Consider the following 71123-nt stretch of genomic DNA (forward strand, 5'->3'; position numbering starts at 1 on the left):
GTGGATTTCAAACCATGTCCTGAGGACAATACAATAAAAGCTTGTTAAGGCAGGTGAACTCTGAAATTTGTTATAAGATAATGTGATTAATAATTTTGGTACAGCATACATCTTTGGAACTTTACATGAAAAGGTGAAAAGTTACATAAAAAAAGGTGCAAACAAGTAGGCTTTTTATTGAAGAATTGACATACTATATTATGTCTCTTCTGCAATAAAGAATTCTTACCTGCCTGTTTACAATCTTCTTGAAAATGTATCTTAGGTATCTAAGTGTTCTATTAAAGGGAAACTGTAGGTCAAAAAAACAAGCTGTGAGATACATACTATTTCTTTTGGCAAGGTCCCTCAACCCCCCCCCCCCCCCCCCCCAACCAATTGCTTTCAGTGTCCTGTGCATTGGGTTGGCAAGGAAACATGTGGAAGTTGCCTCACTTGTGGAACGTGAGTATACTTCCAATTTAAATTGTTTTAAATTTTAAAAATGATATAATTTATATAACAACATCTCTGCCAACATTTCTCAGAGAATATTCACTCGACTTGACACTTCTTTCATTGATACATATGATAGTAGATTACAAAAGGCTGTGAACTAAGAAACATCTTGAGTCATAGCGATAGCCATTTAAATAGTATATAAAAGGAATGCACCACAATGCTGATTTATCTGTAGCTGAAAAAGCTAGAAATAACTGAGCTGGAGACAACTGGGAAGTGAAGATAAAATCTTTGGTGGGAAGAATATTTATAATCACATTTACAGAATATAGGTATCATTGTATTAACATAACTGTTGCTTTAATTCACACATTTCCATTCCTTGTGCTAAGACATACAGTATATCCTACACAAACTTTGGGCATCACTCCCAATTACATTTCCCTCAAACCCCCCCCAACCAATTGCCTTCAGTGTCGTGTGCAGTGGGGTTTGGAGTTCAGAGTTCTGGGTGTAGTAGGGAGGGGAAGTGTTGAGTGTAACGCAGTCCATGATAAGGTGTGCTGAGTGTAATAGGCTTGTGTCACTTTTGGCAAGTGTTGAGCAGTTTTCTCTAAGCATTTAAAGCAGCCTTCAGCTCCTTTTGGAAATGTGCAGAGATGTGCAAGGTGCTGAGGGAGGGGGGAATGCTGAGTGTAATGCAGTCCATGATAAGGGGTGCTGAGTGTAATGCAGTCCATGATAAGGGGTGCTGAGTGTATTTTGCCTGTTTCACGTGGGCTTTGGTTTCTATAAGAGCAGTGTGAACAGCAAGCAGGGCTGGTGCATGGATGTTTGTATACACACCCAAAAGTGCATTTTTGTGACCCCCCCCTCTCCCCACTGTCCTCCTGCCACCCCTCCACAATGCAAGTCCCCCACCCCCACTGCCTATAGTTAAGCTGGGAGCTCCTTCACATTGTGCCCGTATTTGTGATGGGGTGCAGCATGAAAGACGTCTCTTCAATTCCCCCCAGGACAAATCCACCCCCCCAATTTCCCTCTCAGAAAAATCCTCTCTCAATTTCTTCTACCCAAATCTCCCTTCCCAGTACAAACAACCCCTCCCCCCAACCCAATTCCATTTCCATTTTAATACAAATTCATACATTATTATTATTATTATACAGTATTTATAAAGCACCAATAGTTTGCTCAGCGCTGTACATTACAAGGGGGGACAGAACATGTGACAGAACAATAACAATACAATGCAAAACATGAGGGGATCGAGGGCCCTGCTCTTTCGAGCTTACAATCTAGGAGGGAGGGGATGGTGGCACAGGAGGAGAAAGCTGTGGGGGATGGAGTGGTAGGAAGAGTGGAGGAGGTCGGCAAGTTAGCAGGGGGTGGGGTAGGCTTCCCTGAAGAGGTGGGTTTTCAGGGTGCGCCTAAAGGAGAGGAGAGTAGGTGATAATCTGATGGGTTGGGGCAGGGAGTTCCAGAGGATGGGTGACACCCTGGAGAAGTCCTGGAGGCGGGCATGGGAGGAGGAGACCAGGGAACTAGAGAGAAGGAGGTCTTGTGAGGAGCGGAGTGTGCGTGCTGGGTGGCACTTGGATATTAGGTCGGTGATGTAGTTCGGGGCAGTATGTTGGACGGCTTTGTACGTCAGTGTTAGGATTTTGAATTTGATCCGTTGCACAATCGGAAGCCAGTGGAGGGATTGGCAGAGGGGGGTGGCTTAAACACAGTGGTTGGAAAGGTGAATAAGTCTGGCAGCCGTATTCAGGATCGACTGAAGTGGGGATAGCCAGCAGTGAGGCAGGCCAGTAAGGAGGGAGTTGCAGTAATCGAGTCGTGATATGATGAGGGAGTGGATGAGCTGTTTAGTGGTTTCTGGGGTTAGGAACGTACGTATTTTGGCGATGTTGCGGAGGTGGAGTTTGCATGAGTTTGTTAAAGATTGGACTTGGGGCTGGAAGGATAGGTTGGAGTCCAGAATGACACCAAGTACTCTGGCCTGCGGGGCGGGTTTGATGGTGGCGTTGTTGGACATGATGGAGAAGTCAATGGGGGGTGGTGTCCGGGCTGGGGGGAAGACAAGAAACTCGGTCTTGGAGAGGTTCAGTTTAAGGAAGTAGAGAGACATCCAGTCTGATATGTCGCTCAGTAGGTGTGTGATTCGGGCAGAGACTGAGGTGGTAAGGTGGGGGGTTGAGAGATAGATTTGTGTGTCGTCGGCATATAGGTGGTAGTTGAAGCCGTGAGACTGTATGAGTTGGCCAAGGGAGGAGGTGTAGATGGAGAAGAGAAGAGGCCTGAGGACGGAGCCTTGAGGGACCCCAACAGAGAGGGGGAGTGAGGGGGAGGTGGTAGCATTATAGGTAACGCTGAAAGTGCGTTGTGACAGGTAGGATGAGAGCCAGGAGAGAACAGAATCTCTGAGGCCAAGGAAGTGTAGTTTTTTGAGGAGGAGGGGGTGGCCAACTGTCTTGGTTTTGGTGGAACTTTCCTGTGATACAAATGAAATCCTGCGCATCTGCTCTAAGGACCTGATCACACCAGAATGTCATGAGGAAAACCAGCATTCTGTGTGTGTTTCCCACACCGCATTCAAAATGTACTGCAGTTGAGATCTGCAGTGGGTGTCAACTTAACGACTCCCCAAACGCAGGTCACAAATGCATTCTGCTTGCCTGCACCAGATCGTATGATCAGAACTACCATGTGATCTGGTTGCTGAGCATTTTGTAGTGCATTTTGTAGAGGATACTGTATGTGATAGGCGATGCTTTGAGGGGGGGTGAGGAAGTATGCTAGAAGGGGGCTTGCATTTAAAATCCACTCCCCCAGTACAAGTCCTCTACCCTCTCAAAGTGCCCCCAGCACATACAGTATCCTTTACTCCACCCCGTCCAAATCGCTCAGATCAGTGTGAAACATGCAGGATGATGTCCATCCTCCCTCCCCCCGTCTGTGTAGAGATCAGAAAGATCAGAGCCAAGGAGGGGGTTCAGTCCACTATGCATTGTGTGCAGTCAATGTGCTAGTGTTAGGCAGCAGGAGGTGGGGGGAGAGGGAGAGATGCGGCTGCCATACAGAGCAATTGCAGCATGTGGGACCCGAAACACCCTACACAAGCTGCAAGGCAGGTGTCACTGGTGCCCACAAAAGCTCTCCTTGTTGGGCAACTCACTAGAGCCAAGTTTTGGGACTTGTCAGACACTGGGCTCTGCTCCAAGGGTCACATACTGGGGTCAGCTCCTGGGGATTTGGATTTTACTGCCTCCCCTGACATCCTTAGAAGGCTGCCTATTGATTGCCCTGTCTAGACTTGTTATATCAGGAGATGCTTGCATTGATCTATGATCTATGGCTAAGTCAAACACAAAGGGGGATAGCAGGCAGCCCTGCCAGGTGACTCATAGGAAATGCATAATAGGAAAGGATGGTGATTTGAAGCCCATGTATTTCATGTAAGCCATCAGTGTGTCATATAGGCTATGTATCCACTAGAGAAACTTTGCGCCAAAGCCCAATTTTTCTAGTACAGAAAAGGCCAGATTTTCTTACAGATAAAGAGAGAAGCATAAGAGGTGTTCCCTGACATTTTGGTGGCCTCAACTAGGAGAGTAAGTTTTTGAATGTTGTCACTGGCTTGTCTCACAGGCATTAGGCCAACTTGACCATGAAGGATAAGTCCTCCAATACCTCATTTAAGTCTAGTGACCAAGAGCTTAATGTCTACATTCAAAAGAAATATAGGCTGGAAGTTAGACCAGTGCATGTCAACGCTATTGGGATTAGGGATCATAGAAATATATGCCTAAAGGGATTCTGCCAGCAACAGTTTTTTTCTTTTGGGACACGGTATTACATGATAAATAAAAGCTGATCATTGGAGGCACCCCTGTCAGTGGTAAATGGTTTGTTTCAACACCCTAAACTGATACATTTGCAGAAGAGTTGTTCTATTGAAAGGTGAAAATAAGGTAAAGAAAGCCTGAAAAAGAAAACTAGTGCATCAATCACGTCTAAGCTTTGATAAACTGCAATATAATAAATGTTTTGGGTTTAATACCACATTAACTCCTAAGGGAAAGGAAGCACTGTATGACCTCCTATAACTTAAGGGGTTCAACCACTGAGGTTAAACACATCTATTATCACAAGGGTGAACAGACTGATGGTACTAAGAGTGTGGCAAAATATGGGCAAAGTGCATGAAGAGATAACTGCAGTGGTTTTGTACTTTTGCACGTCCAATTTGTTAACACATTTATCTTTTGATTAATGGACGATTTGTATATACGTACATGTATTTGGGTCCAATTGATTATCACGTGTATATCTATTGTTTTTCACTTATGATATGTTTTATAGTATATTTATGAGTATATTGTATTAGAGCATAGTTTATAGTTTATAGCTCTGCACTTAGTATTTATCATTTTATATTTTATGCACACTTGAATCACAAGATAAGTTCTGGCTTGCTATTTAGTTAGTAGGAAGTATTGACTATGTAATTATTTAATTTATCTGTCTCATACCTCTTAGGAGTTTGCCAGAGTCCTACATACCATACCCAAAAGATGGTGAGTAGTGCCACTTATTTCTTGCTTACCTCCAACCTAAGCTCTAAATTATAAGTCCTCAAAAAAATAAATCTTTGCTGCCCTGGTCCTCACACTGCTTCCCCTAACCAAGTGACTTCTGGAGGACTCTGGCCAGACTATTTAAATACAGCCCTCTACCCAGGATGCAGCACATTGGCAGGGGCAGGGCTGGCACTTCCTTGCTGTCCATAAAACACCTCACTCACAAATCTGGGCATTTCTAGCAGCTACCTAGTCACCTAAATTGCCTACTCTTCACTACAGGATTCAAAAATTTAACTTTGGTAACATCGAGTTGTCAAATTGGGGAACTACACAGGGCAACTCCATGCCCCTACCCTAGACTAATAGTTTTAGCAGTGCGGCTAGGACAGAGAATAGGTGCAGGAATTCACTCCCACCCCTTAACACCCCTCGCCCCACAGGGAGTGTAGCAATGTGGGACATTGTGCTCACCATACAAGTGGGAGGGTCCTAAAGAGGCATTGTTAAATAAAACCATAATACCTTTATAATACACAGGGTGGCAGGGTTCCAGAGTGTGTAATCCACAAAATGTAAGGGTCCAGGAGTGAACAACACAATGTTGAATGGTTCAGGAGTGTGAAACACAGAGTGAAAGGGTTCAGGATTGCACTGCAGACATGGAACATGGTTCAGGAGTACATTATGCGCAGGGTTCAGTAGTGCATTATGCACAGGGTTCAGGAGTGCATTATGCGCAGGGTTCAGGAGTCCATTACACACAGGGTGCAGGGTTCAGGATTGGACTACACACCAGTGCAAGGTTCGTGAGTGTGTTACACATAGGGTACAGGTTTGTGCAACACACTGGGTTAAGGATTGTGCTACACACAGGGTTCAAGAGTGAGTTACGCACAGGGTGCAGGGTACAGGAGTGCATTATGCACAGAGTGCACGGTTCAGGATTGTGGTATGCACAGAGCTCAGTGTTCAGGATTGCACTATGGACAGTTCAGAGTTCAAGACTGTGCCACATACAAAGTTCAAGATTGAGCTATTCTCAGAGTTCAGGATTGCACTATACACAAAGCTCAGGACTGTGCTAAGTGCAGAGCTTGGGGTACAGGACTGAGCTATGCACAGAGTTCAGAATTCATGATTATGCTATGCACAGAGTTTAGAGCTCAGATCTACACTATGCACAAAGCTCAGAGTTCAGGATTGCGCTACACACAGATTTCAGGAATGCACTGTACACAGAGTACAGAGTTCAGGAGTGGGCTATACACGGAGCTCAGTACAGAGCTGCAAACACAGAACTCAGAGTTCAGGATGGTTTTATACACCGAGCTCAAGGTTCAGGGTGGTCTAATATACAGAGCTTAGGTTTCAGGATGGTGCTATGTACAGAGCCTGGGGGTACAGTTCCTTCTCAGCTGTAACCTGAGCATATGGTTCTGCCCCTTCCTCACCAGGCAAAAGATGGGGATCACGGAGACAGCACCCCCTCCTGCCCATTAACACACCATGCTGGCCAGCTGCCCCTCCCTTGTCCTGGCTGAGTTTGGGGGCAAGGAGAGTTCTGTGAAAATTTCCAATAGAGATGCGCTGTCACTTGCAAACACAGAAATTGAGCTTCTGTGTTTAGTTAAAAGTGACAGTAGTTAGCGGTGAGCAAGGGGCCAACATAGGTGGTGGTGGAACGTAGTTTAGCCTCATTCCAGCTGAAAAAAGGCATGAGTGTCACCATAATTGGTGTATACCTTTTATGTGGATAGGTGGGTGTGGCAAATGTAATATAATACATACAATAAAAAAATATACACTAAAAATAAATAAACCCCCCAAAATAGTGGCCCATTATTATTTTTTTTGTTAAAGAGAAGCCTTGCAGCAAAAAAAAGGACAGTAGCTAAAAGTGACCTCTAACCTCAAATCAGTGTTGTTAGTGAGTGTAAAAGAGCAACTAGATAAGAATATTCTCTATGGCATCTACTGTATATTATTATTATTATTATACAGGATTTATATATCGCCAACAGTTTGCTCAGCACTTTACAATATAACGGGAGACAATACAGCAACAATACAGTTCAATACAAGAGGGATAGGAGGGCTCTACTCCTTGGAAATTACAATCTAGGAGGGAGGGGCTAGTGGTTCAAAAGGTAGTAACTGTGGGGGATGGACTGGTTGGAAGAGTAGAAGATTCCAGTATTAGCTGAGGGCAGGATAGGCTTCCCTGAAGAGATAGGTTTTCAGAGATTGCCTAAAAGTGAGCAGAGTAGGAGATAGTTTGATAAATTGGGGTAGAGAGTTCCAGAGGATGTAGGAGGCTCTGGAGAGGTCCTGGAGACGAGCATGGGAGGTGGAGACAAGGGGGCTAGAGAGTAGGAGGTCTTGTGAGGAGCAGAGAGTTTTGTTTGGGTGATATTAAGAGACAAGATCGGTGATATAATTTAGGGCGGAGTTATAAATGGCTTTATACGTTATTGTCAGTGTTTTGAATTTTATCCGTTGGGCAACGGGAAGCCAGTGGAGGGATTGGGAGAGAGGGGTGGCAGATACAGAACAGTTAGTAAGGTGGATGAGTCTGGCAGCACCATTCATGATAGACTGAAGAGGGGATAGCCTGCGATGAGGTAGGCCAATGAGGAGGGAGTTACAATAGTCAAGGCGAGATATAACAAGGGAATGAATAAGTTGCTTAGTGGTTTCCGAGGTTAGGAACGGGCGTATCTTGGAGATGTTGCGGATTTGAAGTCTACAAGATTTGGATAGTGATTGGATTTGGGGGTGAAAGGACAGATGGGAGTCTAGGATTACACCTAGTACCCTGGCATGAGGGGAGGGACTGATGATTGTGTTATTGATCTTGATGGAGAAGTCAGGGGAGGGGACACGGGATAGAGGGAATACTAAGAGCTCAGTTTTGGAAAGATTGAGTTTGAGGAAGTGGATTGACATCCATGCCGATATGTCACTTAGTAGGTTAGTGATGCGAGAGGAGACTGAAGGGGTGAGGTGAAGGGTAGAAAGATAGATTTGTGTGTGATCAGCATAGAGATGGCACTTAAAGCCATGGGAGTTTATCAAGTGACCAAGGGAGGAGGTGTAGATGGAGAAGAGAAGGGGTCCAAGGACAGAACCTTGAGGGACCCCTACAGAAAGAGGGAGCAAAGAGGAGGAGGCAGCGTTATAGGTAATGCTGAAGGAGCGCTGTGATAGGTAGGCGGAGAACCAGGAGAAAGCAGAGTCTCTGAGGCCAAGAGAGTGGAGTTTTTTGAGGAGGAGGGGATGGTCAACCGTATCAAAAGCCACAGGAGGTCAAGTAGTAAGAGTACAGAGTAGTTGCCATTGGTTTTAACAGTTAGTAGATCATTAGTGAGTTTTAGTAGGGCAGTTTCAGTGGAGTGTAGTGAGCGAAAGCCAGACTGTAAAGGGTCAAGAAGGTTGTTGTTGGTGAGGTGGGAGCTCAGGCAATTGTAGACTAAGCTGTATATTGCAATAGATTAAGATGTGTAGCTCAGCTCACCACTCCAGACAGGAGACTTGATGTTCTAAAGGCTTTTTAGCGATGCGGGTGGAAACTGAAGGGGTGAGGTGAGGGGAAGACAGATAGATTTGCATGTCATCAGCATAGAGATTGTAGTTGAAGCCATGGGAGTTTATCAAGTGACCAAGGGAGGAGGTGTAGATGGAGAAGAGAAGGGGTCCAAGGACAGAACCTTGAGGGACCCCTACAGAAAGAGGGAGCAAAGAGGAGGAGGCAGCGTTATAGGTAATGCTGAAGGAGCGCTGTGATAGGTAGGCGGAGAACCAGGAGAAAGCAGAGTCTCTGAGGCCAAGAGAGTGGAGTTTTTTGAGGAGGAGGGGATGGTCAACCGTATCAAAAGCCACAGGAGGTCAAGTAGTAAGAGTACAGAGTAGTTGCCATTGGTTTTAACAGTTAGTAGATCATTAGTGAGTTTTAGTAGGGCAGTTTCAGTGGAGTGTAGTGAGCGAAAGCCAGACTGTAAAGGGTCAAGAAGGTTGTTGTTGGTGAGGTGGGAGCTCAGGCAATTGTAGACTAAGCTGTATATTGCAATAGATTAAGATGTGTAGCTCAGCTCACCACTCCAGACAGGAGACTTGATGTTCTAAAGGCTTTTTGGTCATCAGGTTCTAGACGTCAGGTTCCAGATCCTCATGAAGGGATACAGTCTCTCAGCTCAATCCTGAAGGTACAGCGGCTCTCTCCCTCAAGCTTAGTCTCTAAGTGCAGCTCTGGACAACTCACGTTCAGGTTCGTACTCTCTTCCTGGTAGAGGTGAGCTGGCACCAAAACAGGTCCTCTTAGCCACAGGCTTATCTGCCGTGAGGCAAACAAGGTGTTTGCCTTGGGCAACATTTTACAGGGGAGTGGTGCTGCCCCCAGGCAGGAGGGACACTGTTGGTGTGTGTGGCAGGGCCACCATCGGGGGGGGAGAACAGCTGTGCCAACACACAAGTAGGGGCCAGGGGTCTGGCAGCAGAAGAGGGTGGAGTGGTGGGCAGATCCCAGGTGTGCTCAGGGAGGGCCGAGGCCTGCTGTCAGCTGTGTGGGGTGAGTGAGGCCAGGAGGTTCCAGTGGAGGGCCTATGAAAAAAAAAGCCCCCCTGCTCTTTGTTGCAGCTGCCGCCAGAGATCTTGGTGGATATGGGACACAGGCTCAGTTACTTCTCCTGGCTCCATCTGGAGGAGCCTCTGCTGGACAGGTAAGAGATTGGAGGACTATTGGTTCCCCACTACTATTATGCTGCCCCCCCCATCACGCTGCCCCCCATCATGCTGCCCCTCTCCTGTCACGCTGCCCTCTCATCATGCTGTCCCCCTCCTATCTTGTTCTGAAGGAGTGGATCTTAAACAGGATAGGGTAGGACAAATTTAGATGGGGACACGCCCGATTTTAGCCTTGCCTAGGGCAGAACAAAACCAAAATACACCACTGCTCTTAGCTCCTCTCTTGATGGCTCTGTTCTCAGCAGGCTAAGAACAGAAACCCAGACTGTAGATCAGCACTCTTCTCTCTCCTGGCCTGACTATCTCACTTTCCTCAGATTTGCCTAGAAAAACGGTGAAGTTCCCCTCCAATAATAGCAGCAGTTTGTGGGAACTAAAGTCCAGTAGTCATTAGTATCCTTTAACAGGGATGGTGCAGCACCCCTTTAAGAACTACAACTACCATCATTCATAGCTTCTGCCCTGTAAGGTTTCTTGGATGTTGCTTTTGGCTCTCATTTTCTCACCTTGTGATTGAATCCAACCTACCTACCAGATGGGAGAGGAAGAGAAGCAGAGAGCATACAGGGATTACACAGATCCACTTCTGTCAGCTGCTTTTAGAGAAGATGGCTGTAGTCACATACGATAGCACTTTTTCCATGACATGTAGTGTCATTGGGGGAAGAGGAGAAACAGAGAGGCACATATTGCACACCCAGTGGGGAGGAGAACACATCCCATCCTACCACGCAAAACATGCACCCTAACATGCAACATGCAGCTGCTAGCTCTACACATCATGCCAAGTTTGGTAGTTTACCCAGCGGGAAGGGGGTGGTGGAGGGTGGGAACCTCACAGCAGGGATGCAGCTGGTTACACAGCAAAGCGGTTAAATGAGTAAACAGCTGGCAGAGTTAAAGTAAGTTTCCTAACCCTGACTCTAATCTCTCTCAATGCTGTTGTTAGCGTTCCCATTTTTCCTACAGCAGCTTCCACTATACAGACATTATGGCTGTTCTGTGCCCCTCTTGTTTAGGCAGGGGGCTGGTTTTCCAAGCTGCATGCCTTGTTCTTCCTCCCACTATAATTCTACAATCCTCTAGAAAAGGGGTCTCCAAACTTTCTAAACAAAGGGCCAGTTTATTGTTCTTTAGACTTTTAGAGGGGCTGGACTGTGGTCACTGGGAGTAGAAAAGGTTCCATCTTTGGTAGCAGTGAGAGGAATTATGCCACATCGTTGGTATGATTGGGAGGAATTGTGCCCCTTCATTGGTGTCATTTGGAGAAATTGTGCCCCTTCATTAGTGTCATTTGGAGAAATTGTGCCCCATCATTGGTGTCATTTGGAGAAATTGTGCCCCTTCATTGGTGTCATTTGGAGAAATTGTGCCCCATCATTGGTGTCATTTGGAGAAATTGTGCCCCTTCATTGGTGTCATTTGGAGAAATTGTGCCCCATCATTGGTGTCATTGGGAGGGATTTTGCCCCTTCTTTGCTTTCAGTGAGGGGAATTATTCCCCATTGCTGGTATCAGTGGATGAAATAGCACCCCAAGTGCCAAGTAAAAGCAAGCAAAGGACCGCAGTTTGGAGACCACTGCTCTAGAAGACAGGGAGAAGTAACAGAGCAGCAGCCTGTGACACACTAAGCAGCCCTAAATAATAAATCTCTGCTCCTCTGATTACAGTAGAGCCAACTAAATGTACCTAGTAGTCTACTGCATTTATAACACAGTTTTTTTTTATTGTTTTAATGTTTTGATTATGATTTCAAAGAGGCACAAAGAAAATAACCACCTAAGGGATTGCAGTTGTTGCTTTGTAAGTGAGAGTTGAATTATACAGCCAGATAATCAAATGTTTCCTTGGCTCCCAATCATATGATTATCAATCTAACACTGTGTAACACACTGCACTGTTACTGTTTACAGGATGTTGATTGTCCACAAGATGACGGTGTTCCGCAGTTTAGCTCTTACAGACTTACAGCAAGGTATTATTGAACTTGTATGCTGAAGGCAGGACTGCTATGCACGGACAGGCTGAAAGCAGACTACATTTTCCAGAAAAGCTGTCAAAAGGGTGGGAGTCTATATAACCAAAAGCCCAGGAATTTCCGAGAGGGAGGAGAGACTGTGTGAGAATAAGGATGTGTTCTGGATGCTGGTGCAGGACTCAGAATTTCCAGAATGGATTGGGTTACATTGGAGAGCGGGAAGGAAGGACTACAGATCACTGGTGTTGCTGACAAGAAGGAGAGCTGACCCTGTAGGCAGAGAGATCGTGGAATTGTGCCTGGTATCGTTCCATTCCCAGAGGAACCAAGAGGACCAGGGGGCCCCCCAAACAAGAGACCTTTCTTCATGCTACTAAAGATACAGACTTGGTGAGAGGATTCCACAACCAAAATTGCCTTTAATTACCAGATAACTTGCTGTTTTTCACAGTTTTTTAGTGCAGCACTTTGAATCATAATCTACAAAGTGAATACAAACTACCAGGAGCGGACTGACAACTCATGGGGCCCCCGGGCAATAGGGGATCATGGGGCCCCTGTGTCCTTGCCCAAACTCAAAAAAGCCTATGAAAAAGGTACCAGGGGCATCTTATGGGGCCCCCTACTGACCCCGGGCCCTCGGGCAGTGCCCGAGTTTCCAAATGGTCAGTCCACCCCTGCAAACTACTGGTTTAATGCCTCCTGTAGCACCTGTGCTTTTGTGAACAGTGAAACTGTTACTGTAATACCACATCTCCACTATTATAGCTATAAGGAACTTGCTTCATCAAGCCGATTCTCTACCTATTGGAATAAAAATTCTACTGGAGGCTGCTCACTCCCCTTTCTCATCTATACTGACCTTTGCCTTCACCTACTTCCACAAAGGGACCCATTCAAGTTCCACTACCATCAGTCAGGGTAATTTTCCTACTACTGTGCTTTCTCTTCTTTAAGAAATCCTGCTCTCAAATAAGAAGGATCTCAACCTGTATGTGCACTAACTAGGGCCCCGACAAGTGCACAGAAGAGTTGTTCTTCTTATATTCTGGAGTGTTAATAAAGGGGACATTATTATATGCATACACATCTTCAGAGTTAAACCCTGTTCTCAGTCATTGAGAAACCAACCGTGAGTTCGCCAAAATTCTTGATAGCCTATTTCAGCTCATTTTTGGGAAGATATCTCGGTGTGGGGATTGTTGTTCTAACTCTGGTCCTGCAGCACATTTTTGTCTTGTTTTAAAGCAATACCATGTTTGATCATTTCCCTGAGCCTTGCAGAGTGTCTGACTGTTATACACACTCACTGTTATCTCTTTTGTGCTTGTACTATTTCTTTTACTTGATCTCAATACAGCTAAAATATTGGTTCACGTTAAACTGTTTGATTACTTTGTGTTTCAGGGCCAAGGGATTCTCCTGGTCAAGGTTTTACGGTAGTGTCAGCAGGGGCCGTGCTTCCAAATCAGGCTCAGGGCAGACAGGGAACCCAAAAAATATTCAGCAGCTGTTATTGGGGTAGCACTACAACTGGATTCTTTAACATCGAGGATGAAGTGGTTCCCTGTTGAGGAACCTGTCATCAGATTCAGAGATGTGAAAATGAGAAGATTGTCACTGTGTATACGTTGCCATAATAGCTAAATAAGATCTACACTCTAGCATCTGGGAAATCATAGAAACATATTCTGATAAATGGCTACTGCCGGGAGCATGGGGCACATACACAGGGCATCATATGTACACAAGGGGTGGGCTGATTTATGTGTCCAGGAAGAGAAAATCCAGACACTTTCCATTTGTTTTACACAGTGGTGAAGAGATGAAATAACGTAATCCACATGTGGTGGGAAGGAAACATTGACAAGATGCCAATTTGCAGGAGACTTTATTTTCCATTGTTTGTATGATTCTACATATAACTTCCTAACCATAGCAGTTCCACTTTAATTTGCAATGCCCTACAGGCAAAATTTAAAAGTTTAAAAACAGATAAAAATTAACTTGCAAAGTCCAATGTACTCAAATCGAAGTTTTGGCATTAGGTTTGATATCTAGTGGGAGGAACTAAAAAGAAGTGCTAATAAACCACATACAAAAATAGCTGGCTGAACATTTATTTGCCTAGGAGAAGATAGTAATACTACAATGAGTACTACAGGAAAGGAAAGGGTTTTCAGGCTCAATGCATAAGAACCATAAAGTAGAATTCCGGGATATATCTAACTAATATTAAAGCTGCTCCCTCCCCCATCCTAACAACTATACTAACTAACCTGCAAAAGAAAGATCTGTACCTACTTTCAGGCTACTCCAGTTCAGTCATGTAATTTCCTTTGTGTCAGCCAGCGCCAGCTTACAACACAGTGTCAAAATCTTGACTAGTGCACCCGAGATAGGTTCATCCAGACCCCACTACACCACCATTACCCTTCCATACCAATCCCCTTTACTTACTATACTTACAGAAAACACAACACCAATTTTGGAGTAAAATGGCCAGCACGGCCTTTTATTAACCAATCAAGTTTAAACACATCAACCATTCCTTATAACAGAAAACATAAAGAGTTGTCGTTGGTCTTTGAAGGCACCCCCAAAACGATCAAAACGATCCGAAATGCACCTGCGGACAACCATATTCCACTAGGCCTCCAGCCGCAACCAACCAGCTCGGAGACAACCATACTGTCCGCAGTGCAGCACCACCACCTTCCAGTTAAACCTCGGTTAACTGGGAATGTTCCCGGGCACACCATACCAACGATGGGTCCCACACCATTTTGTACCTCCAAGATAAGAAACACCTCCAAAGACCAACCACCGCCCAGGAACTAAAATCACCCCCCCCCCCCCAGGAGGAACACAACATTCACCAAACAGGGCGGGTGGGAGGGAAGCTCTCTTTCCCACGTCCAGCTCCCAACTGACGCCCCTCCCCAGAACACCCCACCCTAAAGTGCAGGAGACCCCACCTACACTCTCCTCTACCAACCAGATCCCCCAGCTATCCTTTACCAACCCTAATACTAACATTAACCCTTACACATCTTCCTTCCCACTCTGGGCCTAGTCATGCCTGCCCTGCGCTAATTCTTTTCTTCTTTTTTCGCTGCGGGCATTTCTTGACTAGTGCACCCGAGATAGGTTCATCCAGACCCCACTACACCACCATTACCCTTCCATACCAATCCCCTTTACTTACTATACTTACAGAAAACACAACACCAATTTTGGAGTAAAATGGCCAGCACGGCCTTTTATTAACCAATCAAGTTTAAACACATCAACCATTCCTTATAACAGAAAACATAAAGAGTTGTCGTTGGTCTTTGAAGGCACCCCCAAAATGATCCGAAATGCACCTGCGGACAACCATATTCCACTAGGCCTCCAGCCGCAACCAACCAGCTCGGAGACAACCATACTGTCCGCAGTGCAGCACCACCACCTTCCAGTTAAACCTCGGTTAACTGGGAATGTTCCCGGGCACACCATACCAACGATGGGTCCCACACCATTTTGTACCTCCAAGATAAGAACCGCCTCCAAAGACCAACCACCGCCACAGCACGCTGGGTGAGCCCTTACCCATGCGTGCCACACCACAACAAACCCCTCCGAACTCCATCCCTTAGACCCAGAGACCATAAATCCGCTCCAACCGCATTCAGATGTACCCCAGCACTCCAAAGATACCTCCAAGTATCCACCTCCAGCTCCAGATGCCGGACCACCAGCCCCCCATTACGGACAAAGAAGCGCCCCACCTCCTTGTCGACCTTCAGATCGATGCCACCCGCAGGAAGCACCAGGACATCCAGTGGGCCATTCCGTCGAGTCAAACGCTGCCCCTCCTGCAGCACACGACCCCACAACATACCCGGCACACCCATCCAGCTGACAGAAGCTTCCTGCCTAGCCAACCCCAGCTGCCTACCAGTAGGCCTAACATCAGCCCACCGGGCCCCCCAAGAACACACAGGAGTGACCCAGGATCCACACCAGGCCACACCACTCCCTCTGAAAGAAAAGGACAAGCAATACCCCCAGGACAATACATCACCCAGACAGGACAGGCACTCCCCCCAGGCCATGACACAGAACACGAGACCCCACTAGACCCCCAACAGATGCGGACGAACGCACAGTCGAAATCTCCGTGAATCCCACCTACCAATACGTGCGACCCATATCCAACAAAACCCCACCCGGCAGCTTCCGTAGCAGCCCCCATCCAAAGCGAATGCGAAGCACACAAGGACGCATCCAACCAGCCGCCGTGAAACACCGTCAGAAAACTGACACAAAGTGAAAGTGACTTAAGAGGACCCCTCAGCGTGCTGGAAAAAAGGACCCTTGCCCCACCGGACGATGGGATAGAAAATCTGGCACCGCACCCACCGGGCACACAGAAGATGCTGGAAGAGCAAAGAACTGCACCCCATGCACCACGCCCCAACTGGTCCGTCCTAGACCGATGGACGAGCACCTCCACCCCAGTAAACCCAGCACACGACCACATCCCCCAATAACCCCCCAATAACTGATGTAGACGGACTACCGAACTCACCAAAACGCAATGCCCCAAAAAGGCCACCGCAAAGGCCGTACCAAAACAAACACCTCGAAGCCCGAAAGACACACAGACCGCAGGCGCACAAACCAAGACCCTAACAACTCAACGGACACCGGATGCCGTGAATCCCTTCAGCGATGAGCCCTACGGGAACCCCGAAGGGCCTGTCGAACCCAAAAAGGCTTTCGTGAAAACCCCGACACCCCAGCAACTTAAGAAGAAGGCCAAACCAGCCAACCGGCAATCAAACACAGCAGCCGACACCCCCCGCTCTAATTTCTGTGCCAAAATTACAACACAGCGAACCCACCTCAGGCCCCCACGGATCAATATTGACCCGCTGCAGCAGGTCCACCACTCCCGCCAGTTAAAATGCACCTGCGGACAACCATATGCCACTAGGCCTCCAGATGCAACCAACCAGCTCGGAGACAACCATACCATCCGCAGTGCAGCACCACCACCTGCCAGTTAAACCTTGGTTAACTGGAATGTACCCGGGCACACCATACCAACGATGGGTCCCACACCATTTAAGTCGAGTATGCAGACCATGTCGCCTCACTCCCCGACTACCGGATCCAGCCTGCAACGACCCCAAGGCAAAATCCTACAGCCAGTCGGGACAAGGAACCCCGCGGTGCTCCTCCCCCAGCACCAACCCTCGGAATGTGTCCCACTGAAAATGAGCCAAAGCGACAGCCAGAGTTTGCTCAATCCCAGGGAGATGCACAGCATGAAGAAAAATGGTCAGCTGCAGGCAACGCAACACGAAATGGCGAAGCAGGCCAACCACCGGCCGTGAAGAAGCTGAGACCCGATTGATGACCCGAACCACCCCCAAAATGTTACACCGAAAATGAACCCTCACTTCCGAAAAAATGCTCCCCCCACACGGCAACCACCAGCACCACCGGAAAAAATACCAACAGCACCAAGATACGAAGAACAAACCCCCCGCCTCCCACCAGGAAGCAGGCCATGGAACCGCGCTCCACCGACTTCAGCAAAAGGCCCCATATCCCACGGAAGCCGCCGCATCCGGGAACAAATCCAGGTCAAAATAGCTCCCAGGGCCCGACAGCCACAGAGCTCGCCTGTTGAAGGAATCCAAAAAGAGGAGCCAAATCTGCAATCGGCGGCAGAACACCCAACCCATCGGCAGTATATGGTAAGCGAAGGTAAGCTTTGCCCAACAACGACTGCCAGGCCCGCAGCTGAAACTTACACTTGCCCAGTACCCCACGAATCTCAACTGTGAAGGCCAACAGCTTGTCCTCAGGCAGCCGGCACTCCACAGCTCCGGAATCCAAACCATGCCCAGGAAAGTAATCACCGCAGCCGGGCCCTCCGTCTTGTCCAACGCCAGCGGAATAACGAAACGTTGTGCAATGTGTTGCAAAGTGGCCAACAAAAAACTGCACATACCCCGGAAGCTGGCGGACCCACACAAAGAAAATCATCTAAATAACGGATGACCGCAGGCACCCTGGAGACATCCCGCACCACCCACTCCATGCAGGAACTGAACTTCTCGAACAAAGCGTAGGATATAAAACACCCCATGAGAAGGCACTTCACAACATAAAACGAGCCCTCCCAACGACAACCCAAAAACACGAAGACTGGCCGGATGTACCCACAACAGCCGAAGCGCTGACTCAATATTCCATAACGCCAGGAGCGCACCGCGCCCATACCGAAGAACCCAGAAAACTGCCGCATCGAACGACGTATAATACACCGCACCTGACTCTGTATCGATGGCGTCGGTCACCGACCCCACTGTCAGGAAGGACAGGTGAGGAATTAAGCGAAACGCATGAGGCTCCTTTTTGGGCACAACCCCCCAAGGGAGAAAAAGGAAACGGGCCGCCCACGCGGTCTAACCCCACTTCCTCACGCAACTTATTTGAAACCACCGCTGCATACTGCAAGGCCGACCGTGAGTTCCGCGCTAAGGGAGGAATCAAAGTCAAAGTGCACGGGATGCGGAAACCCTCCGAACAAAACTGGAACCACCAGCAGAACCCCTACGCTTTGAGGCTGATTGTCCCGGGGAGAACGAACCACCGGCCCACCCCGAAAACAGACCAGAGGGCCTCGCCGGAGTCATGAGCTGTATCTAAAGGCCACGGACCGTATTGTCCCAGCGCAATGACGGGTAAACCGCCCTACGCTGCCGAAACTGTTCATCGCACCGTAGCCCAGCGATCCCCCCTGAAACCCAGAAGCCATGCTAATAGCGTCAAGGGAACAGAAAAGCGCCGAGCAATGCTCAGGGGCCGTTTCCCTAATGACACTGGCCACAATCGCGAAAGCCAGCAACCAATTAGCAAAAGCACGCGGGATAAACGAAAAAAAGAACGCTGCTTCTCCGCGTCCTCCCGCCTGCCCTCGTCAACCCTCGACCCATCGACAGGCAGCCGCTCCAAGAGCAAGAGCGTGAAGATCCCGACATACACACCTCACCCAATCTACTCCCGAACATCCGAATGTCAATGCACACCAACGGGCCCTCGAACCACAGGCACACTGCGAAACCGCCCTGGCACCCCCCGCACCCTCACCCAAAACCGTGGATGGGGCCGTCTAGCCCAGAGCACCGGACCCCGCCGTAACCACCCCTGACCCTAACCCAGGGAAGAAAACACCAGGCCCCCTGTGCGTCCCCATTATCCTGCCCTAGGCCCCCGCAAACATCCCCGCCTGCAGGCGGGAATCACACAGAAGCAGGCCCAGCGCCCCCACTACCGCCCAGCGCAAAGCGCCGCAACAAGTCCCCAGCCGGACTGCAAAACGCAGACCCCCGCACCAATACCCAACGAGATGACGCCGCCCCCCGACACCGTAGAAGCCCGCCCCCAACAGTTCCCGGAGAGCAGCTGAAAAGAAGAGAGCAGACCCCAAAAAAAAATGGTAACTCACCAGGCTGCCCAGGAGACGTCCCAACAGCCGCGCGTCCAAAATCCAGCGGTGCCGAGCGGCCAGCTGTTGCCCCCGGATCGGGTTCCGACAGCTCGCCCTCCGATCGGTCCTCCTCCTCTCGATGACTGGATGGCCTCCCAGTCCCAGGAGCCACGGGTCCCGCAGGTCTGTGCCGCTCCTGCCGCCCAGCACCAGCCACGCTCCCTGACGACCCTGGGCACTTGCCAGCCCTCCGCCTAGCGCTGCACCTGTGGAAAATTTTTTTTTTTTTTTTAAGGAGCCGCTGCTCCATGCTGACAGGGGGCCCGCCGGCCGCAGCACCAGACAGCCCGGCAGCTGCAGCAGGACATCTCCCCCCGCCTGGCATCCTCCCTGACAGGTGCCTTGTCAGCGGAGGAGCCGCTGTCATCCCGTCCTCACAGCCGTGCGGGCGGGGGGCGGGGCTTTGTCCACGAGTGACCCCGCCCCCCCGAACTCCACCGAAGCCTAGGATTCCTCCCCGGCCTCCCCGGGAGCAGAGGCAGGAGAGCGCCCTGCCAGCGGGGGCTGGAGGGTCCCGAGTGGGGCTCCCATCATGGAGCCGAGCCCTGGGCTAGTGGAGAGACCGGGGGAAAGCTCTCCGGAGGCGCAGACCTCCCCTCCCGTCCGACTACCTCCGAGGAGCCCGGGTCCTGCAGAAAAACAGAGACCCGGCTCCGCAGCCAGGCCCTCCCCTTGGAGGCCGCAGACTCACCCAGCCCTGCCCAACCGTCCTTCTACTTCCCGGCCACCCCACAGGCAGACGCAGGAGAGCGCCCTGCCAGCGGGGCCGGAGGGTCCCGAGTGGGGCTCCCGTTCTGGTCCTGAGCTCTCTGTGGGGCGGGCAAAAGTGCTCCGGAGGCCTAAGCACATGGGCGCTCCTGCCCCCCTGCCACTGGTGACAAGCCCGGGCCCCGCAGTGAGGCAGAGACCCGGCTCCGCAGCCAGTACAGCCCCTGCAAGCCGCAGCCGGGCCAATTGTCCCTCCCTGGCAGCGGCCACTGTACCTAAACCTCAGGGAAGGACACCCTGGTGGAGGGCGAGAGGGAAGCTCTCTTTCCCACGTCCAGCTCCCAACTGACGCCCCTCCCCAGAACACCCCACCCTAAAGTGCAGGAGACCCCACCTACACTCTCCTCTACCAACCAGATCCCCCAGCTATCCTTTACCAACCCTAATACTAACATTAACCCTTACACATCTTCCTTCCCACTCTGGGCCTGGTCATGCCTGCCCTGCGCTAATTCTTTTCTTCTTTTTTCGCTGCGGGCATTTCTTTACTTCTTGTTAAAGATGATTGAGTGTTTATTGGGTTATTGAGTTACTTGAGTTATTTTAAAGTATACAGTAAGTGAACTCAATACTTTCTTTTAAGTCTTGGAGAAGTAAGGAACTGAAAAATCCCCTCAGAGTTTTTTTTTCTTGGTACTGTATTCAGTTGAGTAGGTTTTCGTGTATTTCTTGTCCTGAAGATACAACAAAATGTCTGGGAGGAAAATCTTAGATAGCGAATACAATTTTGGATTTCCCATCACTTTTGACCTTGGAGATAATGGACACTAGGACAGACAGGCTGAATCTTCCAGTAGGAACATAGCAATTAACACCTGACAGGGGTTTTAACACTTTCCTACTCTATTCAAAACTAAAAAAATAGGTTTACATTACAAAAAGTAATGACTTTTAAATGCTAAACTATTCATATATTATTTCTATTGTAGATTAGCAAGCAGAAGGCTGTATCTTTATCTAAATAATGAGACTATAGTGGTACTGACTATAGTCATCATGACAATGCTTTTCCTTTAAATTGTTTGCTACAAAGCACCCTCTGATGGCAATTAGAGATGAGCGAATTATTCAAAAATTCGATTCGGCTGATTCGCCGAATTCGTGGAATAAATTTGATTCGAGGCGAATATATTCGCTGCGAATTTAACTTATAAAAAGGGTGTTTCTAGGCTTCAGAGAGCCTTTATATTAGTGCAGAACACTGTACCTTTAATTTAAATGCCCTTGGAGTCTGCTGGGGAAGAGAACTAATACTGTCAGTCAGTATGACATGCAGATGAGTGCCGTCGATCTTAGAATCACCGCACACTTCACTCATTTGGGCAGCCACGGGGCCAAAACCAGAGTGTGGAGCCACAGTGTGGCGGTGGAGGCAGCAGCAATGGGAGGCCATACAGCACCCTATGACAAAATGGAACCCACCAGCAGTGTGAGGAGACCTGAAAGTGGCACATGGCAGAGTGTGGCGATGGAGACAGCAGCAATGGGAGGCCGTACAGGGACCCATGACACACTCTGGACCTGGCAGCAGCATGAGGAGGCAGTACAGGGGCCCATGACAGATTACGGGCCTGGCAGCAGCAGTGGGCGGGCGGTGGATGCAGCAGTATTCGGAAGCCAAACACAGGCCTCGGTTAAAAAGCGGAAGCCGTCAGCAGCGTGAGCAGACGACAGAGACACATGGCGCAGGGTGGCGGTGGAGGCAGCAGCAATGGAAGGCCATACAGCACCCTATCACAAAATGGAACCCACCAACAGTGTAAGGAGACCTGAAAGTGGCACATGGCGCAGGGTGGCGGTGTAGGCAGCATTATTCTGAAGCCATACACAGGCCTAGGTTAAAAAGCGGAAGCCGTCAGCAGCGTGAGCAGACGACAGAGACACATGGCGCAGGGTGGCGGTGGATGCAGCAGTATTCGGAAGCCAAACACAGGCCTCGGTTAAAAAGCGGAAGCCGTCAGCAGCGTGAGCAGATGACAGAGGCACATGGCGCAGGGTGGCGGTGGAGGCAGCAGCAATGGAAGGCCATACAGCACCCTATCACAAAATGGAACCCACCAACAGTGTAAGGAGACCTGAAAGTGGCACATGGCGCAGGGTGGCGGTGGAGGCAGCAGTATTCGGAAGACATACACAGGACTAGTTTAAAAAGCGGAAGCCGTCAGCAGCGTGAGCAGACGACAGAGGCACATAGCGCAGGGTGGCGGTGGAGGCAGCAGTATTCAGAAGCCATACACAGGCCTAGGTTAAAAAGCGGAAGCCGTCAGCAGCGTGAGCAGACGACAGAGACACATGGCGCAGGTTGGCGGTGGATGCAGCAGTATTCGGAAGCCAAACACAGGCCTCGGTTAAAAAGCGGAAGCCGTCAGCAGCGTGAGCAGACGACAGAGGCACATGCCGCAGGGTGGCGGTGGAGGCAGCAGCAATGGAAGGCCATACAGCACCCTATCACAAAATGGAACCCACCAACAGTGTAAGGAGACCTGAAAGTGGCACATGGCGCAGGGTGGCGGTGTAGGCAGCATTATTCTGAAGCCATACACAGGCCTAGGTTAAAAAGCGGAAGCCGTCAGCAGCGTGAGCAGACGACAGAGACACATGGCGCAGGGTGGCGGTGGATGCAGCAGTATTCGGAAGCCAAACACAGGCCTTGGTTAAAAAGCGGAAGCCGTCAGCAGCGTGAGCAGACGACAGAGGCACATGGCGCAGGGTGGCGGTGGAGGCAGCAGCAATGGAAGGCCATACAGCACCCTATCACAAAATGGAACCCACCAACAGTGTAAGGAGACCTGAAAGTGGCACATGGCGCAGGGTGGCGGTGGAGGCAGCAGTATTCAGAAGCCATACACAGGCCTAGGTTAAAAAGCGGAAGCCGTCAGCAGCGTGAGCAGACGACAGAGACACATGGCGCAGGGTGGCGGTGGATGCAGCAGTATTCGGAAGCCAAACACAGGCCTCGGTTAAAAAGCGGAAGCCGTCAGCAGCGTGAGCAGACGACAGAGGCACATGCCGCAGGGTGGCGGTGGAGGCAGCAGCAATGGAAGGCCATACAGCACCCTATCACAAAATGGAACCCACCAACAGTGTAAGGAGACCTGAAAGTGGCACATGGCGCAGGGTGGCGGTGTAGGCAGCATTATTCTGAAGCCATACACAGGCCTAGGTTAAAAAGCGGAAGCCGTCAGCAGCGTGAGCAGACGACAGAGACACATGGCGCAGGGTGGCGGTGGATGCAGCAGTATTCGGAAGCCAAACACAGGCCTCGGTTAAAAAGCGGAAGCCGTCAGCAGCGTGAGCAGACGACAGAGGCACATGGCGCAGGGTGGCGGTGGAGGCAGCAGCAATGGAAGGCCATACAGCACCCTATCACAAAATGGAACCCACCAACAGTGTAAGGAGACCTGAAAGTGGCACATGGCGCAGGGTGGCGGTGGAGGCAGCAGTATTCGGAAGACATACACAGGACTAGTTTAAAAAGCGGAAGCCGTCAGCAGCGTGAGCAGACGACAGAGGCACATAGCGCAGGGTGGCGGTGGAGGCAGCAGTATTCAGAAGCCATACACAGGCCTAGGTTAAAAAGCGGAAGCCGTCAGCAGCGTGAGCAGACGACAGAGACACATGGCGCAGGGTGGCGGTGGATGCAGCAGTATTCGGAAGCCAAACACAGGCCTCGGTTAAAAAGCGGAAGCCGTCAGCAGCGTGAGCAGACGACAGAGGCACATGCCGCAGGGTGGCGGTGGAGGCAGCAGCAATGGAAGGCCATACAGCACCCTATCACAAAATGGAACCCACCAACAGTGTAAGGAGACCTGAAAGTGGCACATGGCGCAGGGTGGCGGTGTAGGCAGCATTATTCTGAAGCCATACACAGGCCTAGGTTAAAAAGCGGAAGCCGTCAGCAGCGTGAGCAGACGACAGAGACACATGGCGCAGGGTGGCGGTGGATGCAGCAGTATTCGGAAGCCAAACACAGGCCTCGGTTAAAAAGCGGAAGCCGTCAGCAGCGTGAGCAGACGACAGAGGCACATGGCGCAGGGTGGCGGTGGAGGCAGCAGCAATGGAAGGCCATACAGCACCCTATCACAAAATGGAACCCACCAACAGTGTAAGGAGACCTGAAAGTGGCACATGGCAGAGTCTGGCGATGAAGTCAGCAGCAATGGGAGGCCGTATAGGGACCCATGACACACTCTGGACCTGGCAGCAGCAAGAGGAGGCGGTACAGGGGCCCATGGCAGAGTGGCGAAGCGTAAACAGCTTAAATTGAAGGCCATACAGAGGCCTATGTTAAAAATAATAACATGTTTGGGGCATGATTCATGGCGGATTTAGTCAGTTGTGTCAGGAACTGGTGGTTTGAAATCCAGACTAATCCACGCCTGATTCATTTTCACAAACGTGAGTCTCTCCACACTTTGGGTGGACAGTCGTGTCTTCCGCGGAGTTACAATACCTCCTGCCGCACTAAACACGCGCTCCGATGCCACGCTACTGGCCGGGCATGACAGCCTTTCAAGGGCAAATTCAGCTAGTTGGGGCCAAAGGTCAAGTTTCGTTGCCCAGTAGTCAAGGGGATTGTCTACCTCGGTTGGCAGGGTGCTGTCCAAGTAGGCCCGAGCCTGTTGTTTGAGGTCCTGCTCCAGGTCCACCTGATGCTGCTGCTGCTGCGGCTGGTTAGTAGTTTCCTCACTGCGCTGGTGAAGAAAGCTACTCATCATCGACTGCAGACTGAGGCAGCCGCTGCTGGTGTAGCTGCCACTGCTCCTACCACCCCATCCCTCCCCTGCTGCCATGGCAGCGGAACGCGAGCGCACAGGGCCCACAGTGTCTGAGGATGGACGTTGGCGCAGAAAGGCAGAGACCAACTGACTACATAGGTGGTTTTTATAGTACTTTATTTTGGCCTCCCTCTCAGCAGGTGTGAAAAAGGCCACCATTTTTGAACGGTAGCGAGGGTCCAACAAGGTGGAGAGCCAAAAGTCATCCCTCTGTCTGATGGTTATTATTCGGCTGTCGCTACGCAAGCAACCGAGCATGCTATGGGCCATTTGTGCCAAGGAATGCGAGGGACTCCCTGCCTCCATCTCCACAGCATACTGCCACGGTGCGTCTGGGTCCTCTGTCTCCTCCTCCTCTACCAGATGCTCCTGCTCCTCCACTCCTGTCCGCTGAGTGGAAAAACCACCCATTTCACTCAATAATTCCTGAGCACCAATGTCCTCCTCTACCTCCTCCTCTTCTTCCTGTCCTGCCCCCACAGGGGTCATGTGGCGTTGAGATCTGTGCGCCACGTCTACCGCACCCTGACCAGCCATTGTTAACAGCATTTGTTCCAGGACGTGCAACAGAGGAATGACGTCGTTCATCCCATAGTCCTGCCGACTCACGAATAGCGTGGCCTCCTCAAAGGGCCTCAGCAAGCGGCAGGTGTCACGCATGAGCTGCCAATGGCTGACATCTAAGTTACACAGGGGAGTACCTTTATCCGCTTGTAACATCAGGAAATCGGTGATGGCCTTTCGCTGTTCGTAAAGGCGGTCTAACATATGTAGGGTTGAATTCCACCTTGTTGCAACGTCGCAGATCAGGCGATGCTGTGGAATTCCGTTCTGCCGCTGCAGCTCAAGGAGGGTGTGCTTTGCGGTGTAGGAATGGCTGAAATGCATGCAAAGTTTACGTGACATTTTAAGGATGTCTTGCAGTGGGATGGTGGATTTTAGGAACCGCTTGACAACCAGATTGAACACGTGAGCCATGCATGGCGCATGGCACAACCTTCCTTGACGCAGAGCAGACACGATGTTCTTTCCGTTGTCGGTCAACATGGTTCCGATTTTCAGTTTGCGCGGAGACAGCCATCTGTCGATTTCTCTGTTCATTACACTCAGAAGTTCCTCCCCTGTGTGACTACGTTCGCCAAGGCATACCAGGTGCAGCACAGCGTGACACCGTTGCGCCCTGCACATGTGATATGCCGGTCGGGTAATGGGACTTGGCACGGGGGTGGCGGCTGAGGACACGGCGGAAGAAGAGGTGGTAGAGGCGGACATCTTTGCCGGACCAAGGACGTGCAAACGTGGAGGCAAAAGCGGCGTGACCTGTCCAAGTTGCTGGTGCGGCTGTGCCGGCACCACGTTCACCCAGTGGGCCGTAAATGACATGTACTGTCCCTGACCGTAGTTACAGCTCCACACGTCGGCGCTGCTGTGCACTTTGGCAGAGACCGACATGCTCAAAGACTGGCCCACCATCTCTTCTACATGTGAATGCAGGGCTGGCACTGCCTTTTTGGCGAAGAAATGCCGGCTTGGCGCTCTCCACCGCGGCTCGGCACAAGCCATCATTTCTCGGAAAGGTGCTGAGTCCACCACTTGGAAAGGGAGGGACTGCAGCACCAGCAACTTGGACAGGAGGACGTTCAGCTTCTGCACCGTCGGGTGCGTGCTCGCAAACTGTTGTCTCTTGGAAACGGATTCCAAGAAAGACTGCTGACGGAATCCGTGAAGAGGAGTAGCAGGAGAAGGAGCATCTGAACGAGCGGAAGATGCCAACGAGCGACAACTCCCCTCAGCAGAGGTGTTGGAGCCTTGACTGGCTGATAGAGGGCGATTGACGTCGGGTGACGGAGCAAGTAACGGAGCGGGTGATGGAGTGGGGGCTGGGGCAGGCAGAACCGCCGTATCTTTATCACGGTTTTCCCAGGCCACCGAATGGTGACGCTGCATATGCTGACGCAACGCTGTAGTCCCAACATGGGCCCCCTGGCCACGCTTGACTTTCTGGCCACATAGTCGACATACGGCTACGTTTACTTCCTCGGGCGGCTTGACGAAAAATTGCCACACCGCCGAGTAGGAAACTTTGCCCCCGCTACTCCTCACTGGCTGACTGCTACTTCCTCCGTGCACACCGGCACCACTACTGGCCGTGGTGGTAGGCTGCAGTGGAGCTGGTGCTCTACTCCGTGGCTGTTTGCCTCCACTGACACTGCTGCCTCCTGGGCAACCCAGCGACTGTTTTACTCGCTGGCAAGCTGGCACCCTCTTCTCCTGATGATGCGGAAGCAATAGCCTGATGACGACGAGGCTGCCAAGTGCGATCAGCCTCATCATCATCAATTAGGGTCTCCGCGTCACTACTAGCCCCCTCGGCTGCGTGTGGGTCAGGAGACAGACCTGTCTCTAGACCGGCTACCGAGCCACTCTCCTCGCCACTACTTCTTCGCCTGGCTGCTGAAGAGGCGGATGTCTCCCCCCGTTCCTGACCGCCCTCTGTTAGCTCTTCCTCACTGTACAGTGGGGCTGAGCCCACAGCATGCGATACTTCGCTTGGTGAGGGAACACCAAAGGACAGGGGCAGGTCGAGGACACGTGATTTCAGTGGGCTTGCTCCCGGGCCATGCCAACTAACGGTTGTGTCTGACGTACCCACCGACCGTTGGCTGTAGGTGTCAGAGGTGACCTGGGAAGAGGAAGACGACCGAGTCAACCAATCGATGACGGCAGGGTTGTCGGTGGAGACACGACCGCTGGATGACACCGGGAGCACTGGCCTCTGGCTGCGACTAGTGCTGCCTCGACCCCTTCCTCTGCTGCCACGTCTGCTCGCTCCTGAAACATTGCCTCCTCTGCCACTCCTCTGCGTGTTGTCTGACATACTCTTTATTTCAATAGTGGTTGTGAAGCAGAAAGTAACGATTCTGTGTCCCTGAGTAACAATTCTGTGTCCCCGAGTAACGATTCTGTGTCCCTGAGTAACGATTCTGTGTCCCTGAGTAACGATTCTGTGTCCCTGAGTAACAATTCTGTGTCCCTGAGTAACGATTCTGTGTCCCTGAGTAACGATTCTGTGTCCCTGAGTAACAATTCTGTGTCAATGAGTAACAATTCTGTGTCCCTGAGTAACGATTCTGTGTCCCTGAGTAACGATTCTGTGTCCCCGAGTAACAATTCTGTGTCCCCGAGTAACGATTCTGTGTCCCTGAGTAATGATTCTGTGTCCCTGAGTAACAATTCTGTGTCCCTGAGTAACAATTCTGTGTCTGTCCCTAAGTAACAATTCTGTGTCCCTGAGTAACAATTCTGTGTCCCTGAGTAACGATTCTGTGTCCCTGAGTAACAATTCTGTGTCCCTGAGTAACGATTCTGTGTCCCTGAGTAACAATTCTGTGTCCCTGAGTAACAATTCTGTGTCTGTCCCTGAGTAACAATTCTGTGTCCCTGAGTAACAATTCTGTGTCCCTGAGTAACGATTCTGTGTCCCTGAGTAACGATTCTGTGTCCCTGAGTAACGATTCTGTGGCCCTAAAGTCTCTGTGGCCCTAACTCTGTCCCTAATACAGACAGGTCTGTCTCTCTTGAATGACCGGAGGCTAATGGAGAATTCTAAGATGGCCGCGATTTATAGCTCCACCATTACACAGTGCTGGCTGGCTGGCTGCTGATTGGGTAATGCGATCACATGTCATGAATGAATGCATTATGGGTCAGCGCGCCTTGTCTGCGCGCCTTCCCAGAGATCCCCGCTCCGTCGCCACACATGTCGCCGCCATTTTTGGGAAAATTCGATTCGTGCATCCGAAGTTTGCTAATTTTCGGATTCGGCGCGAATCGAATTTTTCCTAATCTTCGAAACGAATTCCACTTCGCCATGTTCGATTCGCTCATCTCTAATGGCAATAGATAATCTTGACACTCCATTACTGAAAAAACAATATACACTGTACAGAAATGTTTCCTAATCATCTTCAGTGTCACCACAGGGATACATACACTCACCAGCCACTTTATTAGGTACACCTGTTCAATTGCTTGGTAACACAAATTACTAATCAGCTAATTGCATGGTAGCAACTTGATGCATTTAGGCATGTAGATGTGGTGAAGACAACTTACATCACAATGGGAAGAAAAGGGATTTAAGTGACTTTGAACATGGCATTGTTGTTAGTGCCAGACAGGCTGGTCTGAGTATTTCAAAAACTGCTGATCTACTGGGATTTTCACACACAACCATCTCTAGGGTTCACAGAGAATGGTCCGAAGTAGAGAAAATATCCAGTGAGCAGCAGTTGTGTGGGCAAAAATGCCTTGTTGATATCAAAGGTCAGAGGAAAATGGGCAGACTGGTTGATGCGACATTCAGATGGTAGAGTCAGAATTTGGCTTAAACTACATGAAAGCATGGATCCATCCTGCTTTGTATCACTGGTTCAGGCTGGTGCTGGTGGTGTAATGGTGTGAGAGGTATTTTCTTTGCACTAGCTAGGTGTACCTAATAAAGTGGCCTGTGTGAGTACTTATGCCAACAGAAATAAATGCATTTTTAAATGCATCTAGTGTAATTTCCTGATTTTGATTTGGTATCTGCCCTAATTGAATTTTCTGCACAGCAGCATCTGGATTGGGAAAGGGAGGTTTGGCAATGGGTCCACAGGACCGCCATTAGAAAGTATGTGCCCTTACAACCGTACATCTGACAGAGACCCATGGAAAATATGAAGGGTTGATTATGATGTCAAGGTATACAGAATATTTACAAAACTTGATATATGTAATACAATGATGTATAAAACATTGGCAGTGTTGAACATGATATTTTAATGTGCAGTCCCGGCTCTTGGCTCCAGCAGACATTTAATTCTCAGGTTGAACATGGTACATCCCACACATTACACATCCTGGACTTCAGGAAACATCAGGTGCAGTGCTGAGTGACAGGGCAGCAGACCAATCAGCTTTCACCCAGCTGGGAGGTGGGGCTGTGTAGGTAGCAGCACTTAAAGCAGTGCACATGTGCTTGTTCTCTGTCAGTGTGGTGGCAGGAAGGCCAGCTAGGGGGCGCTGTGCTCCTAACAGACATAATCCCCGGAAATCACAAAGACTGGCACAGACAAATTTTTGTGAAAGTTTCTCCCATGCATTCCAAAAGTGGTGCTACTTTTAGAATGCATGTGAGCCATTTTCAAAAAATCTGTCTGAGACAATTTCTCTCTCTGGATAAGAGAGTTGGTCTTAATTAGCTTCAATGTCCAAAGATACGAACAGTCAGTATTTTATTTAGAATTTGGTAAATTCATTGCATCACAATGGTAGTGACGCATTTTAGAACAACCTGAATTTGGTGCACTAGTTGCTGTCAGAACCAAAAGTGCACAATATGCTTCATGAATTTGGTGCAATGCATTACAAAGATTAATGCCAGAAAAGTGGTGCAGCAGTTTCATATTATCCCCCCCCCCCCAATGAGAGTATGAGGATATAATGTGACCAGTGCCACCATTATAAATTATGTACACCCTAACCTGTCACACCCATGCCCCCCTGCTGACCAGATTTGGCCCTATACAGCAGGGATGCTTGTGCCCCCCTATCAGCGGCCCTGTGGGGCTATATTTTGCAGCAGGTAAGTAACCAAAAAATATTCTGAGAAAAGAGGAGAGTAGAATGAAACTCATCACTAATTGGCTTATCACTGTGCTGCTGCCTCCTTTACCGTACAAATGCCACAGAAAGGGAGGTTACCTAACTGATTTGTTTAATTGCAGTAGATAAAAGTTGGGTCACCAATCTGTCTCTTAGGGCTGTGCCTATCCATTGACTGTATAGATAGAAATCCTTTGTCATTGTAAAACAGCTTACATTTCAATGTTATATACAGGGATTTTTTTCAGCAGGAACATGGGGAGCGCAGTTCCGGCACCTTCAGCATTGAATGTATGTATTGGCAAGGGGTTCTGGGATGTGCTGGAAGGTCTATTGATGCTGGCTGCTGTGGGATCTATTGTTACTGGTGTGGATCTATTTTTGTGTGGTGATCTATTGTTGTTGGGGAGGTCTATTGTTACTGGTGGGGGATCTATTGTTGCTGGAAGGGGTATACTGTTGAGGGGAGAGGTCTTTGCTGCTTTCTGCTGGACATTCTATTGATGCTGGCTGCTGGGAGATCTTTTTGCTGCTGGGGTCTATTGTTGATGGGGTGGTATTTTGTTGAGGGGTCCATTGTTGCTGGTGGATCTATTGTTGCTGGGAGATCTGTTAGTGCTGGCTGTGAGGATCTGCTTTACTGCTTTTCTTGTTATCATTAACAAATTCCATGCAAATTACTCAGCACAACAAAAATGATACTTGGCTCTATACCCTCTAAAAGGAGCAGTACTGGAAGGTGGTTAGAGGGTGGAACCAAGGGGCAGTGTTTGGAGGTGGGAGAGGGGGGCGGAGACAAAAAGTGACTCAGAAGGGGGGAGTTCCTGCACCTATTCTCTGAGAAAAAAAGCCTTGATTATATATATTTCTTCAGTATGGTACTGCAAAGAGCTGTAGATGTGTGAAACGTGCAATTTTCCAAAGAATACAATTAGAAACAATCTCTTTATTTATTAGAATACATTCAAGTGAAATCTGATTAGTTGCTATAGTTTACAGCACTGCAATAAGATTGCAGCTGTCATCATTGTGCTGAATATGTCCACAAATATCTGATAGTACCACAACAAAATGCCTGATAGTACCATAGCAAAGCACCTGTACTCTTCTCCTTAGCTGCACTTTTATTTTCTATATAGGTTATAAAATGCAAAGCTGCTGTGGCCTGGGCTGCAAATCAGCCGCTGTCGATTGAGGAGGTTGAAGTACAACCACCAAAAGCAGATGAAGTTCGGATTAAGGTGAAACTTTTTTATACTGTATTTCCCAACTATATACAAATCCTTATGTACTGTGGAAAAAAAAAAATAAAACACAAATCTGTACTAACATTTGGATCATGGGATTGAAAGTGAGTGTTCAACCTCAACCCAAGGCTATTTATAAAAAATGAAATAAATAAAACAAGAAAATTTTATATATATATATATATATATATATATATATATGGTATGTGTGTGTGTGTGTGTATATATATATATATATATATATATATATACTGCAAATTCCTATTCAGGAATGCGCACACATTTGCTAGAATATACCATTGTTTTTCAAAGCAACAATGCAAGCCAAGTTTTACACAATGAGGATTATTTACTGAAACTGCATGGTGCAAAATCTGGTGCAACACTGCATAGAAACCAATCAGATTTCAGGTCTTATTGTTAAAGTTAGAAGCTGATTAGCTACCATGCAGAACTGCACCAGATTCTGAGTGCACCAGGTTAGGTAACCCCCCTAATATATACTGGTGTTTTTCATCAGGGAGCAAAGAGATACCAGCACAAATGTAAAAGGTATAGTAAAAGCTGCACCTTCTGGATGAAAGAAGTTATCACTCTTTCTCCACCACTCACTTCTGCACCTCTTTTCCATGAATCACCTCTGCACCCCCTGTACCCTTTGTACACTGTTCACCTCTGCACTCTTTGTCCCCTGCACACCACTAAATCCCTCGCACACCACTCACCTCTTTACTCCTGCATCCCTTGTCCACTGCTCAACTCTGGAATCCCTGTAGCCCTTGTCCACTTGTCCTCTGCACTCTTCATACCCTACTCACCTCTGCACCCATAGTTCACAGTTCACCTCTGCACCTCTTGTCCACTGCTTACCTTTGTGTTTCATCCAAAGCTCATTTATGCACCTTCCGTACACAGCTCATCTTTGCCCTCCTTTCTTCCTCTGCACCCCTCCTCCACCACTGCTTTCCACTGCAACCCCTGTACCCCTTACCCATTGTTCTAATCTGAATTTTTTGTTTTCCACTCACCTCTGCATCCTTTGTCTGCAGCCCATCTATATATCCATTGTCCACTACTGACCTCTGTACCTCTTATCTAAAACTCATTTCCACACCTCTTGTTCATTGCTCATCCCTTCCCCCTTTTGTCCCTCTGCACCCCTCTCCCATCACTACTCACCTCTGCAACCCCTGTACACCTCTTCCAACCCTGCTTACCTCTACACCCCCTGCACTACTCCTCCACCAATAAACCCATCTGCACTACACCTCTGAGCTCCCCTGCACCTCCCTGCCTCCCAGCACACACGGCACTACACTTTCCTGTCTCCCAGCAATCCTGACAATGCACCAACTTCCACACAACATCCCTGAGACTATACTTCCCCTGTGTCACATCCTTCACAGCAGCCTGCATTATGCCAGGTTTAAACATACTGTCCTTGCCACTGCTTTGCCTATACTTTCTTTCTCTGCCTCCAGAGCAGATGAGTAAAAACCATGACAGGTAGCAGCAGCTTCCCCATTTGAGGCACAAGGCAAGAGATGTGCCCAACCTGGCGATCCATCCAAAACAGGTCTGCAACCCATATGCTCTAAAGGATTGAATATGTTATTTTGGAAAGCCAGTGTAAAGGAAAAGTAATGTTGAATAAAAGGACATGTGGGTTTAACCAATCATTTTTTGTGTATTAATTCTTCACAGTCTTTCCTATATCAGAATAGTTTAATCAACATCAAACAGGTTTAGGATAAAAAACAGGCAATTATTCTTCTTTTTAAAATCTTCAGATGGTGAGCACAGGAATATGTTGGTCAGATGATCATGGAATCCATGGTACTCTAAAAGGGATACAGTTTCCAGTTATCTTTGGCCATGAGGGAGCTGGAATAATTGAAAGTGTTGGAAAAGGTGTAACCAATTTAAAACCAGGTATTTTAATTTTAAGAAAATGTTTTGGAAAGCTGTTTAAAATGTCTAAAACAACATGAGTAAATACACTTATATTACGCAAAGTGAAAAGATCAAAAATAATGCAAAAGTGCAACTAATTCAATTACATCTATTACTGTTTCTTTGTTACTATGCACTTTTCAGGCATCCAAACCCAATAAACCATGCTTGGACTTTCACTGACAACCTGAGTTTCATTTATTTTTAACACTAGCTATTCAACTAAACAAATACACACACAGTATCTATCATTTTGTGGATATGAAGATCATGTTGTATATATGTAGATGTCAACCTAGATAAAATATTCTAGAGTGATTGAAGAGTGGCACAGACTGGAGAACAAACACTTCCATTTTGGAAAGACCCCTCCTAGGTCCTTAGAGTCCACATATCATATAGTCAGTGATGTAGATGAAAATATTATTTTCCCCTTTATACTATGCTGTTCCTATTTCATTGTAGTGTCTTACTGCATACATATTATGGTTTTGTATTTTGCACATTGACATGTGTTGCAATAAGGCAGTCCATTCATCAAGAATGATGCACCAAAACAGCAATGGAAACCCTTAACCTGCTATTTTTTTTTAACAACCTTGTGTTGTGGTGTGCTGCACTTCAAATCCACTGGAATCTAATTGATTTGTATACCAAATGAATGGCACCTCAACCCACTACAGAGAATACACTGCACATTTGTGCCTCCTAGCACCTATGACACTGCATTTACCTGCCTCTCAGTACCCACTACACTACACCTTCCTGTCTCTCAGCAACCCTAAGACTGCACATCCTGCCACCACACACTCCTGAGACTGTAATTTCTTTGGCTCCCAGGACCTCTGATATCTGTATCCCTGCCCCCAAGCATTCCTAAAACTACAGCTACCTGCCTGCCAGCACCCCTGGCACTACACCTCCGTGCCTCCCAGCAACCCCTGGCACTATACCTCCATCTCCATGCCTTCCAGACACTCTGGCACTAACACCTCCATGCCTTCCAGCAACTCTCACACTACACCCCACCCCAGCCTTCCAGCACCCCTGACCCTGTGCTTTTCTACCACGCAGCATCCTCCTGCCACCCAGCAAACCTACCAGGTCCTATCACTACACATTCTTGGCACTGACCCCCTGTCCCTTCTTCACCCTTGTCAGCTTTGCAGGCATATAAAGAGAGGAGGAGACACTGAGCAGTGAATTTTGAATGTCATCTGCACCCTTAGCATTTGGATCCCCCCACTTCCACCTCTGAGGTTACATCACCTCCTTCCTAGTGTAGTCTATAGATACAGGTCTTCAGAGTATCTTTTTTTAACCTTGCTGGAAATAAAGCAGGATCTACCTGATTCTACTTTATTCATTTAGTAGATCTGTGCTTTTTGAACCTTTCCTGCTGCTTATTCCTCAATCAGTCATCGTGTAGATCAGGGATCTCTAATCTATGGCCCTCCAGGTGTATAGGAACTGCAAGTCCCATGAGGCCTTGCAAGACTCTGACAGCTACAGGCAAGACTCCCAGAGGCAGAGGCATGATGGGACTTGTATTACTTCAACAGCTGGAGGGCCATAGTTTAGAGACTCCTGGTGTAGATGACCAGTAATCAGGGTACAGCTCTAACATGAACAAGGCATAATACGTCACTAATGGGATAAAGATCATTTAATTTCCTTTTCAAATATGTTGTAGTTGTCATGGAAATTTTGTATTGTTGGTCGAACTTTAAATGTGTCATATATGAGTGTTATTCATATGTCTCCCGTGTGGCTTAATTAAAGCTCTGAAGGCTGCAATTGGGCCATGCGCATGTACAATGTATGTATTACAGTACTCAGCTCGGTAATGGATGAGATGGCGGATCTGCGCTTATAGACCGGCGTGTATACCACCACGGCATTCGATGCGAATGCCGCTGGCAGTAGACCGCGGGCCTGTATCCACATATCAGCAGCATAGTACCACATGGACTCCGTGCCGCAAGGCGCCAAGCGGTACGAACTCTGCGTGTAGGCTTATGCATATCTTACAACCCATTACCAATCTGAACTGTATCCAGATGGATGTGTTTTAATAAAGATCGTATCGGGCCCATCCAGGTACAGACTGATATTTCTAGGGAATGCTTGTACAGAGAATGAACATACTGCTAGGAGCTGGAACAAGAGATATGCTCTCCACAGAGGGCTCATGGGGGGAAGGGGAGGAAGTCTGCTGACCTCAGAAGGCTCATGGGGGAGGACCAGTGACAGATAATAGAAAAGGCTATGCTCCAATCGGAATGTACATCCTGTGTATAGGCACTCCCCATTGCATTGTTCTGTGGGAGGGGTTTGACCTTATTCATGTGGGGGGGGAGTGTGTGTATTTGTAATAAAACCAAAGGGGAGAAGGAAAATTGCCCTTATGTGAATTCAACCATCAACCTGAAGGTGTCATGTGATCATTTCCAGGTATAAGGAGCTCCAATTCCCCACATCTCAACAGAAGCTAAAGTGGTTGGATGGGCAGGAATCGTGTAGTTTAGCTGCAGTCGTGGTAAGCGAGATTCGCACAGCTTTATGGGGGATTTCTGCGCATCCAACTGCGAGTACTCACGGAAAGGAGAAATTCGTTAAAGTGAATTTCCAAGACAGTTTGGCGAGCCTGGTGGATACTAACGCGTATTCTGGGATAGTTAACCGAGCACGAGGGGGTAATGAGCCATCATGAACTAGCAAAAAGTATGCCGGCACATTTCAGGTCTCTCTGCCATTAAGAGGATCGCTTTTTGCGCGTTCGTGTGGCTGATTTCGCTCTCTGTTAGCTAACAAGAATTATCGCTTAGCAAGGACCTTTTTGTCCTAAAATCTTGATTTGTGGGTGAAAGACAAGGGTTTGTCTCTGTGGAGAGCAGCAGAGGGGTGGGTTTGGTTGGCTGGATTTGGTCAAGTTTAAAAATCTTCCAACCAAAAATTAAACGGGTATATGTTTTAGCGGGTAAAAGTTGTTGCATAGTGTTAGGTAAGTATTTGTGGGTTGTAGGTACTGTGGTAATTGCTTTACCCCCCTCCACGTGAGGTAATTATTACAGTGCTGAAAGGTTTAGGTTAATTGTTAACTGTTGTAAGATCTTTGTGTGTATGTAGTCTGTGCAATGTTTTGTGGTACTACTGCTCCCAGCAAGCATGCAGCAGGGGGTCCTTTCTGTTACATGTGCATGTTAGTGTGATATGTTGGTGTTTTATGTCTGTTCTGTGATTATGCCAAATTGTGTTGTATGTGTGCTGCATATTGTTGTGTAATTGTCCAGTGTATGTTCTGTCCAAAAGTCTGTTTTATGTAAGAGGTTAGAGGCAATTTATGAGGCTAGTGTTCCCTGTTGGTGGCCATTTTGTTGACTGCCATGTGCTTTACCTGTTGGTGGCCATTTTGTTGAATACCATGTGCTTTACCTGTTGGTGGCCATTTTGTTGAATGCCATGTGCTTTACCTGTTGGTGGCCATTTTGTTGACTCCCATGTGCTTTACCTGTTGGTGGCCATTTTGTTGACTACCACATGTGGTTTCTCTGGTGGCCATTTTGTTGACTACCACATGTGCAGTAATCTCTATGCAATGTGCATGAAGTTTCCTATATGCATTTGACCCATATTGTGTTTTTAATCCAAATTTTTTACAGTTTAATTTGTTTGCTTTTAGCTTTAAATTTGCGTATTGCCAGCCAATTTAAAGTGTGTTAAGCTAGTTTTCCCCTCACGTGTTCCACATTTAGTTAGCGCGGTGAAGTCTGGGTTTTTGCACATAGATTTCTTGTATAGTGATTATGTTTTTCTTGTGTTTTTCCTGTTAAAAGTAGTTCCTTATTCTAAAGCGGGTTTGTTTTAAAGCTGCTGCATTGCGTGTTTCGCATCCAGCAGACTTTTTGTGTAAACGGTTTTAGGTGGTTTGCGTGTGTAGCGCAGATCGTTTAGCGGTGCTGGTATGAGTGATTTTTGCGTCAGCAACAAGGTTACTTTTGGCACAGTTTTTCGGTTTACCTCTGTGTAATTGTTTTACTGTGAAATGTCCCGTGTTTTTCATAAGGATCCACTTTGTCCTTTTTAACGGTTTTTCAGGTTGAAAAGGGGTTTTTCTGTGTGTATTAGGAAAGTTTTTTTTCTTTACACAAATTTCCTAAAGGTCAGTTAGCAGGTTTCCGGCCAACCAGCGACCCCTAAGTAACATCCAAGAACCCCTCTTTTTGTTTTGACTTGTGTTAGCTACTGTGTGCAGGGAGAGAAAAGCCACTTTCATCATCGTGCGGTGTGGCCTGCCAAACACAGTGGGTGATGAGAACCACATAAATTACGCTGTGCGAGTGGGCGGTCCAGGGAAGTGTAACGCTTAGCCTGGTTACCACAAACACTTCGGGTGGTCAGGATCACATAAATTGCGCTCTCGGTAGGATCCCACCGAGTGCTCCAGGGGGTAAACAGGTACCTGGACGCGGGATATATACCAGTGACTAGTCACGATGGGCAGTAGTCAGTCCATGAAGAGAGAGGGGGAACCAGCCCTCTTCAGGGTAAGGACAGCTGCACAACTGATGAAGGTGAGTTTGGGGGGGAAGTCTACAGAACTCCTCAAAAGATGGAATAAATGGTCGAAGGGTACCAGATGGGAAATTCCCCGGGAAGGTACATTTGACGCATGGAGGTGGGAAAAATTCATCTCTGAATTTGAACCACGGATGCAGGCGTCAGAACTAGAGATCGCACAGCTATGGCTTCACAGGTCAATCCAATTAGGGAAGCAGGGCATACATAAACTGGTGTCTGTCTGGAAGAACCAGGTGATGTATACCTGGCCTCCAGAGGGAATAAAACAGGAGGATCCGGTGTCAGAGGTGGAGGAAGCTCTTTCAGGGCTGACTCTACTAAGGCAGGCAGGATCAGGGTCTGCTGGGGTTCCCGAACAACCAACAGTGGCTGAGATAAGTATAACTGCACCTGTCTCTTCTGTTAGTGACGTCACTCTTGACGTACCTTCCGTGTCTTCTGTATCTATGCCTCAGCCTCTACCTCTACCTCTCCCTTCTCCCTGCTTCACCCCAGCTCCTTCTGTTTCCAACTATGAAGCCTTCTCAACAACCGATTTGCAGACTATCTGTGAATCAAGGGGAATAGACACCCGGTTAAGAAACAGGGCGGATTGCATCAGAGCGCTACGAACCACTGATCAGACCCCTGCCCCCCAGCTATACCCTGATCTGAGGGACCTCAAACCTGAAGGTGCAGTAAGCGAGGTGGTTAATCTAAGCCCACCGATGAAGCTGGGCCAGCCTTTGCACTCTTCCCGGACCGAGGCCTATCCAGTCAGGGTGCAGCAATTTGAAGGTCCTCCCAATGCACAGGGGGAACGGACTTTAGGGGAACGGGTAGTTTGGCATGTCCCCTTCACCCCGGCAGAGATCTGCACTATTCTGGCTGAGCTCCCGGACTATCGAGTCAATCCGAGAGGATTTGCTCGAATGTTTGCACAAAACCAGTTCAGCTATGGTATGAGCGGGTCAGATTGTGCGCAGATCCTGCGGGCAAAGGTGGGCATGGAAGTGGCCAGTACAGTGATTGCAGGGTGCTCTATAACCACTCATGAGGAGATGACTTCAGGGGGCAAAGAGTTCTGTACACAGCTAAAGGCAAAGCTTCCAGAAATGTATGGTGCTACCTCTACTACGGACATGATGAAGCTCACCCAGGGTCCTAATGAGGAAAGCGCCTGCTTCTGGCACCGTCTCAAGCAGACAGCACTGGATGCGGATCTGGAAGTTGGACCTGATGCTCCAACTGAAGGGGTAAAGGTGACCACGACGCACATTCTGTTGCGGGCCAAATTTTTGGAAGGCATCGATACTAAAATTCGGGAAAGGCTGGTTCTGGCCCGACCCGAATATAATGAGATGTCTATCCCTGCTATCCTTTCCACTCTTGCGGCAATAGAGAGGGAAATGGATAGAAGAAAACAGGACAAGGCCAAAGTTCTTATGTCCCAGACCCCACACATAAAACCAAGGGATCTGGGTCACAGGAAGGATAGGCCCCCACCCAGGTGCTTCCAGTGCCACCAAACGGGGCACATGAGGAGGAGCTGTCCCCAATTACCTAAAGGTCGGTGGCAGTTCATTCCTGATGAGTCCTCCACCCCTGTGACCACCATGGTAAGTAACTCCTATGAATCCTCATAGGAAGTTGACAAATCGGTGTCGGCCCAGATCCATCTTTTTCTAGAGGAATTAAAATATCCCCTCCCTTGCCTCACCGACACCAGTGCAGCAAGAACGGTCTTGCGAAAACAGGACATCCAAGGCAAGGTACCCCTCTCAGGGGAAAGCCCTCCTAACCCCCACTAACCTCACTATCAACGATGCACTATTTTTAACCCAGCTTCTCTTCTTCCTGTGTCGGAAGATGAGAAGGGGGGGGAGGACAGCAACGACAGTGCTGAATTTTGCAACACGACTAACAATACTAACACCTCTTCTGCTAACATGTCTTCTTTGTCCACTACTAACCTCTCTTCCAAAGGACACGACTGCATTTCTTTGGTGGAACTGGAGTCAGCGGCGACACACCCCATATCACCCCGAGAGTAGCGGTAAGGTTGAACGTCTCAACGGAATCCTTAAAAACAGGATCTCCAACATCATGGCCGATATCCAAAAACCTTGGCCTGAGTGTCTCCCCATTGCCCTCTATTCCATCCGGAATGCCCCTCGGCAACCACATGGGCTGTCACCCTACGAGGTGTTGTTTGGGGGACCTCCCAAAACAGGGTTGTACTTTCCTCAACAGTTGTCGTCTTTGCATTCACAGCTTACAGGTTATGTGCAATCTCTGCAACGGGAGCTGCAGAAGATACACCATCGGGTTCGCAAATCGCTCCCCGATCCAAATGCAATAACAGGTGTTCTTTCTATTGAGCCAGGTGATTGGGTCGTCCTAAAGAAACATCAAAGAACCGGACTCGAGCCACGGTTCACCGGACCATACCAAGTCCAGCTGACGACACCTACCTCACTCAAGCTCGAGGGACGAGACAACTGGGTGCACGCAAGCCACTGCAAGAAGCTTTTCAGCTACACCAGAGAATGAGGGGTGTCATTTTCCTTTTTCTTTTTGTTTGTATGTCTTACATGTGTGTGAACGGAGGAAAAGACGGCAGATACCCCAACCTTTTATTTAAAATGCATCTGCGTTTAGCCAGAACCGCCAACAAAACCAACTGTTGGGTATGCTCTAAGCCCCCACCCAGTCATCACATGTCCGCAATGGCCGCTGTTCATGCCCTATATGACATCCGTGTCAGCATGAAAAAGCAAGGGACCCCTGGTCAGCCCCCACGTAGACTTTTGTCGGTAGAACTTAATGACACATTTTTAGCAGGTAAGATCAGTTTTAGCACCAATATTAGCTCTAGCTCCTGTAGGACCCTCGTCAGTCCATTATGGGTAACTGGACAGCTAGGCAGCCCTCAGGTGTGCTTTAACATCAGCTTTGGCACAGGTAACAAGTTTGTTGGGACTACCACCTGCGAGGGAGGTATAACTGTCAATCTGACTAACCAGACTTCCCTTCTGAGTACGGATGTGATGTGCAGACTGAGGGAGCAATCCCCCAGTCTGTGCAACTGTTGCTCAGTGCCAGAGGCCGAACGAGGAACTCCTCCTGCTCTGCTCTGACAGGTCCATACTATTTTCTGTGTGGTTCGGCAGCCTATAGAACATTTCCCCAGAACGCGAAAGGTTCGTGTGCCCTCATAAAGCTAGTCCCAGCATCCTATGTAGTGATGGATCATGAAGAGTTGATGGTCCACAAGAAGGTAAGGATGGCAGGCAGAGTTCGCAGGGAGCTGTTCTCTGAGGGCGACCAAGCATGGGCTTGGTTCCCCTCATGGACAGGTTGGGGAATAGAACTTATGAAGCGCCTGACCAATTTTTCTGTCATCGTGGATAGTATGTTTAACGAGACCGTAGAGGCAGTCAGAGAAATTGCCCAAGAACAACGGCAGATGGGAATTTTAGTGCTTCAGGAGAAGATGGCCCTTGATTATCTTTTAGCCGCCAAAGGGGGGTTCTGTGAGTTCATCGGAGAGGATTGTTGTACTTGGATAGAAGACACCGATGACAAGGTCCAGGCCCATATGGACAAAGTTAGTGAACTACAGGGAAAAGCTAGAGCTATAGCTAGTGAGGGTTGGAATCCATTCAAGGGTTTGGGAGGATTGGGAGATTTCCTGTTCTCCATCGGATCTTGGTTGAAGGAAGTGGGAGTGTATATCCTGATGCTTCTCTTTTTCTTCTGCCTCTTATATGCCGCGGTGAGATGTTCCTGTTGCCTCATCGACCGTGTAAGCCAAGCTCGGGCAGACGACCACATCTCCATGCCCGCTCCTGGGATTCCACTCCAACCACTGATCGGAGGAAGACCTCACCAACCCACCACCTTCTCTACAGATTACGTCCTGGCTTCCCTCTAATTTATCTCCCTGAAGACCACATTCCCCAAGACCTCCAAGCAAGCTTCAAGCCTCATCATGGTTTGTGTCTGCGATTTGGAAAACTGTCTGGGTCGAGACCAGCCTTGTGTGGCCCCGTCTGCAGGGGCAATTTGAGAATCTGCTGCTGGATCTCCCCAGACCACCATGGGATCACAAGCCTTATTCATACCACAAGTCTGTTTGTGGTTTTTGCAAGAGCCTTCCTGTAGTGAAGGTTCCAACGCTCTTGAGGATCATTGCTTCAATCAAGCCTGTTTGCGTCGAGTCTGCGTCGGGTCTTGTTGTTTCAGGTACCCCGTGGAGCTTTATTCTCAGGGACAACTACAGGAACTCTTTGAGGTTTTGAGACTACACCCATCAAGCTGAAGAAGATCAAGAAGGGACACGAGGAGAATATGATAAAACAGGAGGGAATGTCATGGAAATTTTGTATTGTTGGTCGAACTTTAAATGTGTCATATATGAGTGTTATTCATATGTCTCTCGTGTGGCTTAATTAAAGCTCTGAAGGCTGCAATTGGGCCATGCGCATGTACAATGTATGTATTACAGTACTCAGCTCAGTAATGGATGAGATGGCGGATCTGCGCTTATAGACCGGCGTGTATACCACCACGGCATTCGATGCGAATGCCGCTGGCAGTAGACCGCGGGCCTGTATCCACATATCAGCAGCATAGTACCACATGGACTCCGTGCAGATAATAGAAAAGGCTATGCTCCAATCAGAATGTACATCCTGTGTATAGGCACTCCCCATTGCATTGTTCTGTGGGAGGGGTTTGACCTTATTCATGTGGGGGGGGCGTGTGTGTATTTGTAATAAAACCAAAGGGGAGAAGGAAAATTGCCCTTATGTGAATTCAACCATCAACCTGAAGGTGTCATGTGATCATTTCCAGGTATAAGGAGCTCCAATTCCCCACATCTCAACAGAAGCTAAAGTAGTTGGATGGGCAGGATTCGTGTAGTTTAGCTGCAGTCGTGGTAAGCGAGATTCGCACAGCTTTATGGGGGATTTCTGCGCATCCAACTGCGAGTACTCACGGTAAGGAGAAATTCGTTAAAGCGAATTTCCAAGACATAGTATAATATGATAAAATACTTTACAGTTTGCAACCTTATGCCATATCTTTTTGATTACTAAGAAAAGTATCTTTAAATAAAAGATAAACTGAATTGGCAATTAATGTATTCACATAATATCTTGTGTTCTTTTTTTTTAGGAGACAAAGTCATTCCACTTTGGCTTCTTAAGTGTAGAAAGTGTCTAAACCCTCACAACAATCTTTGTATGAAATCAAAGTAAGTATGAGTAGGCACAGTCTTTTGTTAAAAGAGAAGTCGTATGCCTCGTCTGCCTAAAGATTTGTTTCCCTTATTACAAGCAGTTTTTTCTTTCATTTATACTGCCTGTGGTGCATACTCAGACTGGGGTATGTTCTTTGCATCTTTATGATGCCGAAGAGTGGAGCCTAGTGTTGGGATAATGCATCTCTACTACTAGTGGATGCAACATGACAAACTCTTAAAAAATGTGTAATCGGTTGGGAATAGATGGAACTTGAATTTCTTTTTGACAAATCATCCCCTATATTGGAAGTCTTACTTCTTGGGTCTGCCATGTGCAAACACATGGCATATACCAACATAACTTTACTACTCCATAAACACAACACATACACAAACAAACACATTAATATCTACCACTGGAAAAGTCTTATGATAACAGTGGTCTCCCTCATTTTTTGAAATGTCTTCTTACAGTCAAATCAGTGAATGCACTCCAAAAAAATAAATAAACGAAACCAGCGCGCCAATCCTCATGCAAACCAGAAAAATATATCAGAATGCCAAATGAAGAGGCACTGCCCTTCAAAGATCGAGAAATCTAACCACTGAAAGAAAAAACAAACAAGGGAGCACTCTCATCGTGCATTACCGTGGTATACCGAAACGCGTCAGGTTATCCACACATTAGACACAGCCATTTGTGACTGTTGTTATGGACCACACACACTGTTTTTATCATTGGTTTGTGAGTATATATATACTTGTCTATTTATTAAACACGTGGTATACTACGGTAATGCACGATGAGAGTGCGCCCTTGTTTGTTTTTTCTTTCAGTAGTCAAATCAGTGAAGCTGTGGAGACAAAATGCAAGAAAATCAATCTTCCAGTGGTAATAATAACTAGGAGATAAAGCAGCTACGATGATACAGAATATGAGAAGAGATACAGAGTGCCAACACAGCTGAGCAGCAGAGAGAAAGAACAGATGGTAAAGAAGCACAAGATTGACCCCAGTTAGATTAATCAAGGGGTGCATTAGTAATAAGGGCAAAAAAGGCAGCTGTTTTGGGCCAATCATTCAAGGATCAGAGTCTCACTGGTTGGCTTTCAAGCCAGTAGAGGTGCATGTTCCCATCTAGAAAGTAAAAAGAAATGTCCTCTCCTCAGATCAGATTCAGATACAAAAGAGCCCCCTTTTTAATATTTACAAGCTCAAATGTTTTTAAGTGTTATGCTTTACTCATAGAATAACCACTTCAAGTCTGGACACTTTTACCCTACCCCCAATTTTCAGCTTTCAGCGCTGTCACACTGTGAATGACAATTGTGCGGTCATGCAACACTGTACCCATATGAATATTTTAGCATTTTTTTGAGACAGATAAAACTTTATTTTGGTGGTATTTATTCACCACTGGTATTTTTATTTTTTTTGCTATATAAATGAAAAAGTCCAAACATTTTGATAAAAAGTGTTTTTATTATAAAATTTTGCAAATATATAATCTTTCTTCATAAATTTTGGCCAACATGTATTCGGTTATCTTTTTAGTAAAAAAAAATAAGCCAAATTTTTAAAAACATTTTTTACATTTTTATTTTGTTTTTAAATTATTATTTATGTTTTTTTTTTTTTTTAACATACTGTCACCCTAGCAGTACAGTGTCACCATAGTGACACTGTACTACTTGTGGGGGGTGATGAAGATATTTTTTTTATTTTTATTTTTTTTTACACTGATTGCTTTTACACCCATAAAGGCTGTAAAAGTAATAATTTCTCCTTCTCTCTGGCTGCATTCTTGCAGCCATTGAGAAATACTGTGCGAGCTGTGATTGGTCACAGCTTGTCACATGGTACAAGGCTGTAGTGAATAGCCTTGTACCATGTGACCTCTGGGATCATTCACAGATTTCACACGTAGTAAGCAGTGATGTCAGAAGTGACATCTTGCTTACTACTCTTCATGTGATCACTGATTGGCCAATCAGTGATCACATGATAGGGACCTCACACAGATGTCCAGTACAGGCATCGGATCGCGGTGCCGCGAGCTCCCAGGGAGCATGCACAGGCTAAAATGGCGGGCGCCGTTTATGAACGGCAACCTGTTCCTCCACTGCTCCCACCCGGCCTTTATATACATGGGCTGGACGGGATGTGGCTAAAGCAGTTACATTGAGGACCTCTTTAATCAATAGGTAAAGTATCAGGATTCATTCACACCTGTTGCAGTACAGGGCCTCATTTAAAATCCCACGTTTTCTGCACCTCACAAAAACACACTGCCCTTTTGCAGACATGCGCAATTGCCATCAATTTTTAATGGCACCCCAAAACATCTTGCAAATGTAAGTGTGTTTGTGCTCTCCAAAATGCAAAAATCACGTTTTGTGCACGTTTCCCATGCATAGGGCAGCCCATTTAAATGAATAAACTGCCTTAAAAAGCAATGCACGTGAAAGTTCAAAAAAGTGCATCCTCAGAAGCACCTCTTGGTATGAACAAGGCCTAAAATATATGCCCCTTTAAATGTCAAAACATCTGTCCTTTGCTATATCTGTGCAAAAAAATACCCAGTGATCTCGGTAGAAATTCAGAGCTGTCCTGTGTCTTGTCTTGACTATTTAGTCCTCCAAGTTCTTATCCTGGAATACAAGTCAATTAGTGCTTATCTTGTGGATAATAAGACAGTGGGAGTGGTTGAATAGTTTAGCAAAAACCATAGGTAGGGCCAACACTGTTGTCAGCTCATAGTAGGAAATTAATTGCTGAGCACATTTCTGGTTGCTCAACAAGTACGGTAATTTTCTGTACTTGCAGGGTCTTTAAATTATTATTATTATTATTCAGGATTTATATAGCGCCAGCAGTGTGCGCAGCACTTTACAAAATGAATAAAACATGGGGAAATGTTCATGTATGCGGAGATGTACTGCAGAGTTTTTTTTCTTATACTGCCTTGACATACACTTTAAAAAAACAGACCATTATACAGAATATTGTATTGTGCTTTATTTGTCTGTCTACCACTATGCAAAATAAAAGTAAACAGAAAAGGGATTCTCTGTTAAAGTGATTCATAGAAAAATAATAGAAGTGCATATATATTTGAAAGGTTATCTAAATCTAACAAAAATGTAATACACTACACATTACCAGTCCTTAGATGTGGCAGCTGCATTAGTTTTCCTTTTTTCCCTACCTTTTTCCTTTAATTTTACCTGGCTATCCTGCCAGTAACACTCTTCTTGTTCTAGGGTAACAAAAACAAAACGTATGTAGGTACTACTAAGCAATCCCTCCCTCTTTCCTCATCTCCATATCTTAAGGGGGAGGTTTTAGTTGTTCTGTAGCCCACAGAGAGAACTGGGCAAGATTATTAACACTGCTAAGCATGCAGCAGAGGCATAAAGATGGGAAGATGAAAACTTAGTGGATTTCTGGCAAGAACAATAGGTAATCTGCACTTGTCAAACACACACCCGACCACTTTCAATTTTATATTTAGCAGAACAAAAAAGAGCAAATAAGATTCAGCATAATAATATGGAGTAATAAAAATATAATATATTTTATTGTTAGAGTTTAAGTACAGTTTAATCTCTTGGTGCCAGCCGCATGCAAATGTGTCTGGACCTTGACACCGAGCGTCCGCACATTTGCGTGAAAGTAAGAAAAACATATGTGCTTAGAACGCGCGCCCTGCGCACTCCCAGTACACATTTCCGGTGCTCACGGAAAGGTCCCGATCTCCTCTTGCGACCGGGACCTTTCCCGATCATGTGACCGCCGTGACAGCGAATCACGGAGGTCACATGACCCTAAAACCCCGCCCACCTCCCAGCTTCTGAAATCCTTAAAGGGCCGGGAGGCGCTAGCGCCAAGGGGTTAATTTTCAATTAGTTTAACAGAGAATTGGCTAACTCCATGGGTAGGGCTAGGTTGGCACTACATGGTTTTCACCATGTAGGCTAGTAGAGTGCTGGCTCCAGCAGGGAGCTGTGCATTGCGTGTTTCAGTGCATCGCACTCCTTTTTTTTCTATTATTATTATTTTCAGCTTTATTGGAAGTGCATTAGGTTGCTGAGGTGGTATGCAGACACATGCTGCATTTTTCTACACTGCAACATACCGGTGGTGTGGTAGAAACAAGACACATAGAAACCAATTCTTTTCTATGAGCCCTAGTGGTGACCCATGTTTATCCAGTGCAGAAAAACACAGGTTCCTGCACATAGTGTTAGCAAGCTCTTAAGTCTGAAATCATTTTAAACATTTATTCTTGTAAAAGACAAACTTTAAGGGCTTGTGTACACTATGGGGCAGAGACTTCAGTTTTTCTTCTTGCGTTCTGCAAAGACACAACAAAATCAATTGTACTCAATGTGCTCTGTTTACACCACAACACTAGCATCGCATGCAGATTTTTTTCTGCACAGGAATCTGGAATTTGTATAAAACTCATTGAAGCAAGCATGAAAACTGATGTCTCTGCAAGTGAAATCTGCATGTCAGTTAACCACTTAAGGACCGCCCTATAGCAGATAAACTGCTACAGGGTGGCACCTGTGCTCAGAATCACATATATATATTTAATTTTGCATTTCCAGGTAGGGGGCGCGAGCGTGGCCGCGAATGTCAATCACCGTGTCAGCCAGTAATTACTAGCCGGCGCCTGATGATTACCAAGCATCTCTGAATAGGAGGAAGATTGTTTTGTCTTCCTCCTTGTCAGCTTGAGTACACTGCTCGGGATGGCTATGCACAGTACAGCTATCCCAATCAAAGTGCTTACAGTTAACACCCCCCGCCCCCTAGTAAAACACTCCCAGCACACAGTTAACCCTTTAATTGCCCCTCACAATTGCCCCTCACTTTTTTTTTTTTAGCACTGATCACTGTATTGGTGTCACTGGGGTGTCAGTGACACCAAGTTAGTTCCCTCCAGTGCCAGAATGTCCGCCGCAGTCCCGCTAAAAGTTGCTGATCACCGCCATTACTAGTAGCAAAACAAAATCCCATTATCTATACCGCCATTTGTAAGTGCTATATCTTTCACGTAAACCAACCTGCTCTGACAACTGCCGGTTCTCTTCAAAAAGAGGCCCATGGAACCTTCAAGATTTGAAGACTATGTGCATGAATGGGCAAAAATCACACCTGAGCAACGCATGCAACTAGTTTCTCATACAGGAGGCTTCTCAAAGCTGTCATTACAGACAAAGCGTTTTGTACAAGTATTAAATACATTTCAGTTAGCGTGTTCAAATACTTTTTCCCTGTGTCATTCCATTTCATTACACATACCTTAATTTCTAGACTTATTTGTTTTGGTTTCTTTGTATGTATGGCTTGCATGGGTTGTTACTGACATGTGGTGAAAATTTCATGTCAATAGCACCTTTAGAAATATATTTATCGAAAAAAATGGTGATGTGTTCAGTACTAATTTTACCCACTGTAGGTCACTAATGTTACTGCATTAAATTATACATTTCAGTATAAATTTGTTACATGCAAGCATATCATTTGACCTTTAGGCCATCACAGTTCTCCAGTCACACACTCACTAAGGTATCCATCTATGTATAATATCTCAAACTATTTGTCTTCTAAGAAAAGCGTCAAATCTGTCTTGAATAATATTCTCCATCCAACCTTTTGTCAAGAATATTTCCATAGTATTACTTTTTTTAGTAGAGTTTCCCTCATATTTAGATATCTGAGGAGTCCATCAAGAAATGGGTAATGCCCCAGGATGAGGACACATATTTTAAAAAAACTGACAGTTTTCATTTGAATCCAATGAGTTTTGAAAATTGAAGTCACAATGATAAATATATAATGTGAACTGCGACCATTTATTATATGAATTAGATGTAATTTCTCTATTGTTAAGGCAGAATTAAACCCAAAGTTTTTCAAAAGTAAGTTAGAAATGTTCGGTAAAAAAGGATTTTTGTTTTGCTGGTAAATAATCCTTTTCTTGAGTTCATTAAAGGACACTAGGTGAAGTGATTTTGAGACACTGGGTCATGTTGCTGATTTCAGTAGATTGGATATTGCAAACAAAATTGTAAGACAGCCTAGTATAACCTCTCCCTTTCCAGCCATACTCAAGCTTTGTGAAGAAAGCAATAGTAAGGGTAGATCATAAGAACAGGTGGTAGAACCTGTGACTCTTATTGAACTCCAAGGAAAGGATTTTACGGTAGGTCAAAATTCAGTGTTCTTAATCGTTCTTTAAAGGTCACAAGATGAAGTAATTCTGAGACACTGGGACTTCCAAAAGCAGTCCAATTGAGGAGTGGGAAACACAGCAAACAAGTTGCTTAAGGCTAGCCATTAATATGATAATTTTGTTTCCTGCAACCATGCAAAACCAGCAAGATACAATGATTACTGATAGCGGCTATAGCCGTTGGCACTAATCACATCAGAAAAATCTGACAGACTGGTTGTACTGAAGTCGATCAATGGATCAACTTCAAAACAGTATAAAAGAGCACAAGTGATCTAGGGAACCCATCCAACCAATGTTAATGTAACAAGAGGTGCCACCCTACAAATATGGGCAGGGTGTAACCAAAAAATTATATAGCAGAAAGAAGAGGAGGCAAAAGGAAATAGCCTATAATATGCCGCGTACCGATACGGCAGCCTCTCATCAGTGTCTCCGATCCATCCTTTGCTATGATAACACAGTTGATGTTGAGACTAGGATGCCTCCTCTTCTTCTTTCTTCTTTATGCTTGACTTCAGTACAACTAGCCTACCCATGAAAGAATAAAATCTCGCCTGGTCCCTGCTGAACTGGCCAAATTTCTATCCATCAGTGTCTGAATTAAGGCCCACTAGTAACAACAAGTTACCAGATGGAAGTCAGCATAGCTTCCAAAGCTTCCAAAAAAAATCTTATGAGTGAAGCTGACATCAGATGAAACATGAACTTCCACTTGGTAAAACCTCAATGAATGTCTGAACAAAAGACTAGGTGGCAGCCTTGTAAATCTTAGAGACACTTACTGATTTTGTGGAGTGTGCTTTGACAGGGATAGAAACCTTGTCTTTAAGCTCATAAGCTTTAACGATAAGCTGCCAAACCCACCTAGAGCTGGTGGAATGAAAGGCAGGCTATTCACAAGGAACCTCAGAAATGACAAAAAGACAGACAGTCTGTCTAAAGGAAGTTGTAGCAGAGAGATAGGCTGTAGCAGGGCGTGCCACACCCAGACAGTGGAGTGACATTTTCTAAGGAAGTCTAGGACAGAGAAATGGGAGGTTAAAATCCTGGTTAAGGTGAAAGGAAAAAACCACGTTGGGAACAAAAGAGCCCTTAGACCTCAAGATAATCGTGTCTCTGTGTACCACCAGAAAGGGTTATCTGCAAGTTCAGGTCACCATCTCAGAAGGCAGCCTTGATAGTACACAGAGGCATATCCCTGTAGGTTCAAAGGGTGCATTCCAAAGAATCAACAGAACCAAGACGATGTCATCGGGCAATATACAGGGAAACAAGGTGGGCAATATCCTGCGCAAATGCTTCCACTAAGCAGTGAGAGGCAAGCAGTCTTCGGAAGAGACTCCCCCCCCCCACAGGGGCTGGGGACTCCTACAGGACTAGACCCAGCTTAGAACCCGACTCCAGACTTTTTATGTGCTCCTCAGTCATCTACTGGGCACACCTCCCCACGGATTGTTTGACTTTCCAACCCATTATGATTCTAGAATCTAGAATCCTATAGAATGCAGGGGGAAACGTCAAACTTGCAGCCTGTGAACACCGAACAGCCCAAAGCAATCAACCACTGCTACACTGATTACAGAGGTGACAAAAAGAACAAAATTTGCCTAGTATCCTAGCAACCTAAACTAGAAGGGTGCTACATGACCCTAAGGATATTCAGAGTCAAATAATTCAGGCCCAATTGGAGAAAAGATAGAATTCATTTCACAGGATAGTACTTCCTGAGATGAAATGTCCTTGCCTCACATGATAATATACATGTCTTCAAAGTGCAAGAATTCTATTTCCTAGTCTTCTACAGCCTAGGGATGAAATAGATCCTATCTGTTAGGACCTGGGTTTTAACAACCAGGCCGTCAAAGCCAAGGACCAAAAAGCAGAATGACAAATTGGTCCATGGGACAATAAATTTGAACAATCTTGAAAGGCCCAAAGAGAGTATGCCAGAGGTCCGAGTACCTTGTCCTCCTGGGCCAGTTTGGTACAATGAGAATCACCAGAATACCAATCATAAGGAGCAGGCAAGGAAGAATTTTCAGAGGAGCAAAGACATATTTCAGATTGATCTGATCCAACAGAGCCACTAAAGCATCCACTGCAATAGCTAGAGGATCCCTGGACCTGAAAACAAACTTCCTTAGTTTGTTGTTGAACTTAAAAGCTGGGGTGGGGGGGGGGGGGGGTTCCATGCCCGGTGTTTCCCACCAGCAACAGTTTAGGTGAAGCACCTCTGGGTGAAGAGACCCATAATCCTGATTATGGACACTGACAACTTTTAAATTGTCCATGCTTGGAATGTGCATGACAGACAGGGCTGTTCACTTTCTTTCTGAGCTGCAAGACTTCTGGTACCTCCCTGATGGTTGATGTAAGCTCTTACTGGGGCATTGTCTGACTGAATACTGTTTGGATGAACATACAGCCAAAAGGTCCATTATTTAAGGATAACCAAATTTTCTCTGAGCTCCAGAATGTTGATTGGAAAAAGAGTTCCCTTGTACTGAGAGAGTTTCAAAACTCCTCAAAAAGGCCTGTTAGACTGGCATCCTTTCAGGCAGTGGGAGTAGGTATTTTATGAATCTAGGGAGTCTAGGGCTGGATTCATGAGCCTCCATGCCAGGACTAACCTTTTTTTGGGTAAGGAAAACATGCCTTCTTGTCTCACGTGGCCAGAATGTTGAGTTGAAAAGGTCTGGAATGGAATTGTGGGCATATGAAAATACCTCAATCGAGTCCACCATTAAGCCCAGAAGCCTCCTGAAAAAGCAAAGCATTGGTTGGCTTCTGGACTGCAGGGTCTTATCATAGGAGAGGAAAGCTTGGAGTTTTTCCTGCAGAAGGAGAACCGTGGACAGAGCAGTATGTAGGATAAGGCCTAGTTACTCCAAGTGGTGAGTCTATTCCAGTGCTGACTTCTGGAGTACAGTCTGATGGACATTGAGTGATTTTGTTGCATTTGTTCTTTAAACAAAGCAAAGCAAATACAGGGGATAGCATCTTGGCGAAGACGCAAGGTGCAATGGACAGACCAAAAGAAAGGGAAACATGTTTGGGAAGAGTAAAGACTTTGTCTAGATGAGGCCAATCACTATGCAAAGCAGGTTGCAGTAGTGAGTGCACCAAAAAAAGTTTTATTGGGCTTGGTACTCTTAAGAGATCCCAGACTGGTAACAGACATGTGCAGACCAAAAATAAGGACCAATGTGGTATCCCTAAAGAATATGTAAACCCAACATTTCATGTTCCTGATATGTGCCTGCTGTTCCATACCTTTTCCTTTGTGTGAAATACCTGGTGTTCCTGTTAGTCCCTTTGTTTTTCCCAATTAACTAGGCATGACAGCACAGCGTGGTCAGTTTAATGCCTTTCAGGGGCGGACTGACTATTTGGAAACTTGGGCACTGCCCGAGGGCTCGGGATCAGTAGCGGGTCCCATTAGATGCCCCTGGTACCTTTTTCATAGGCTTTTTTGAGTTTGGGCAAGGACACAGGGGCCCCATGATCTCCAGTTGCCCGGGGGCCCCATGAGTTGTCAGTCTGCCCCTGATGCCTGTGCTGAGAACTTAGTGTGCTCTCCTACAATGATCAGATGATCAGATCTATCCTGACACCCCCCACACACACACACACATACACACAGCCAATCACTGGGAAGTTCAGTGTACTGCTTTTTTTCCTACCCCAGCTCTCTGGTCTGAGCTGCATAAAGCGCTTGGAGGGTATGTGATCACGTATACAGGTTACATGGTAAGGTTTTGAGCTAAGTAATAATAGATGGGAATTATTTGTGTCTGCAGTTGGTAACTTTAGAAAGGTAGTTTTAGACATAATTAGAGATGAGCGAATCGAAGTATCCGAAGTGGAATTCGAGTCGAATATCGGAAAAATTTCGATTCGTGCCGAATCCGAAAAACAGCCTAATTCGGACGCGCGAATCGAAATTTTTCCGAAAATGGCGGCTGACATGTGCGGCGACGGAGCGGGGATGTCGGGGAAGGCGCGCAGACAAGGCGCGCTGCCCCATAATGCATTCCTCAACGACATGTGATCGCATCAGCCAATCAGCAGCCAGCCAGCCAGCACTGTGTAATGGTCGAGGTATATATAGCGGCCATTTTGGAAATCTTCATTTGCCTGCAGTCATTGAACAGAGGCAGACCGCTCTGTACTAGGGACAGGGACAGAGTTAGGGCCACAGAAACGAGAATTGGGGACAGAGAGAAGTTACTTAGGGACAGAGAACCATTACTCAGGGACACAGACTTGTTAATGAGGGCCACAGAATCGTTATTTAGGGACAAAGAAACGCTAGTTAGGGCCACAGAATTCATACTCAGGGACAGACAGAATTGTTACTCAGTGCCAGAGAATTGTTACTTAGGGCCACAGAAACGTTATTAGGGCCACAGAATTTTTACTCAGGGACAGACAGAATTGTTACTGAGTGCCAGAGAATTGTTACTCAGGGACAGACAGAATTGTTACTGAGTGCCAGAGAATTCTTACTCAGGGCCACAGAATTCATTCTCAGGGACAGACAGAATTGTTACTCAGGGACAGACAGAATTGTTACTGAGTGCCAGAGAATTGTTACTCAGGGACAGACAGAATTGTTACTGAGTGCCAGAGAATTGTTACTCAGGGACAGACAGAATTGTTACTGAGTGCCAGAGAATTGTTACTCAGGGACAGACAGAATTGTTACTGAGTGCCAGAGAATTGTTACTCAGGGACAGACAGAATTGTTACTGAGTGCCAGAGAATTGTTACTCAGGGACAGACAGAATTGTTACTGAGTGCCAGAGAATTGTTACTCGCACAGACACAAAATTGTTACTTGCACAGACACAGAATTGTTACTCGCGCAGACACAGAATTGTTACTCAGGGCCACAGAATTCATACTCAGGGACAGACAGAATTGTTACTGAGTGCCAGAGAATTGTTACTCAGGGACAGACAGAATTGTTACTGAGTGCCAGAGAATTGTTACTCAGGGACAGACAGAATTGTTACTGAGTGCCAGAGAATTGTTACTCGCACAGACACAAAATTGTTACTTGCACAGACACAGAATTGTTACTCGCACAGACACAGAATTGTTACTCAGGGCCACAGAATTCATACTCAGGGACAGACAGAATTGTTACTGAGCGCCAGAGAATTGTTACTCAGGGACAGACAGAATTGTTACTGAGTGCCAGAGAATTGTTACTCAGGGACAGACAGAATTGTTACTGAGTGCCAGAGAATTGTTACTCAGGGACAGACAGAATTGTTACTGAGTGCCAGAGAATTGTTACTCAGGGACAGACAGAATTGTTACTGAGTGCCAGAGAATTGTTACTCGCACAGACACAAAATTGTTACTTGCACAGACACAGAATTGTTACTCGCACAGACACAGAATTGTTACTCAGGGCCACAGAATTCATACTCAGGGACAGACAGAATTGTTACTGAGTGCCAGAGAATTGTTACTCAGGGACAGACAGAATTGTTACTGAGTGCCAGAGAATTGTTACTCAGGGACAGACAGAATTGTTACTGAGTGCCAGAGAATTGTTACTCGCACAGACACAAAATTGTTACTTGCACAGACACAGAATTGTTACTCGCGCAGACACAGAATTGTTACTCAGGGCCACAGAATTCATACTCAGGGACAGACAGAATTGTTACTGAGTGCCAGAGAATTGTTACTCAGGGACAGACAGAATTGTTACTGAGTGCCAGAGAATTGTTACTCAGGGACAGACAGAATTGTTACTGAGTGCCAGAGAATTGTTACTCGCACAGACACAAAATTGTTACTTGCACAGACACAGAATTGTTACTCGCACAGACACAGAATTGTTACTCAGGGCCACAGAATTCATACTCAGGGACAGACAGAATTGTTACTGAGCGCCAGAGAATTGTTACTCAGGGACAGACAGAATTGTTACTGAGTGCCAGAGAATTGTTACTCAGGGACAGACAGAATTGTTACTGAGTGCCAGAGAATTGTTACTCAGGGACAGACAGAATTGTTACTGAGTGCCAGAGAATTGTTACTCAGGGACAGACAGAATTGTTACTGAGTGCCAGAGAATTGTTACTCGCACAGACACAAAATTGTTACTTGCACAGACACAGAATTGTTACTCGCACAGACACAGAATTGTTACTCAGGGCCACAGAATTCATACTCAGGGACAGACAGAATTGTTACTGAGTGCCAGAGAATTGTTACTCAGGGACAGACAGAATTGTTACTGAGTGCCAGAGAATTGTTACTCAGGGACAGACAGAATTGTTACTGAGTGCCAGAGAATTGTTACTCGCACAGACACAAAATTGTTACTTGCACAGACACAGAATTGTTACTCGCGCAGACACAGAATTGTTACTCAGGGCCACAGAATTCATACTCAGGGACAGACAGAATTGTTACTGAGTGCCAGAGAATTGTTACTCAGGGACAGACAGAATTGTTACTGAGTGCCAGAGAATTGTTACTCAGGGACAGACAGAATTGTTACTGAGTGCCAGAGAATTGTTACTCGCACAGACACAAAATTGTTACTTGCACAGACACAGAATTGTTACTCGCGCAGACACAGAATTGTTACTCAGGGCCACAGAATTCATACTCAGGGACAGACAGAATTGTTACTGAGTGCCAGAGAATTGTTACTCAGGGACAGACAGAATTGTTACTGAGTGCCAGAGAATTGTTACTCAGGGACAGACAGAATTGTTACTGAGTGCCAGAGAATTGTTACTCGCACAGACACAAAATTGTTACTTGCACAGACACAGAATTGTTACTCGCACAGACACAGAATTGTTACTCAGGGCCACAGAATTCATACTCAGGGACAGACAGAATTGTTACTGAGCGCCAGAGAATTGTTACTCAGGGACAGACAGAATTGTTACTGAGTGCCAGAGAATTGTTACTCAGGGACAGACAGAATTGTTACTGAGTGCCAGAGAATTGTTACTCAGGGACAGACAGAATTGTTACTGAGTGCCAGAGAATTGTTACTCAGGGACAGACAGAATTGTTACTGAGTGCCAGAGAATTGTTACTCGCACAGACACAAAATTGTTACTTGCACAGACACAGAATTGTTACTCGCGCAGACACAGAATTGTTACTCAGGGCCACAGAATTCATACTCAGGGACAGACAGAATTGTTACTGAGTGCCAGAGAATTGTTACTCAGGGACAGACAGAATTGTTACTGAGTGCCAGAGAATTGTTACTCAGGGACAGACAGAATTGTTACTGAGTGCCAGAGAATTGTTACTCGCACAGACACAAAATTGTTACTTGCACAGACACAGAATTGTTACTCGCACAGACACAGAATTGTTACTCGCACAGACACAGAATTGTTACTCAGGGCCACAGAATTCATACTCAGGGACAGACAGAATTGTTACTGAGTGCCAGAGAATTGTTACTCAGGGACACCTAATCGTTGAATTAAATAGTATGTCAGACAACATGCAGAGGAGTGGCAGAGGAGGCAATGTTTTAGGAGCGAGCAGACGTGGCAGCAGAGGAAGGGGTCGAGGCAGCAGTATTCGCAGCCAGAGGCCAGTGCTCCCGGTGTCATCCAGCGGTCGTGTCTCCACCGACAACCCTGCCGTCATTGATTGGTTGGCTCGGTCGTCTTCCTCTTCCCAGGTCACCTCTGACACCTACAGCCAACGGTCGGTGGGTACGTCAGACACAACCGTTAGTTGGCATGGCCCGGGACCAAGCCCACTGAAATCACGTGTCCTCTACCTGCCCCTGTCCTTTGCTGTTCCCTCACCAAGCGAAGTATCGCATGCTGTGGGCTCAGCCCCACTGTACAGTGAGGAAGAGCTAACAGAGGGCGGTCAGGAACGGGGGGAGACATCGGCCTTTTCAGCAGCCAAGCGAACAAGTACTGGCGAGGAGAGTGGCTCGGTAGCCGGTCTAGAGACAGGTCTGTCTCCTGACCCAGACGCAGCCGAGGGGGCTAGTAGTGAGGCGGAGACCCTACTTGATGATGAGGAGGTTGATCGCACTTGGCAGCCTCGTCGTCATCAGGCAATTTCTTCCGCATCATCAGGAGAAGAGGGTGGCAGCTTGGCAGCGAGCAAAACAGTCGGTGGGTTGCCCAGGAGACAGCAGCAGGGTCGCATCAGTGTCAGTGGAGCCAAACGTCCACGGAGTAGAGCACCAGCTCCACTGCAGCCTACCACCACGGCCAGTAGTGGTGCCGGTGCGCACGGAGGAAGTAGCAGTCAGCCAGTGAAGAGTAGCGGGGGCAAAGTTTCCTACTCGGTGGTGTGGCAATTTTTCCTCAAGCCGCCCGAGGAAGTAAACGTAGCCGTATGTCGACTATGTGGCCAGAAATGCAAGCGTGGCCAGGGGGCCCATGTTGGGACTACAGCGTTGCGTCAGCATATGCAGCGTCACCATTCGGTGGCCTGGGAAAACCGTGATAAACATACGGCGGTTCTGCCTGCCCCAGCCCCCGCTCCATCACCCGCTCCGTTACTTGCTCCGTCACCCGACGTCGTCAATCGCCCTCTATCAGCCAGTCAAGGCTCCAACACCTCTGCTGAGGGGAGTTGTCGCTCATTGGCATCTTCCGCTCGTTCAGATGCTCCTTCTCCTGCTACTCCTCTTCTCGGATTCCGTCAACAGTCTTTCTTGGAATCCGTATCCAAGAGACAACAGTTTGCGAGCACGCACCCGACGGTGCAAAAGCTGAACGTCCTCCTGTCCAAGTTGCTGGTGCTGCAGTCCCTCCCTTTCCAACTGGTGGACTCAGCACCTTTCCGAGAAATGATGGCTTGTGCCGCGCCGCGGTGGAGAGTGCCAAGCCGTCATTTCTTTGCCCAAAAGGCAGTGCCAGCCCTGCATTCACATGTAGAAGAGATGGTGGGCCAGTCTTTGAGCATGTCGGTCTCTGCCAAAGTGCACGGCAGCGCCGACGTGTGGAGCTGTAACTACGGTCAGGGACAGTACATGTCATTTACGGCCCACTGGGTGAACGTGGTGCCGGCACAGCCGCACCAGCAACTTGGACAGGTCACGACGCTTTTGCCTCCACGTTTGCACGTCCTTGGTCCAGCAAGCATGTCCGCCTCTACCACCTCTTTTTCCGCCGTGTCCTCAGCCGCCACCCCCGTGCCAAGTCCCATTACCCGACCGGCATATCACATGTGCAGGGCGCAACGGTGTCACGCTGTGCTGCACCTGGTATGCCTTGGCGAACGTAGTCACACAGGGGAGGAACTGCTGAGTGTAATGAACAGAGAAATCGACAGATGGCTGTCTCCGCGCAAACTAAAAATCGGAACCATGTTGACTGACAACGGAAAGAACATGGTGTCTGCTCTGCGTCAAGGAAGGTTGTGCCATGCGCCATGCATGGCTCACGTGTTCAATCTGGTTGTCAAGCGGTTCCTAAAATCCACCATCCCACTGCAAGACATCCTTAAAATGTCACGTAAACTGTGCATGCATTTCAGCCATTCCTACACCGCAAAGAACACCCTCATTGAGCTGCAGCGGCAGAACGGAATTCCACAGCATCGCCTGATCTGCGACGTTGCAACAAGGTGGAATTCAACCCTACACATGTTAGACCGCCTTTACGAGCAGCGAAAGGCCATCACCGATTTCCTGATGTTACAAGCGGATAAAGGTACTCCCCTGTGTAACTTAGATGTCAGCCATTGGCAGCTCATGCGTGACACCTGCCGCTTGCTCAGGCCCTTTGAGGAGGCCACGCTATTCGTGAGTCGGCAGGACTATGGGATGAACGACGTCATTCCTCTGTTGCACGTCCTGGAACAAATGCTGTTAACAATGGCTGGTCAGGGTGCGGTAGACGTGGCGCACAGATCTCAACGCCACATGACCCCTGTGGGGGCAGGACAGGAAGAAGAGGAGGAGGTAGAGGAGGACATTTGTGCTCAGGAATTATTGAGTGAAATGGGTGGTTTTTCCACTCAGCGGACAGGAGTGGAGGAGCAGGAGCATCTGGTAGAGGAGGAGGAGGAGGAGACAGAGGACCCAGACGCACCGTGGCAGTATGCTGTGGAGATGGAGGCAGGGAGTCCCTCGCATTCCTTGGCACAAATGGCCCATAGCATGCTCGGTTGCTTGCGTAGCGACAGCCGAATAATAACCATCAGACAGAGGGATGACTTTTGGCTGTCCACCTTGTTGGACCCTCGCTACCGGTCCAAAATGGTGGCCTTTTTCACACCTGCTGAGAGGGAGGCCAAAATTACGTACTATAAAAACCACCTATGTAGTCAGTTGGTCTCTGCCTTTGTGCGCCATCGTCCATCCTCAGACACTGTGGGCCCTGTGCGCTCGCGTTCCGCTGGCATGGCAGCAGGGGAGGGGTGGGGTGGTAGGAGCAGTGGCAGCTCCACCAGCAGCGGCTGCCTCAGTCTGCAGTCGATGATGAGTAGCTTTCTTCACCAGCGCAGTGAGGAAACTACTAACCAGCCGCAGCAGCAGCAGCAGCATCAGGTGGACCTGGAGCAGGAGCTCAAACAACAGGCTTGGGCCTACTTGGACAGCACCCTGCCAACCGAGGTAGACAATCCCCTTGACTACTGGGCAACGAAACTTGACCTTTGGCCCCAACTAGCTGAATTTGCCCTTGAAAGGCTGTCATGCCCGGCCAGTAGCGTGGCATCGGAGCGCGTGTTTAGTGCGGCAGGAGGTATTGTAACTCCGCGGAGGACACGACTGTCCACCCAAAGTGTGGAGAGACTCACGTTTGTGAAAATGAATCAGGCGTGGATTAGTCTGGATTTCAAACCACCAGTTCCTGACACAACTGACTAAATCCGCCATGAATCATGCCTCAAACATGTGCCACTTTCAGGTCTCCTCACACTGCTGGTGTGTTGAATTTTTTGACATAGGGTGCTGGCAGATTACGGGCCTCCTATAGCTGCTGCCAGGCCCCTAATCTGCCATAGGCCCCTATATACCACCTCCTCCTGCTGCTGCCAGGTCCAGAGTCTCTCATGGGTCCCTGTACGGCCTCCCATTGCTGCTGTCTCCATCGCCACACTCTGCTGCCATGTGCCACTTTCAGGTCTCTTCACACTGCTGGTGTGTTAAATTTTTTGACATAGGGTGCAGGCAGATTACGGGCCTCACATAGCTGCTGCCAGGCCCCTAATCTGCCATGGGCCCCTATATACCGCCTCCTCATGCTGCTGCCAAGTCCAGAGTCTCTCATGGGTCCCTGTACGGCCTCCCATTGCTGCTGTCTCCATCGCCACACTCTGCTGCCATGTGCCACTTTCAGGTCTCTTCACACTGCTGGTGTGTTAAATTTTTTGACATAGGGTGCAGGCAGATTACGGGCCTCACATAGCTGCTGCCAGGCCCCTAATCTGCCATGGGCCCCTATATACCGCCTCCTCATGCTGCTGCCAAGTCCAGAGTCTCTCATGGGTCCCTGTACGGCCTCCCATTGCTGCTGTCTCCATCGCCACACTCTGCTGCCATGTGCCACTTTCAGGTCTCTTCACACTGCTGGTGTGTTTAATTTTTTGACATAGGGTGCAGGCAGATTACGGGCCTCACATAGCTGCTGCCAGGCCCCTAATCTGCCATGGGCCCCTATATACCGCCTCCTCATGCTGCTGCCAAGTCCAGAGTCTCTCATGGGTCCCTGTACGGCCTCCCATTGCTGCTGTCTCCATCGCCACACTCTGCTGCCATGTGCCACTTTCAGGTCTCTTCACACTGCTGGTGTGTTAAATTTTTTGACATAGGGTGCAGGCAGATTACGGGCCTCACATAGCTGCTGCCAGGCCCCTAATCTGCCATGGGCCCCTATATACCGCCTCCTCATGCTGCTGCCAAGTCCAGAGTCTGTCATGGTCCCTGTACGGCCTCCCATTGCTGCTGTCTCCATCGCCACACTCTGCTGCCATGTGCCACTTTCAGGTCTCTTCACACTGCTGGTGTGTTTAATTTTTTGACATAGGGTGCAGGCAGATTACGGGCCTCACATAGCTGCTGCCAGGCCCCTAATCTGCCATGGGCCCCTATATACCGCCTCCTCATGCTGCTGCCAAGTCCAGAGTCTCTCATGGGTCCCTGTACGGCCTCCCATTGCTGCTGTCTCCATCGCCACACTCTGCTGCCATGTGCCACTTTCAGGTCTCTTCACACTGCTGGTGTGTTAAATTTTTTGACATAGGGTGCAGGCAGATTACGGGCCTCACATAGCTGCTGCCAGGCCCCTAATCTGCCATGGGCCCCTATATACCGCCTCCTCATGCTGCTGCCAAGTCCAGAGTCTCTCATGGGTCCCTGTACGGCCTCCCATTGCTGCTGTCTCCATCGCCACACTCTGCTGCCATGTGCCACTTTCAGGTCTCTTCACACTGCTGGTGTGTTTAATTTTTTGACATAGGGTGCAGGCAGATTACGGGCCTCACATAGCTGCTGCCAGGCCCCTAATCTGCCATGGGCCCCTATATACCGCCTCCTCATGCTGCTGCCAAGTCCAGAGTCTCTCATGGGTCCCTGTACGGCCTCCCATTGCTGCTGTCTCCATCGCCACACTCTGCTGCCATGTGCCACTTTCAGGTCTCTTCACACTGCTGGTGTGTTAAATTTTTTGACATAGGGTGCAGGCAGATTACGGGCCTCACATAGCTGCTGCCAGGCCCCTAATCTGCCATGGGCCCCTATATACCGCCTCCTCATGCTGCTGCCAAGTCCAGAGTCTGTCATGGTCCCTGTACGGCCTCCCATTGCTGCTGTCTCCATCGCCACACTCTGCTGCCATGTGCCACTTTCAGGTCTCTTCACACTGCTGGTGTGTTTAATTTTTTGACATAGGGTGCAGGCAGATTACGGGCCTCACATAGCTGCTGCCAGGCCCCTAATCTGCCATGGGCCCCTATATACCGCCTCCTCATGCTGCTGCCAAGTCTAGAGTCTCTCAAGGGTCCCTGTACGGCCTCCCATTGCTGCTGTCTCCATCGCCACACTCTGCTGCCATGTGCCACTTTCAGGTCTCTTCACACTGCTGGTGTGTTAAATTTTTTGACATAGGGTGCAGGCAGATTACGGGCCTCACATAGCTGCTGCCAGGCCCCTAATCTGCCATGGGCCCCTATATACCGCCTCCTCATGCTGCTGCCAAGTCCAGAGTCTGTCATGGTCCCTGTACGGCCTCCCATTGCTGCTGTCTCCATCGCCACACTCTGCTGCCATGTGCCACTTTCAGGTCTCTTCACACTGCTGGTGTGTTAAATTTTTTGACATAGGGTGCAGGCAGATTACGGGCCTCACATAGCTGCTGCCAGGCCCCTAATCTGCCATGGGCCCCTATATACCGCCTCCTCATGCTGCTGCCAAGTCCAGAGTCTGTCATGGTCCCTGTACGGCCTCCCATTGCTGCTGTCTCCATCGCCACACTCTGCTGCCATGTGCCACTTTCAGGTCTCTTCACACTGCTGGTGTGTTTAATTTTTTGACATAGGGTGCAGGCAGATTACGGGCCTCACATAGCTGCTGCCAGGCCCCTAATCTGCCATGGGCCCCTATATACCGCCTCCTCATGCTGCTGCCAAGTCTAGAGTCTCTCATGGGTCCCTGTACGGCCTCCCATTGCTGCTGTCTCCATCGCCACACTCTGCTGCCATGTGCCACTTTCAGGTCTCTTCACACTGCTGGTGTGTTAAATTTTTTGACATAGGGTGCAGGCAGATTACGGGCCTCACATAGCTGCTGCCAGGCCCCTAATCTGCCATGGGCCCCTATATACCGCCTCCTCATGCTGCTGCCAAGTCCAGAGTCTGTCATGGTCCCTGTACGGCCTCCCATTGCTGCTGTCTCCATCGCCACACTCTGCTGCCATGTGCCACTTTCAGGTCTCTTCACACTGCTGGTGTGTTTAATTTTTTGACATAGGGTGCAGGCAGATTACGGGCCTCACATAGCTGCTGCCAGGCCCCTAATCTGCCATGGGCCCCTATATACCGCCTCCTCATGCTGCTGCCAAGTCCAGAGTCTCTCATGGGTCCCTGTACGGCCTCCCATTGCTGCTGTCTCCATCGCCACACTCTGCTGCCATGTGCCACTTTCAGGTCTCTTCACACTGCTGGTGTGTTAAATTTTTTGACATAGGGTGCAGGCAGATTACGGGCCTCACATAGCTGCTGCCAGGCCCCTAATCTGCCATGGGCCCCTATATACCGCCTCCTCATGCTGCTGCCAAGTCCAGAGTCTCTCATGGGTCCCTGTACGGCCTCCCATTGCTGCTGTCTCCATCGCCACACTCTGCTGCCATGTGCCACTTTCAGGTCTCTTCACACTGCTGGTGTGTTTAATTTTTTGACATAGGGTGCAGGCAGATTACGGGCCTCACATAGCTGCTGCCAGGCCCCTAATCTGCCATGGGCCCCTATATACCGCCTCCTCATGCTGCTGCCAAGTCCAGAGTCTCTCATGGGTCCCTGTACGGCCTCCCATTGCTGCTGTCTCCATCGCCACACTCTGCTGCCATGTGCCACTTTCAGGTCTCTTCACACTGCTGGTGTGTTTAATTTTTTGACATAGGGTGCAGGCAGATTACGGGCCTCACATAGCTGCTGCCAGGCCCCTAATCTGCCATGGGCCCCTATATACCGCCTCCTCATGCTGCTGCCAAGTCCAGAGTCTCTCATGGGTCCCTGTACGGCCTCCCATTGCTGCTGTCTCCATCGCCACACTCTGCTGCCATGTGCCACTTTCAGGTCTCTTCACACTGCTGGTGTGTTAAATTTTTTGACATAGGGTGCAGGCAGATTACGGGCCTCACATAGCTGCTGCCAGGCCCCTAATCTGCCATGGGCCCCTATATACCGCCTCCTCATGCTGCTGCCAAGTCCAGAGTCTGTCATGGTCCCTGTACGGCCTCCCATTGCTGCTGTCTCCATCGCCACACTCTGCTGCCATGTGCCACTTTCAGGTCTCTTCACACTGCTGGTGTGTTTAATTTTTTGACATAGGGTGCAGGCAGATTACGGGCCTCACATAGCTGCTGCCAGGCCCCTAATCTGCCATGGGCCCCTATATACCGCCTCCTCATGCTGCTGCCAAGTCCAGAGTCTCTCATGGGTCCCTGTACGGCCTCCCATTGCTGCTGTCTCCATCGCCACACTCTGCTGCCATGTGCCACTTTCAGGTCTCTTCACACTGCTGGTGTGTTAAATTTTTTGACATAGGGTGCAGGCAGATTACGGGCCTCACATAGCTGCTGCCAGGCCCCTAATCTGCCATGGGCCCCTATATACCGCCTCCTCATGCTGCTGCCAAGTCCAGAGTCTGTCATGGTCCCTGTACGGCCTCCCATTGCTGCTGTCTCCATCGCCACACTCTGCTGCCATGTGCCACTTTCAGGTCTCTTCACACTGCTGGTGTGTTTAATTTTTTGACATAGGGTGCAGGCAGATTACGGGCCTCACATAGCTGCTGCCAGGCCCCTAATCTGCCATGGGCCCCTATATACCGCCTCCTCATGCTGCTGCCAAGTCTAGAGTCTCTCATGGGTCCCTGTACGGCCTCCCATTGCTGCTGTCTCCATCGCCACACTCTGCTGCCATGTGCCACTTTCAGGTCTCTTCACACTGCTGGTGTGTTAAATTTTTTGACATAGGGTGCAGGCAGATTACGGGCCTCACATAGCTGCTGCCAGGCCCCTAATCTGCCATGGGCCCCTATATACCGCCTCCTCATGCTGCTGCCAAGTCCAGAGTCTGTCATGGTCCCTGTACGGCCTCCCATTGCTGCTGTCTCCATCGCCACACTCTGCTGCCATGTGCCACTTTCAGGTCTCTTCACACTGCTGGTGTGTTAAATTTTTTGACATAGGGTGCAGGCAGATTACGGGCCTCACATAGCTGCTGCCAGGCCCCTAATCTGCCATGGGCCCCTATATACCGCCTCCTCATGCTGCTGCCAAGTCCAGAGTCTGTCATGGTCCCTGTACGGCCTCCCATTGCTGCTGTCTCCATCGCCACACTCTGCTGCCATGTGCCACTTTCAGGTCTCTTCACACTGCTGGTGTGTTTAATTTTTTGACATAGGGTGCAGGCAGATTACGGGCCTCACATAGCTGCTGCCAGGCCCCTAATCTGCCATGGGCCCCTATATACCGCCTCCTCATGCTGCTGCCAAGTCTAGAGTCTCTCATGGGTCCCTGTACGGCCTCCCATTGCTGCTGTCTCCATCGCCACACTCTGCTGCCATGTGCCACTTTCAGGTCTCTTCACACTGCTGGTGTGTTAAATTTTTTGACATAGGGTGCAGGCAGATTACGGGCCTCACATAGCTGCTGCCAGGCCCCTAATCTGCCATGGGCCCCTATATACCGCCTCCTCATGCTGCTGCCAAGTCCAGAGTCTGTCATGGTCCCTGTACGGCCTCCCATTGCTGCTGTCTCCATCGCCACACTCTGCTGCCATGTGCCACTTTCAGGTCTCTTCACACTGCTGGTGTGTTTAATTTTTTGACATAGGGTGCAGGCAGATTACGGGCCTCACATAGCTGCTGCCAGGCCCCTAATCTGCCATGGGCCCCTATATACCGCCTCCTCATGCTGCTGCCAAGTCCAGAGTCTCTCATGGGTCCCTGTACGGCCTCCCATTGCTGCTGTCTCCATCGCCACACTCTGCTGCCATGTGCCACTTTCAGGTCTCTTCACACTGCTGGTGTGTTAAATTTTTTGACATAGGGTGCAGGCAGATTACGGGCCTCACATAGCTGCTGCCAGGCCCCTAATCTGCCATGGGCCCCTATATACCGCCTCCTCATGCTGCTGCCAAGTCCAGAGTCTGTCATGGTCCCTGTACGGCCTCCCATTGCTGCTGTCTCCATCGCCACACTCTGCCATGTGCCACTTTCAGGTCTCTTCACACTGCTGGTGTGTTTAATTTTTTGACATAGGGTGCAGGCAGATTACGGGCCTCACATAGCTGCTGCCAGGCCCCTAATCTGCCATAGGCCCCTATATACCGCCTCCTCATGCTGCTGCCAGGTCCAGAGTCTCTCATGGGTCCCTGTACGGCCTCCCATTGCTGCTTTCTCCATCGCCACACTCTGCCATGTGCCACTTTCAGGTCTCCTCACACACTGCTGGTGTGTTGAATTTTTTGACATAGGGTGCTGGCAGATTACGGGCCTCCCATAGCTGCTGCCAGGCCCCTAATCTGCCATGGGCCCCTATATACCGCCTCCTCATGCTGCTGCCAAGTCCAGAGTCTGTCATGGGTCCCTGTACGGCCTCCCATTGCTGCTGTCTCCATCGCCACACTCTGCCATGTGCCACTTTCAGGTCTCCTCACACACTGCTGGTGTGTAGAATTTTTTGACATAGGGTGCTGGCAGATTACGGGCCTCCCATAGCTGCTGCCAGGCCCCTAATCTGCCATGGGCCCCTATATACCGCCTCCTCATGCTGCTGCCAAGTCCAGAGTCTGTCATGGGTCCCTGTACGGCCTCCCATTGCTGCTGTCTCCATCGCCACACTCTGCTGCCATGTGCCACTTTCAGGTCTCTTCACACTGCTGGTGTGTTAAATTTTTTGACATAGGGTGCAGGCAGATTACGGGCCTCACATAGCTGCTGCCAGGCCCCTAATCTGCCATGGGCCCCTATATACCGCCTCCTCATGCTGCTGCCAAGTCCAGAGTCTGTCATGGTCCCTGTACGGCCTCCCATTGCTGCTGTCTCCATCGCCACACTCTGCCATGTGCCACTTTCAGGTCTCCTCACACTGCTGGTGTGTTCCATTTTTTGTCATAGGGTGCTGGCAGATTATGGGCCTCCCATAACTGCTGCCAGGCCCCTAATCTGCCATGGGCCCCTATACCGACTCCTCATGCTGTGACGTTGCAACAAGGTGGAATTCAACCCTACATATGTTAGACCGCCTTTACGAACAGCAAAAGGCCATCACAGATTTCCTGATGTTAAAAGCAGATAAAGGTACTCCCTGTGTAACTTAGATGTCAGCCATTGGCAGCTCATGCGTGACACCTGCGCTTGCTCAGGCCCTTTGAGGAGGCCACGCTATTCGTGAGTCGGCAGGACTATGGGATGAACGACGTCATTCCTCTGTTGCACGTCCTGGAACAAATGCTGTTAACAATGGCTGGTCAGGGTGCGGTAGACGTGGCGCACAGATCTCAACGCCACATGGCCCCTGTGGGGGCAGGACTGGAAGAAGAGGAGGAGGTAGAGGAGGACATTGGTGCTCAGGAATTATTGAGTGAAATGGGTGGTTTTTCCACTCAGCGGACAGGAGTGGAGGAGCAGGAGCATCTGGTAGAGGAGGAGGAAGAGGAGACAGAGGACCTAGACGCACCGTGGCAGTATGCTGTGGAGATGGAGGCAGGGAGTCCCTCGCATTCCTTGGCACAAATGGCCCATAGCATGCTCGGTTGCTTGCGTAGCGACAGCCGAATAATAACCATCAGACAGAGGGATGACTTTTGGCTGTCCACCTTGTTGGACCCTCGCTACCGTTCAAAAATGGTGGCCTTTTTCACACCTGCTGAGAGGGAGGCCAAAATAACGTACTATAAAAAACACCTATGTAGTCAGCTGGTCTCTGCCTGTCTGCGCCAACGTCCATCCTCAGACACTGTGGGCCCTGTGCGCTCGTGTTCCGCTGCCATGGCAGCAGGGGAGGGGTGGGGTGGTAGGAGCAGTGGCAGCTCCACCAGCAGCGGCTGCCTCAGTCTGCAGTCGATGATGAGTAGCTTTCTTCACCAGCGCAGTGAGGAAACTACTAACCAGCCGCAGCAGCAGCAGCAGCATCAGGTGGACCTGGAGCAGGACCTCAAACAACAGGCTTAGGCCTACTTGGACAGCACCCTGCCAACCGAGGTAGACAATCCCCTTGACTACTGGGCAACGAAACTTGACCTTTGGCCCCAACTAGCTGAATTTGCCCTTGAAAGGCTGTCATGCCCGGCCAGTAGCGTGGCATCGGAGCGCGTGTTTAGTGCGGCAGGAGGTATTGCAACTCCGCGGAGGACACGACTGTCCACCCAAAGTGTGGAGAGACTCACGTTTGTGAAAATGAATCAGGCGTGGATTAGTCTGGATTTCAAACCACCAGTTCCTGACACAACTGACTAAATCCGCCATGAATCATGCCCCAAACATGTGCCACTTTCAGGTCTCCTCACACTGCTGGTGTGTTCCATTTTTTGTCATAGGGTGCTGGCAGATTACGGGCCTCCCATAGCTGCTGCCAGGCCCCTAATCTGCCATAGGCCCCTATACCGCCTCCTCATGCTGCTGCCAAGTCCAGAGTCTCTCATGGGTCCCTGTACGGCCTCCCATTGCTGCTGCCTCCATCGCCACACTCTGCCATGTGCCACTTTCAGGTCTCCTCACACTGCTGGTGTGTTCCATTTTTTGTCATAGGGTGCTGGCAGATTACGGGCCTCCCATAGCTGCTGCCAGGCCCCTAATCTGCCATGGGCCCCTATACCGCCTCCTCATGCTGCTGCCAGGTCCAGAGTCTCTCATGGGTCCCTGTACAGCCTCCCATTGCTGCTGTCTCCATCGCCACACTCTGCCATGTGCCACTTTCAGGTCTCCTCACACTGCTGGTGGGTTCCATTTTTTGTCATAGGGTGCTGGCAGATTACGGGCCTCCCATAGCTGCTGCCAGGCCCGTAATCTGCCATGGGCCCCCGTACCGACTCCTCATGCTGCTGCCAGGCCCGTAATCTGTCATGGGCCACTGTTGTCGCTTGTTGGCATATTCCGCTCGTTCAGATGCTCCTTCTCCTGCTACTCCTCTTCACGGATTCCGTCAGCAGTCTTTCTTGGAATCCGTTTCCAAGAGACAACAGTTTGCGAGCACGCACCCGACGGTGCAGAAGCTGAACGTCCTCCTGTCCAAGTTGCTGCTGCCAGGCTCGTAATCTGTCATGCGCCCCTGTACCGCCTCCTCATGCTGCTGCCAGGTCCAGAGTGTGTCATGGGCCCCCGTACCGACTCCTCATGCTGCTGCCAGGCCCGTAATCTGTCATGGGCCCCTGTACCGCCTCCCCATGCTGCTGCCAGGTCCAGAGTGTGTCATGGGTCCCTGTACGGCCTCCCATTGCTGCTGCCAGGCCCGTAATCTGCCATGGGCCCCTGTACCGACTCCTCATGCTGCTGCCAGGCCCGTAATCTGTCATGGGCCCCTGTACCGCCTCCTCATGCTGCTGCCAGGTCCAGAGTGTGTCATGGGTCCCTGTACGGCCTCCCATTGCTGCTGTCTCTATCGCCACACTCTGCCATGTGCCACTTTCAGGTCTCCTCACACTGCTGGTGGTTTCCATTTTTGTCATAGGGTGCTGTATGGCCTCCCATTGCTGCTGCCTCCACCGCCACACTGTGGCTCCACACTCTGGTTTTGGCCCCGTGACTGCCCAAATGAGTGAAGTGTGCGGTGATTCTAAGATCGACGGCACTCATCTGCATGTCATACTGACTGACAGTATTATTTCTCTTCCCCAGCAGACTCCAAGGGCATTTAAATTAAAGGTACAGTGTTCTGCACTAATATTAAGTCTCTCTGAAGCCTAGAAACACCCTTTTTTAAGTTAAATTCACAGCGAATTTATTCGACTCGAATCGAATATTGTCCACGAATTCGCCGAATCAGTCGAATCGAATTTTTCATTTCTTCGCTCATCTCTAGACATAATGATTGATGGTTTTAAGTTTATATTTTCTTAAAGTAGTGCTAGGTAATGAAAACCTATGAATTCATTTAATAGTTTGAGGGTACTGTATATGTATTTGTTCATCAATCACATTTGTCTGGACAGCTCAATTTTGCTATGTACCACAAGACCACTTGTCCCCATTTCTGACTGCCTCTAGTCAGTCATGTTAATTAGCTAGGTTTGGATGTAAGAACTCATGTTACACACAGCTAGCTCAGAGTGTGAGGTGAAAAGGGAGTGGTTAATGAGTCCGCATTTTTTGAAACAAAAGAAACCTTTTTAAGCTTGGGCTTGATAGCCATTTTGGCTCACTCTAGAAAAAGGACTCACATACAGACACACACGCACACATACTTTAACACAAAGAAAGCAAATATTTTTCTTACATCTAAAGAAACAAACAAGTTTTATTTCTCATGTTTATTTTATTTTAAACTACATTTCTTTTTGTATCTGAAACTGTTATTTTTGTATTGACTTTGTATTTTTTGTGTGATCAAATAATGTCACACTTATTTTTCTTAGCTGGCTCTTGAAAAGGATTTATTCCTACAGTCACCTAAATACACAAGAATATTAATAGTCTTTTCATAACACTAAAATTCTAACAGATAGGGTTCTATCAG

General features: G+C 48.3%; 1 protein-coding gene across 1 annotated transcript; it reads left to right on the forward strand.

Annotated features, from left to right (window-relative positions):
• The first annotated feature begins 23439 nt into the window (after positions 1–23439).
• LOC149459874 (alcohol dehydrogenase 1-like) lies at positions 23440–51060 on the forward strand. Its single transcript, XM_089680585.1, has 5 exons — positions 23440–23508; positions 31630–31731; positions 33528–33669; positions 43435–43513; positions 50883–51060. The coding sequence occupies exons 1-5, from the start codon at positions 23440–23442 to the stop codon at positions 51058–51060; spliced, it is 570 nt and encodes a 189-aa protein (XP_089536711.1).
• Positions 51061–71123: the final 20063 nt, after the last annotated feature.

The sequence above is a fragment of the Staurois parvus genome, unplaced genomic scaffold (assembly GCF_062004578.1).
Source record: "Staurois parvus isolate SC_StPar_1 unplaced genomic scaffold, SC_StPar_1.0 ptg000244l, whole genome shotgun sequence".
NCBI classification, from domain to species: domain Eukaryota; kingdom Metazoa; phylum Chordata; class Amphibia; order Anura; family Ranidae; genus Staurois; species Staurois parvus.

What these genes read in the sequence shown, in the direction of transcription:
- LOC149459874 (XM_089680585.1), top strand. Translation starts at nt 23,440, where the DNA reads ATGGAACCCACCAACAGTGTAAGGAGACCTGAAAGTGGCACATGGCGC. An exon ending in CAGATGAAGTTCGGATTAAG is followed by an intron (nt 31,732 to 33,527) that starts GTGAAACTTTTT and finishes TAAAATCTTCAG; the next exon opens with ATGGTGAGCACAGGAATATG. An exon ending in TGTAACCAATTTAAAACCAG is followed by an intron (nt 33,670 to 43,434) that starts GTATTTTAATTT and finishes CTTTTTTTTTAG; the next exon opens with GAGACAAAGTCATTCCACTT.